This window comes from Eschscholzia californica, unplaced genomic scaffold (genome assembly GCF_041429995.1).
Source record: "Eschscholzia californica isolate CP2 unplaced genomic scaffold, dmEscCali1.0.p SCAF_2, whole genome shotgun sequence".
In the NCBI taxonomy this organism is placed as follows: domain Eukaryota; kingdom Viridiplantae; phylum Streptophyta; class Magnoliopsida; order Ranunculales; family Papaveraceae; genus Eschscholzia; species Eschscholzia californica.
This window is the reverse complement of record NW_028238309.1, coordinates 10,280,286-10,351,468: the sequence shown is the minus strand read 5'-3', so window position 1 is coordinate 10,351,468 and position 71,183 is coordinate 10,280,286. Positions and strand designations below refer to the sequence as shown.

Sequence of the window (71,183 nt, the reverse complement as noted above, 5' to 3'; positions counted from 1 at the left end):
AGTGGGTAGACTAAGGGCCAGGGGGGCCATGGCCACTCCTGGCCCTAAGGTAGATACGTCCCTGAACACAGATATACTTTGTATGTCTCAAAGATAAAAAATAATTGATTTTGTGGTTGTTCAAAAGAAATATGAACAGAGATTGTATGTCTCAAAAGATTAAAAAAAAATTTGATTTTTCACATCATTAATTTTATGTAGCCGTAAAATAGTAGAAAGGAATTGACAAAATATTAACATTAATAAGAAAACTCTAGCTAATAAGAAGATCACAAAAAATCTTATCAAATAATGAGAAACAAACCGCAGAATTCTCTGGCCTCATCTCATGATGTTAATTGTCTTTATTGCCCTAGTGCCCAGGAATCTCTTGCCCATAATTTAGCTAATTCAGTTTTAGATCCTCCTGTTGATGAGTTACTCGAATAGACCCCTCCCCTCGCCTACATGAGGACTGATTGATTTTTTTTTTGATGAGAAGAGGACTGATTGATTGCTTGTAGTACTTTGTATTTTGTTCCTATTGCCTTTGGGCTTATGAAATGAAGTATCTACTTTTCAAAAAATAAAAAAATAAAATAAAAGAATAAAAAAAACATTAATTATCATTGAGAATTTCAAACTCTTTATAAAATTCATAGTTCATGGTGAGTGTGAATTTTATTTGTGATATCTTTTTTGTGTTTTTTGATAATTTTATTTGAGTCTGATTTCGACGTGTCGGAGGCACGGGCTATACCTAGTAACATTCTAAAACCCTAATTACATAAGCTACAAAACATTAATTTCCTCTTTGTTCCAATTAAATCTTTGTTAAAACAAACAAAAAAATTAAAACCCAAAGCTTTACCTTCTGAGAACTTTAGCTAAGGTTTGAATGTAACAACCAATCATCTGTTGCTTAGTAGCACCTTCATCACGAGGTTTATCCATAACAATAAGCCAATGTTCATAATCACAATCTCGGAACAAATGAGTCATCTAAAGTTTGAACCAGAGTTTAATGGCGAGTACGAGTCGTTACCAGTTCGGCAAACGCTGCATCGAACCGTATTTAAAAAGATTAAAGAAAGAGAATTTACTTGAACAACATGAGTGAGAATGAAGGCATGTTGCCTAGGTCGGACGAAGCCTGTGAAGAGATTTTGGAAGTAGGAAGAAGAAGATGAACAGGAAATGAGATGGTTTGGAAGAGTGAAAATGGGTTTGGAGATTAGGGCATATGGTTGTTGCCATTGTTGTAGCTGGCTGCCTATAGTTTTGAATTTTAGGAGTTTATGGTTTGGAGGAAGAAGAAAGAGTTGAGAGGGAACAACAAGAAGAAGGAAGGAAGAAAAAAGAGAGAATTTTTTTTCGTAAAAGTTGTCAGTCGGTGCCCGCCGGAATCCGACGATGACCTAACGACAATTAGCCTCGTTAGGTCAAATATTAGTTGAGGCATTGCCTCTTAAACACACATTTCTTTTAACCAAACTAGCGATTGCTTTTAGCGAGATTGCCTATAACAACTTTGGGCATTGTCTATACGATTTCTCAATATCTTATGTGAACCACAATTTTATATAGAAAAATGATAAATTTAGAAATCTTATGTGGACAACAATTTTATAGGGGACATGGCTCTAATATATTTCAGTCCTGCCCTCTAAAAATTAGAATTAATTTAAGTCATGCCCAATTTCTTCTTCTATAGACCATAGGCATGTTCTTTTTCTTTCATCTTCTTTACCAACAAATAAATTTTTATAGAGAGAAACTAATCCTTCTCCGAGGCGGGCATAGAGTTTTTGGTTAATTCTTCCAAATCAACCAAACATTGGCTTTTATTATTGATAATAAGTATCCGTTTTCAAATCAAACAAAAAAATTGACCCTTTTCATCATCTAGGTTCTGATCTCCCTCATATTCTTTGTGTTTCTCTTTAGTTTGAAATATTTTGATTCAAATCCATTAATTGGCTTTAGTTTCTAATGAAATTCGTGCACTCATTTTACCATATATTTGCTATTTGAGATCATATTTAGTTGGAAGATCCAGAATCCAATATAAAGGTGGCCAATACGTGGGCGACCAATTTTCTTACATGGACAACTAGAAAAATTAAAATTTTATATGGACTATAGTTTTTAAGGGGACATCACTCTATTATTTTTCACTCTTGTCTTCTAATAATTAATAATTAAAGGCCAGCGCTTTGGGGAAAGCTAAATAGTTTCCGGGGTGTGAAGACTTGGTAAAAAATGGGTCAATTTTGTTTGACAATTTTATTTAGGGGGAAAGCAAAATACTTCTCCACCTCAGCTCTCTCTCTCTCTCCACCTCACCTCACTCTCTCTCCACCTCACCTCTTTATCTTCTCCGATTAGGTCGCCGGCCGGAAAATTTTCTGCCGGCGACCATGAAATTTTTTTTTTCACTCTCTCTCTCTCTAGAAACTCCGGCGAAGGGATTTCCCTTCACCGGAGTTTCGATATGTTGAAGAACAGACCGGAACTGGTCTGTTCTTCAACAGACCAGTTCTGGCCTGAACAGACCAGATCGGTCTGTTCTTCAACAGACCGGAACTCCGGCGAAGGGGTTCCCTTCGCCGGAGTTTCTAGAGAGAGAGAGAGAGTGAAATTTTTTTTTTCCCATGGTCGCTGGCCGGAAAAATTTTCCGGCCGGCGACCTAATCGGAGAAGACAAAGAGGTGAGGTGGAGAGAGAGTGAGGTGAGGTGGAGAGAGAGTGAGGTGGAGTGTTTTTTTTATTTCCCCCTAAAATTTACTTCCCCGAAAAATTTCTAAAATTCTACTTATTCCCTTTAAAATTTCACACCCCGGAAACTATTTAGCTTTCCCCAAAGCGCTGGCCTAATTAAATGTCTTATTTCATAAAAACATTCAATTCTTTAACAATAACCAAACACCCAAATCTTTGTTTTCTTTTTCAGTTTTATTTGAGAAGGGATTTTTTTTTTCTTACATTCAGCATAAACCCAAACAAGGTAGATATGAAAAACTGCAATGATGACAACATATAATCCACTTGATGTAGACGGCAAAATGTCTACGGGTCGGAAAGTCTGACAGTCAACGGGTCGACGGTCAAAAGTTTTGTCGGGTCGGGTCGGATGTTTCGGGGACCGGCTACGTGTCGAAAAGAACCTGCACACAAAAAGAGAGAAGAGATCGTGAAGCCTCTGGGACACCGGGATGGTGCCGGCCTAAGGGGGCTCCGACGGTCAAGTCAGATACTCGATCAAATATAAATAAGAAAGTCAAAGTGGGCAATAGAAGGGTAACCGTCGTCGGAGTGCTTAGGTGTCGCGGCTCGTGAAGTTGTCGGAACAGATCTCCACGGTAATGATTTACTTACAGTAATTAAGAGGGTGATGGTAATGAAATATCGTCGTTAACTCGCTGGTCGTAAAGGAGACTTGCAATAAGGTGCTGGTCGTAAAGGGATCCGCAATAGAGTGCTGGTCGTAAGTGGATCGAACGGTGAGGATGAATGAAGATGATACGCCTAGCGTCTTATCGCTAGATGAATGATGCGATAAGGAGGTGGTGGTATTAGGATGGTGATACCGCCAGCTAGTTACTGCTGGATGGGTGTTACCGTCAGCTCCTTAATGTTGGATGGGAGATACTTCAGACCAGAGGGCTCTTATGCAACAAGGTGGTGGTCGTAGGGTGTTGATACGGTTAGCTAGTTGTCGTTTGAATTGTGACTATCAGACCCCTATCTCCCAATTTCTAAGACAATGAGTCAGAGACTTTGAGAGGATCAGAAGATCTTTGAGATGCTTATGAGAGAGCAAGTGAGTAGAGAGAATGGATTAGGTTACTCGAGTACTGTTGTCGAATATTGGATGCCTTGGTATGGTTATAGCCTCTTGTATTTATAGTGGTAGAGGAGGGTCGTCTTGATTACGGTCAGCTCGTAACCGACGTAATTATTCTGTGACATTACTCATGGAAGTACTTTAAGAGATAGAGGATCTGACGTATCGACCGTCAGATGAGTATTCGAATCTCTTGGGGGACGGTCAGGATGTTACCGCGTGTGCGATAAGCTACTGGCCGGTAACGTCCGTCTTCAAGTGGAAGATACGGAATATTCACCATTAGTGCGGTTATGGATTGCGCGATAACCTTCTAGCCGTCAGATAGCTTAGTACTAGGAGGTGGTTATCGCGCGACACGTGTCAGATACGCTTAGTGTTAAGCGGGTATGGATCTGGTGATCATGCTAGCGTCTTGGGCCGTTACCGGGCCTCCTTATCATGCTTCGCGGATTTTATCCTTACGAAGCGGTTGTTCATAAATTTTGCGGGCACCTCGTGGGGCGGATATTTGCCCATACACTTGATAAAGCACAAAAAAAAACACATTTAAGAGGTCGAGAGTCAAGATTTATTACACCAAGCCAAGTAGCCAACAAATAGGAAGACCGATAAAAAGAGCAAAAGAAGAACCAGTGACAAAAAGGCGAGAGTAATACTCAATTAAACTAGAAGAACATGAATCCATGGCAAGGGAAATTATTAGATAAACTTAAATCCGATATGAAAATTGTTGTCCACATATCATATTTAATTGTCCGCATATATTGACCCCCTTCCCCCAAAAATAGTAATTAATAGGATTATATAAATCTGAAACGTTGCTTAATCAACGGTCTCGAAAATACATATGAAACATATAAAAAGCAAAACACAAAAATATTCCCCCAAAATTTCCAACGATTTGTCTCTCTACCAGTCCTCAACCGAGCCCAAAATCGATTTCAATTCTTCGATTCTCGTTTTAATAAGAGGTAATCGTTGCTCTTTACTCTGGTTTCTTATAAGCTTTTGTGTTTGTTCAACTAGGGTTTGATTTTCAGTGAAATCAGAGAGATTGACTCAAGCAAATCAGAGAAAATAGTTGCTCCTACAGGTATCCTCTATAACCCCTAGTTATTATGTACTAGTGTACTACAATCAAGTAAAATTATCTAGGGTTTTCAAGGCCATGAACTGAATTAGTAGAAAGATTTGGATTCTAGGTTGTTGCTGCCGCTGCATTGTCATTCTTTGATTTAAGAAATTCAGGTTTTAGAGAGGAAATGAGTTGGTTTAACAAATATCTCTTGAAAAAACCTTTTTCCTGTCTAACTTGTTTATGATAGAACTTCATTTTTCACATAAAACCCTTTGACTTGAACTTGAACTTATTTACGAATGATTTGTTTTACACTTCTCATCACATAAAATTAGTTGAATAAGAACAGACATAAATGTCCAAATGAATTCGACTAACTTTCAATAATGCTATGGCGTACAACCGAAAAGGGCAGGATGTTCATATTATGGCTGAAGAATTGCTAAAGATATTCGAAGATAGATGGGTGGTAATACAATACTGATTCGAGGTTTGTTATTTACTATAAGAAAATCTTAGGCAAGATCAAAAGAAAAGCTGAACATGATATTCAACGAGGAGAAGAGTCAGAGCAGAAGGTAGAAGAAATGGTAAAGTTCCTCAATCACAATTCGTTATACATTTATACTTTGGTTCCTTTTTTTTAAGGTGGTATCAATATATTTAGTAACATTTGAAATAGACCTATTAATGCAAAATCTAATAGGAAACTTTTGTAACTTCTTTCCGCTCCGTTTTGTCTGGGTGTCCGGGTGTCGTCCACTCGATTCCCGCGTATGCTTCAGACATGTCTTGGGTCCTTGGGACGCCTATGTTCTTCACGTATCAGTGTTCAAATGTACTTGCGCGAGAGACTACCTTGCGGGAAGGAGTTGGGGGGTACCCCTTGGGTTGGACCTTATAAAAGAGGTGTAAGGCCATTGTTTCACTTGCCATTTGGAGCTTGGAGAGAGATTCTTGGGATTCTTCACCTTGATAAGGTATTTTTCTCTTTCCTACTTGATTTTGTTGAGTTCTTTGATTGAATTTTAGTGTTCTTCAATTGTTCTTGATTCGTTCTTGAATGTTTATAGCGTTTGATCTTCGAAGTTACTTTCCTTATTTGTCGGCATGTGTTTTTGAGATTCATACCTTGAGTTAGTTATTGCTAGGTTAGATACCTTGACCGAGTTGTTGGTATGTTCGATACTTTGACCAAGTTAGTGTTAGGCTTGATACCTTGAGTGAGTTACTGCTAGGTTTGATACCTTGAGTGGGTTACTGCTAGGTTTGATACCTTGAGTGGGTTATCACTAAGCTCGTTTAACTGACTGCACACACCAAGCTAACTATTGCTCTTAGCCTCATTTAGTCGTTGTAGGATCTGAAACCTTGTCCATTTTCCATACAGACTTTGCCTTCTGAGATGAGTCACCGTCAGGACGGTAGTTCCTCTGATCCGACTCATGCGCCAGAACCTTCTGAATTTAGACGGGTGTTGGCGCAAAAACGCGCATCCTTGAAGCGCTTATCTGAAAACTCGACCTCCACTATTACCGAGGAGGGACTTCAGCAAGTAAGATTCATGTATAACATTCCCGACTCTATAGAGCTCAGGCTTCCTCAACCCGACGAGCTAATTGATGAAGATCATGGCGGCTGGACCGCGCTGTACACGACTCCTTTCTCCATGGGATTTAGATTCCCCATCCCCCGCTTGGTTCACGGGGTCTTAGATCATTACGAGATAGCTCCTTCACAGCTCATGCCTGGCGCGTGGAGGCTTTTGTTGTGTCTGGAAGAGTTGGCCTATCTACAAAGCGTAGATCTCTCAGCGAACGATGTCCTCCGCTTCTACCACTTGGCGAGTCACTCTAGGGACAAGGGTCGGTATGGCATCAAGCCGCGAAAACCTGGTGTTCTTTTGATCACTGGTTTACCGGATACCGATCGAAAGTGGAAAACCAATTATTTTCTTGCACGTGGTGACCTAGTGTTCGGTGACCGGGGGATAGGTCAAATTCCTTCCCGTTGGCAAGATGCCCGTAAGTATGTTACCATTTATTTTGAGTATGCCATGTATGTTGTTGCCTAATGTTGTATCACCTTCTTGACAGATTGTACGTTCAATAATCAGAACGTTGCGAAGCTTCGTGGCTGGAAAGAGAGGATCTCCCAACTGCTCGAACGACGTGACCCCGAGAGAAGTTGTGCTTTCCTTCTGTCTCATTCTCTTATTTCAAGTACTCCTCTGTGGGATTTCGTCCCTGGTAGAACTTTGGTTGGTCAAGTTCCTCCTCCTGCTGCGGCTGTCGAGATACAGAGTGCGCTTCGTCATTCCCAAGAGGTGTTCAGTGCGCCGATCTTATTCTCACCTCCCGCAGCGAGTACAGAGTCTTTTTCGTCGTCAGAAATGGTGGGTTCCGGCTACATCCCTGGTGCTTATGCGGACATCCGGAAGGGTGGCCAGAGGAAGAGGTCCAAGGCAGGTACCGGTTCGAGTTCTCTTCCGCATTCTTCTTCGTCTGCTCCTATTACCGAGGAGGTCCCAGCTACGGAGCCGGTTTACTCGGCGATACCTTTATCTGAGTCTTCTGGTGGGGTTTCTATGTGGAGGCATCATCCTTCCGCTTCTCCCTTTGATGGTTCCACTTTTTTATCTACTGGAGGGGACCAGTTGCTCTCTTCTGATGATCATCAGAAGTTCCTTGCTTATGGTCCCTGCGGGGGTGCAGACTATGGTGTTTCGCACCAATACCAGGTATTTGCCTCTTATCCAAGTTGCAACTATTTTTTGTTATATTTACATGCTCATCTTTGTTTTGGGTCTTGGTAGGCTCTCATGGCATCGATCTCCTCCCGTCGTCAGTTGAGCGAGAGTGTTGACCGAGTTGCGGAGTTGACGGGATCATTCTCCAGGTTGCAGACTCGCTACGACAGCCAGGTGGTTTCCTTTCAAGAGCAGGGTGACAGGATGCGTGCCCGGGAGAGAGAGAGTTGGAGGATCTTCGGGGGCGGTACACTGTGCTGGAGCGAGAAGCGGCGTACAACCAACAACTAGTTGATGAATTTCCCCGTGAGAGGGATCAGATTGCGGCTGACGCGGCGTTACGGACTCGTGCAGACTTGTTCGTCGAGTACCGCGAGCATGGGCCCGACAGATGGGATATGGATGATAACATAGAGGCCTGGCGGGTTCGTTACGAGGAGCTCTTGGCGGAGCAGCGGGCGGGAGAGATGACGATAGATATGGACGAGGTGTTGAGGGGCGATGATGCAACTGGAGGCGGTTCGCCTCATTAGTGCTTTCCTTTGTCTTGACTTGTTTAGAATATTATGTGTGTTGTTGATTTCTTTTCCTTAGTGACGAACTATATGTAGTCGTCGTCGTGTGTCGTTAGGTGCTCAGCCGTTTTGTTCGGACGACACGCGTCGGATATATGTTGTTTGTAGAGTTGACTTCTGGTTTAACTAGGCTTCTGGATTTGTATTTTAATGGTTCAAGTGAACCCACTAGATTTCTTTGAGACTCTTCCTTCAAGGATACATTTGCTATTGTTGTTTTTCTCCTTAGTTGAGTGGTTATGCTTATGTAGGGAAGACGACTAGCGCCTTATTGCGTTTAGGTGTCGGCAAGTAACTTATTGTCTCATCTTGGATGGATTACTAATCATAATTTATACAAGTGATACGGTCTGCACCTTACTGTGTTCAGGTGACGGCTAGCAGCCTGTCGTCCTAACTTGAATGGATTATGAATCCTGAGTTATACACGGGATACGGCCAGCACCTTACTGCGTTCAGGTGACGGCCAGCTGCTTGTTGTCCCAACTTGAATGCTAATTTACATACGGGATACGGCCAGCACCTTACTGTGTTCAGGTGACGGCTAGCTACTTGTTGTCCCGTCTTGGATGGGTTTCCAATCTTCACTTATAAAAGTGATACGACCGACACTTTATTGTGTTTTGGGATCGTCTAGCGACCTACTGTTTCTCTCCAGACAAGTAATTAGATGCCCTTGTAGTGAAATGACATCGATATTGATAAAGTTTAAACACAAGTAATTACTGGATAAATACTTGAGATTTTATTTCTAAATTTTTGTTTACATCGGAAGTGATATCTTAGATTTAAGAACATTACATTGAACTTGAGGAATAAGTGCGGGACTTTGTTCCTTCTAAATTAATTTTGATGAACAGTACGTTGAACTTGTTGTTGTCAAATGAAGAAGTGTTCGTCATTCAACTTAGGTGCCTGGTGATTTTAGTTGCCTGTTGGACAGGTGAGGGTTGTTTAACCCGTATTGTTCTTCAGTTTCTTCATAGTCTTCTTATAGTATCCTCATGCCCCCCAGTCGAAGTGCGGAACTCTTCTGGTGGTTTGGACTTCGACTCTGACGTCCAGCCTCTTATTGTTTTTGCTACTTTGTTGTGTCTTGGAGACAGTTCCTGTCATCACACGTAGATAGTGAGGGGTGGTTGTTGGCAACAACCCTCCGACGCCCAAGTCAGTAGGTGATCTTTTGGAAAAAAGGCAAAATAGGAGAAGTTTCAAGGTTAGAGGTAGTACCTTCGTAAGTGGATGGCATTCCAGCTATTGCCTATGTTTAGGCCATCTTTTGATTGAAGTTTGTAAGCTCCTTGTCCCACTACCTTGGTAATGAGGTATGGGCCCTCCCAAGTAGGGGCTAACTTGCCAGCTCCTGTTTCCTTAGTATTTTGAAATACTTTCCTCAGAACCCAGTCGCCAACTTTGAATGTACGAATCCTGACGTTCTTGTTGTAATGGCTGCTTTCTGTTGATATGCGGCATTCCTGATTGCCGCCATGTCCCTTACCTCGTCTACCGTATCCAGGTTATGGTTAAGTAGTTCCCAATTGCTCTCTTCTGTGGTCCACTGGTATCGGGCAGAGGGAACTCCTGTTTCAGCTGGTATTACCGCCTCACAACCGTATGCAAGGGAAAATGGGGTTTCCCCAGTTGGGGTCTTTGAAGTGGTTCTGTATGACCACAACACTCCTGGTAGTTCATCTGCCCATGCCCCTTTAGCTTTCTTGAGTCGTTTTTTCAGTGAGTTCATTATCGTTTTGTTTGATGATTCTGCTTGCCCATTGGATTGAGGGTATCTAGGAGTCGAAAAACTTAGTTTGATTCCCCACTCCTTGCAGAAGTCTTGGAAATCAAAGCTGATAAATTGTGAACCATTGTCTGTGACAATCTCCTTGGGAACTCCAAACCTGCAAATGACATGTTTCCAAACAAAACTTTTTACCTCGCGGTCTCTGATTTGGTGGTAGGCTTCGGCTTCCACCCACTTGGTGAAGTAGTCTGTGACGGCAAGCATGTAGACTCTCTGGCCTGGGGCCGTTGGTAGTTTGCCTACTATATCCATCCCCCATTTCATGAAAGGCCATGGGGATAGGATTGAACTTAGCTTCTCTGGAGGGAGGTGGGAAGTTTGGGCGAACCTCTGGCAGCTGTCGCAACGTCTAGCATAGTCAGTAGAGTCTGCTCTCATAGTCGGCCAGTAGTAACCTGCAGTCAGTGCTCTGTTGGCCAGGCTGCGACCGCCAGAGTGGTTACCGCATTCCCCCTCATGTAATTCCTTGAGGACATACTTGGATTCCTCTTGGGTGATGCATTTCAAGTAAGGTCCAGAGTATGATCTCTTAAGGAGCTGGCCGTCCATGATGCAAAACCTCGCAGATTTGATTTTGAGTCTTCTAGCTTCATTTCGATCCTGTGGCAACTCATCGTTAGCTAAATACCTCTGAAGGCTTTGCTTTCCATACTGCCGGCCACTGAAGTAGCGTTAGGGGGATTGTTTGTGCATCTTTGGTTGGAATTGATGACCTTAAATTGGCCAAGGCATCAGCGTGCCCATTCTCGAGCCTAGGTACCTGTTCAAAACTAACCTCGGTGAACTGACTTTGTAGTTCTTTTACATGCGACACATAGGCTGCCATCTTCACGTCTTTGGCCTGGTAGGTTCCTTGTAGCTGGTTAACTACGAGTTGGGAGTCTGATTTTATCGCAAGTTTCTGGACTCCCATCTCCTTTGCCAGGTTCATTCCTGTGATTAGGGCCTCGTACTCTGTTTCATTGTTGGTGGCTTTGAACCCACATCTTATTGCTTGTTGGATTAGGTCACCTTCTGGGGAAGTGAGAACAACATCAAGTCCTACTCCATTCATGTTGCTGGAACCATCTACTGATAAGGTCCATTTGAGTTGGCTATGTTCCTGTAGATGGAGCAATTCTCCTTGTGCCTGCACTAAGGTGTTAGGTGTAAAGTCAGCAATAAAATCAGCCAGTACCTGAGATTTGATTGCTGTCCTTGGCTGGTAGCTGATGTCATATTCGCTTAACTCCACTGCCCATTTGGTCAATCTCCCAGACAGCTCTGGTTTGTGAAGAATATTCTTCATTGGGAAAGTTGTAACCACTACAATTGGGTGGCATTGAAAGTAAGGTCTTAGCTTCCTGGCTGCAGTAACAAGGGCAAGGGCAAGCTTCTCTAGCTGACTGTATCGGGTTTCAGCATCTAGCAATGACTTGCTTGTGTAATAAACGGGCAGCTGCTTACTGTCTTCTTCACGAACAAGTACTGCACTTACCGCTGTCTCTGCAACAGCAAGGTACATGAACAACTTTTCTCCGTCTTTTGGTTTGGAGAGCAGTGGTGGGGATGTGAGGTATCTCTTCAGCTGTTGTAGAGCTTCTTCACATGCGGGTGACCACTCGAAATTTTTCCCCTTTCGCAGAGTGGTGAAGAACAGATAGCATCTCTCGGAAGATTTAGAAATGAATCGGCTAAGTGCCGCCACTCTACCTGCAAGCTTCTGGACGTCCTTGATGCATTTCGGGGAAGAAATACCCATCACCGAATTGATCTGATCTGGGTTAGCTTCGATCCCCCTTTGAGTCACCATATACCCTAAAATTTTTCCAGAGGACACACCGAAAGAACACTTAGCGGGGTTTAGTTTCATATTATACCTCCTGAGTACCTCAAATGCTTGTTTGAGGTGTTCCAAGTGTTGTTCTGCTACTAATGACTTGACCAACATATCATCGATGTAGACCTCCATAGTGTCGCCTAGCATGTTGGCGAACATTTTGTTTACGAGCCTCTGGTAGGTGGCACCTGCATTTTTTAGTCCAAAAGGCATGACTTTGTAACAGAATATACCTCTCTCCGTGACGAAGGCGGTTTTCTCCTGGTCGTTTGGATGCATAAGGATCTGATTGTAGCCCGAGAATGCATCCATGAAGCTCAAGAGTTCATGTCCGGCTGTGGCGTCTACTAGCATGTCGATGTGAGGTAGTGGGAAGGAATCCTTCGGGCATGCTTTGTTCAAGTCTGTAAAGTCAATACATACCCGCCACTTACTATTTTTCTTTTTAACGACCACCACATTAGCGAGCCAATCTGGATAGTGCACTTCTCGTACAGATCCGATATCAAGTAGCTTCTGGATCTCTTCGTTGATTACCTTGTTGCGTTCTGGTGCGAATTTCCTTCTTTTCTGTCTGACCGGGGTATGGGAAGGGTCTACCTGTAATTCATGAACTATTATAGAGGGATCTATCCCTGTCATATTTGCATGAGACCAAGCAAAAGAATCAGAGTTATCGGTTAGGAATTCAATGAGTTTTTCTCTGAGAGTAGGAGCTAGCTGTGCTCCAATTTGAACTTTGTGCTCTGGGATGTTGGGGTTAATTTGGACTTCGTCTAACTCCTCCATGTTCGGTTGGTTAAGGTTCGAGTTAAGGGGCACTTTGTTCTGTAATTGCTACAAGGGTTTCTTGGGAGCCTTCATCGTGTTCTTGTAGCAGTTCCTGGAAGCTCCTTGGTCTCCTTTGATTTCCCGTACTCCCCAAGGTGTTGGAAACCTCAATACTTGGTGGTATGTTGATGGTACTGCCCTCATCTCATGGATCCAAGGTCTTCCAAGGATCATGTTATAAGCTGATGGGCAGTCCAGTACCACAAAGGTGGTGTTAAGGTTAATTCCTCCAGCATATACCGGTAACACGATTTCTCCCAAGGTATACTTCTGTTCTCCACTAAATCCTATAAGGACAGTAGAACGTCGGCATATGTTTGATTCTTCTAATCCCATTCCTAGCAAGGCATGAAGAAATAAGACATTAGTGGAGGATCCGTTATCAATTAGTATGCGTTTAACTAACACATTTGCAATAGTGAGAGAGAGGACAAGTGCGTCATGATGAGGGTTGACGAGCCCTGAGACTTCGTTGTCAACGAAGCTGATGGTTTGGTTGGTGAAAGTTAGGGTCGATGCCTCTGTCGAGTGGGCAGTTGGATTGGCTGTGATTCGTGCACTTCTTTTGGCTGCCGAGTGGCTTACTCCACTCACTTCAGAGCCCCCTGTGATCATGTTGCAAGTCAATGTTGGAATCGGCTCCTCTGGCTCTTTGGGTCGGGCATCTCTTTGGGACATGGTTTTCTTGCCTTTATCTGTCAGTAAGTCGGTGAGGTGACCCCTCTTTAGGAGCTCAGCAACTTCAAGCCTGAGGGCAATGCAATCTGCAGTAGTGTGCCCATGGTCCGAGTGGAATTCACACCACTTGGAAGTATCCCTCTTGTCGCTTGGCGTCTTTGTCTTCCCTGGCCACCTTACCGTGTTACCCATCCCCTTCATTACAGCAATCACCTCGCTTGGTTCAATGTTGAGGTTGTATTCTGGAATCTTGGTACGGATGGGTCCTTGCGGTTTCTCGTTTTGACGATTAGGTGGAGGGTTGAATGGCCTCCTGTTCTCCCTTGGAATTGGTCGTCTGGTTGGGTACGGATCATTGCTCCTGGCTTCTGACCGTCGTTCGTATCTTCTGGAGTGACGGTCTCTTGACCTATCTTTTTGCGAATAGTATCTGTTCCTGTGGGCTTCGTCTTCTTCCCACCTAATTTCAACCCAGGCTCTGGAAAGAACATCCTCCATTGTTGTGTAATTGAACTTGGTGAGTTCTTTGTACAACTCCCCATCTGGCAGTAAACCTTTCCTAAATGCATCAACTGCTGTCTCCTGGTTGCAGTAAGGAATTGACACCTTCTCCCGATTAAATCTTCCCACATACTCTCTGAGTGGTTCACCTCTTCGTTGTTGGATTCGGTAGAGATCACCAGAGAGTTTCTCCAGCTTCTTGCAGCTTGCAAATTGCTCGACAAAGGTGTCTGTGAGCTGGGCAAATGAAGCAATTGAGTTATGGGGGAGGTTGGTGTACCATTGCAGAGCTGGGCCAATCAGACTAGACCCAAAACTCTTGCACATACACGCTTCCCGCAAGTCCCTTGGAATCGCAGCAGTAAACATAATCCTCTGTTTGTAAGAGGCTATGTGATCGTCCGGATCAGAGGTGCCGTCATACATCTTCATGTTGGGAAAAGTGAACTTTCTGGGCATCTCTACCAGAGCAATTGCATCGACGAACGGAGAATCGGCATAGCTTTGAGGAAGACTCTTCTTGAAGGGGGTTGGGACTCCTGGAATTCTAGTGATCAGGGCCTCCATTTCAGCTAGCCTCTTTGCTAAAGCTTGCTCTAAAGGGGTACCTGTATGTGAAAATAATAAGGGATTAGAAGCCATGGTGGGTTGAGTAGGCATAGGGAAGATAGTAGGCATAGCAATAGTAGAAGATGAGTAAAGAGGAGCAGCCATGGTCTGCTGTGGAGTGAGAGTTTGTTGAAAGGTATGTGTTGGAGCTATGAATGGAGCACTTGCGGATCCTGTCCCTACTTGGCTGGTGGTGAAGCTTGCAATAGTGTTGTGAGGGGGTGTTGGGCGATTAGATGGTCCTCCTACTTCAGAACCGTTGGGAGGTGGTCGATTGTCCCCTAAACTTTGTCTTCTTGGAACCACCAACTCGGTAATTCTTTCTTGCAGTAGCATGTTCTCTGCTCGGACAGTAGTGTTCTCCTCCTCCAAAGCTCTCAATCTTTCGGCGTTTTCTTGCATCTGGGCAGTGAGTGCAGCAAGTTGTGATGAGAAATCCACAGAAGTATTGGACATGTCTCCTTCCATGGTACTTGTCTTTTCGGTAGTTAGTGGCTGGCTCGCCCTCCTTCTAGCGCCAAATTGTAGACGGCAAAATGTCTACGGGTCGGAAAGTCTGACAGTCAACGGGTCGACGGTCAAAAGTTTTGTCGGGTCGGGTCGGATGTTTCGGGGACCGGCTACGTGTCGAAAAGAACCTGCACACAAAAAGAGAGAAGAGATCGTGAAGCCTCTGGGACACCGGGATGGTGCCGGCCTAAGGGGGCTCCGACGGTCAAGTCAGATACTCGATCAAATATAAATAAGAAAGTCAAAGTGGGCAATAGAAGGGTAACCGTCGTCGGAGTGCTTAGGTGTCGCGGCTCGTGAAGTTATCGGAACAGATCTCCACGGTAATGATTTACTTACAGTAATTAAGAGGGTGATGGTAATGAAATATCGTCGTTAACTCGCTGGTCGTAAAGGAGACTTGCAATAAGGTGCTGGTCGTAAAGGGATCCGCAATAGAGTGCTGGTCGTAAGTGGATCGAACGGTGAGGATGAATGAAGATGATACGCCTAGCGTCTTATCGCTAGATGAATGATGCGATAAGGAGGTGGTGGTATTAGGATGGTGATACCGCCAGCTAGTTACTGCTGGATGGGTGTTACCGTCAGCTCCTTAATGTTGGATGGGAGATACTTCAGACCAGAGGGCTCTTATGCAACAAGGTGGTGGTCGTAGGGTGTTGATACGGTTAGCTAGTTGTCGTTTGAATTGTGACTATCAGACCCCTATCTCCCAATTTCTAAGACAATGAGTCAGAGACTTTGAGAGGATCAGAAGATCTTTGGGATGCTTATGAGAGAGCAAGTGAGTAGAGAGAATGGATTAGGTTACTCGAGTACTGTTGTCGAATATTGGATGCCTTGGTATGGTTATAGCCTCTTGTATTTATAGTGGTAGAGGAGGGTCGTCTTGATTACGGTCAGCTCGTAACCGACGTAATTATTCTGTGACATTACTCATGGAAGTACGTTAAGAGATAGAGGATCTGACGTATCGACCGTCAGATGAGTATTCGAATCTCTTGGGGGACGGTCAGGATGTTACCGCGTGTGCGATAAGCTACTGGCCGGTAACGTCCGTCTTCAAGTGGAAGATACGGAATATTCACCATTAGTGCGGTTATGGATTGCGCGATAACCTTCTAGCCGTCAGATAGCTTAGTACTAGGAGGTGGTTATCGCGCGACGCGTGTCAGATACGCTTAGTGTTAAGCGGGTATGGATCTGGTGATCATGCTAGCGTCTTGGGCCGTTACCGGGCCTCCTTATCATGCTTCGCGGATTTTATCCTTACGAAGCGGTTGTTCATAAATTTTGCGGGCACCTCGTGGGGCGGATATTTGCCCATACACTTGATAAAGCACAAAAAAAAACACATTTAAGAGGTCGAGAGTCAAGATTTATTACACCAAGCCAAGTAGCCAACAAATAGGAAGACCGATAAAAAGAGCAAAAGAAGAACCAGTGACAAAAAGGCGAGAGTAATACTCAATTAAACTAGAAGAACATGAATCCATGGCAAGGGAAATTATTAGATAAACTTAAATCCGATATGAAAATTGTTGTCCACATATCATATTTAATTGTCCGCATATATTGACCCCCTTCCCCCAAAAATAGTAATTAATAGGATTATATAAATCTGAAACGTTGCTTAATCAACGGTCTCGAAAATACATATGAAACATATAAAAAGCAAAACACAAAAATATTCCCCCAAAATTTCCAACGATTTGTCTCTCTACCAGTCCTCAACCGAGCCCAAAATCGATTTCAATTCTTCGATTCTCGTTTTAATAAGAGGTAATCGTTGCTCTTTACTCTGGTTTCTTATAAGCTTTTGTGTTTGTTCAACTAGGGTTTGATTTTCAGTGAAATCAGAGAGATTGACTCAAGCAAATCAGAGAAAATAGTTGCTCCTACAGGTATCCTCTATAACCCCTAGTTATTATATACTAGTGTACTACAATCAAGTAAAATTATCTAGGGTTTTCAAGGCCATGAACTGAATTAGTAGAAAGATTTGGATTCTAGGTTGTTGCTGCCGCTGCATTGTCATTCTTTGATTTAAGAAATTCAGGTTTTAGAGAGGAAATGAGTTGGTTTAACAAATATCTCTTGAAAAAACCTTTTTCCTGTCTAACTTGTTTATGATAGAACTTCATTTTTCACATAAAACCCTTTGACTTGAACTTGAACTTATTTACGAATGATTTGTTTTACACTTCTCATCACATAAAATTAGTTGAATAAGAACAGACATAAATGTCCAAATGAATTCGACTAACTTTCAATAATGCTATGGCGTACAACCGAAAAGGGCAGGATGTTCATATTATGGCTGAAGAATTGCTAAAGATATTCGAAGATAGATGGGTGGTAATACAATACTGATTCGAGGTTTGTTATTTACTATAAGAAAATCTTAGGCAAGATCAAAAGAAAAGCTGAACATGATATTCAACGAGGAGAAGAGTCAGAGCAGAAGGTAGAAGAAATGGTAAAGTTCCTCAATCACAATTCGTTATACATTTATACTTTGGTTCCTTTTTTTTAAGGTGGTATCAATATATTTAGTAACATTTGAAATAGACCTATTAATGCAAAATCTAATAGGAAACTTTTGTAACTTCTTTCCGCTTCGTTTTGTCTGGGTGTCCGGGTGTCGTCCACTCGATTCCCGCGTATGCTTCAGACATGTCTTGGGTCCTTGGGACGCCTATGTTCTTCACGTATCAGTGTTCAAATGTACTTGCGCGAGAGACTACCTTGCGGGAAGGAGTTGGGGGTACCCCTTGGGTTGGACCTTATAAAAGAGGTGTAAGGCCATTGTTTCACTTGCCATTTGGAGCTTGGAGAGAGATTCTTGGGATTCTTCACCTTGATAAGGTATTTTTCTCTTTCCTACTTGATTTTGTTGAGTTCTTTGATTGAATTTTAGTGTTCTTCAATTGTTCTTGATTCGTTCTTGAATGTTTATAGCGTTTGATCTTCGAAGTTACTTTCCTTATTTGTCGGCATGTGTTTTTGAGATTCATACCTTGAGTTAGTTATTGCTAGGTTAGATACCTTGACCGAGTTGTTGGTATGTTCGATACTTTGACCGAGTTAGTGCTAGGCTTGATACCTTGAGTGAGTTACTGCTAGGTTTGATACCTTGAGTGGGTTACTGCTAGGTTTGATACCTTGAGTGGGTTATCACTAAGCTCGTTTAACTGACTGCACACACCAAGCTAACTATTGCTCTTAGCCTCATTTAGTCGTTGTAGGATCTGAAACCTTGTCCATTTTCCATACAGACTTTGCCTTCTGAGATGAGTCACCGTCAGGACGGTAGTTCCTCTGATCCGACTCATGCGCCAGAACCTTCTGAATTTAGACGGGTGTTGGCGCAAAAACGCGCATCCTTGAAGCGCTTATCTGAAAACCCGACCTCCACTATTACGGAGGAGGGACTTCAGCAAGTAAGATTCATGTATAACATTCCCGACTCTATAGAGCTCAGGCTTCCTCAACCCGACGAGCTAATTGATGAAGATCATGGCGGCTGGACCGCGCTGTACACGACTCCTTTCTCCATGGGATTTAGATTCCCCATCCCCCGCTTGGTTCACGGGGTCTTAGATCATTACGAGATAGCTCCTTCACAGCTCATGCCTGGCGCGTGGAGGTTTTTGTTGTGTCTGGAAGTGTTGGCCTATCTACAAAGCGTAGGTCTCTCAGCGAACGATGTCCTCCGCTTCTACCACTTGGCGAGTCACTCTAGGGACAAGGGTCGGTATGGCATCAAGCCGCGAAAACCTGGTGTTCTTTTGATCACTGGTTTACCGGATACCGATCGAAAGTGGAAAACCAATTATTTTCTTGCACGTGGTGACCTAGTGTTCGGTGAGCGGGGGATAGGTCAAATTCCTTTCCGTTGGCAAGACGCCAGTAAGTATGTTACCATTTATTTTGAGTATGCCATGTATGTTGTTGCCTAATGTTGTATCACCTTCTTGACAGATTGTACGTTCAATAATCAGAACGTTGCGAAGCTTCGTGGCTGGAAAGAGAGGATCTCCCAACTGCTCGAACGACGTGACCCCGAGAGAAGTTGTGCTTTCCTTCTGTCTCATTCTCTTATTTCAAGTACTCCTCTGTGGGATTTCATCCCTGGTAGAACTTTGATTGGTCAAGTTCCTTCTCCTGCTGCGGCTGTCGAGATACAGAGTGCGCTTCGTCATTCCCAAGAGGTGTTCAGTGCGCCGATCTTATTCTCACCTCCCGCAGCGAGTACAGAGTCTTTTTCGTCGTCAGAAATGGTGGGTTCCGGCTACATCCCTGGTGCTTATGCGGACATCCGGAAGGGTGGCCAGAGGAAGAGGTCCAAGGCAGGTACCGGTTCGAGTTCTCTTCCGCATTCTTCTTCGTCTGCTCCTATTACCGAGGAGGTCCCAGCTACGGAGCCGGTTTACTCGGCGATACCTTTATCTGAGTCTTCTGGTGGGGTTTCTATGTGGAGGCATCATCCTTCCGCTTCTCCCTTTGATGGTTCCACTTTTTTATCTACTGGAGGGGACCAGTTGCTCTCTTCTGATGATCATCAGAAGTTCCTTGCTTATGGTCCCTGCGGGGGTGCAGACTATGGTGTTTCGCACCAATACCAGGTATTTGCCTCTTATCCAAGTTGCAACTATTTTTTGATATATTTACATGCTCATCTTTGTTTTGGGTCTTGGTAGGCTCTCATGGCATCGATCTCCTCCCGTCGTCAGTTGAGCGAGAGTGTTGACCGAGTTGCGGAGTTGACGGGATCATTCTCCAGGTTGCAGACTCGCTACGACAGCCAGGTGGTTTCCTTTCAAGAGCAGGGTGACAGGATGCGTGCCCGGGAGAGAGAGTTGGAGGATCTTCGGGGGCGGTACACTGTGCTGGAGCGAGAAGCGGCGTACAACCAACAACTAGTTGATGAATTTCCCCGTGAGAGGGATCAGATTGCGGCTGACGCGGCGTTACGGACTCGTGCAGACTTGTTCGTCGAGTACCGCGAGCATGGGCCCGACAGATGGGATATGGATGATAACATAGAGGCCTGGCGGGTTCGTTACGAGGAGCTCTTGGCGGAGCAGCGGGCGGGAGAGATGACGATAGATATGGACGAGGTGTTGAGGGGCGATGACGCAACTGGAGGCGGTTCGCCTCATTAGTGCTTTCCTTTGTCTTGACTTGTTTAGAATATTATGTGTGTTGTTGATTTCTTTTCCTTAATGACGAACTATATGTAGTCGTCGTCGTGTGTCGTTAGGTGCTCAGCCGTTTTGTTCGGACGACACGCGTCGGATATATGTTGTTTGTAGAGTTGACTTCTGGTTTAACTAGACTTCTGGATTTGTATTTTAATGGTTCAAGTGAACCCACTGGATTTCTTTGAGACTCTTCCTTCAAGGATACATTTGCTATTGTTGTTTTTCTCCTTAGTTGAGTGGTTATGCTTATGTAGGGAAGACGACTAGCGCCTTATTGCGTTTAGGTGTCGGCAAGTAACTTATTGTCTCATCTTGGATGGATTACAAATCATAATTTATACAAGTGATACGGTCCGCACCTTACTGTGTTCAGGTGACGGCTAGCAGCCTGTCGTCCTAACTTGAATGGATTATGAATCCTGAGTTATACACGGGATACGGCCAGCACCTTACTGCGTTCAGGTGACGGCCAGCTGCTTGTTGTCCCAACTTGAATGCTAATTTACATATGGGATACGGCCAGCACCTTACTGTGTTCAGGTGACGGCTAGCTACTTGTTGTCCCGTCTTGGATGGGTTTCCAATCTTCACTTATAAAAGTGATACGACCGACACTTTATTGTGTTTTGGGATCGTCTAGCGACCTACTGTTTCTCTCCAGACAAGTAATTAGATGCCCTTGTAGTGAAATGACATCGATATTGATAAAGTTTAAACACAAGTAATTACTGGATAAATACTTGAGATTTTATTTCTAAATTTTTGTTTACATCGGAAGTGATATCTTAGATTTAAGAACATTACATTGAACTTGAGGAATAAGTGCGGGACTTTGTTCCTTCTAAATTAATTTTGATGAACAGTACGTTGAACTTGTTGTTGTCAAATGAAGAAGTGTTCGTCATTCAACTTAGGTGCCTGGTGATTTTAGTTGCCTGTTGGACAGGTGAGGGTTGTTTAACCCGTATTGTTCTTCAGTTTCTTCATAGTCTTCTTATAGTATCCTCATGCCCCCCAGTCGAAGTGCGGAACTCTTCTGGTGGTTTGGACTTCGACTCTGACGTCCAGCCTCTTATTGTTTTTGCTACTTTGTTGTGTCTTGGAGACAGTTCCGGTCATCACACGTAGATAGTGAGGGGTGGTTGTTGGCAACAACCCTCCGACGCCCAAGTATTGGGCAGGTATGCCATTGATAAAAATGCAATCTGGTTGCGTTAAGGAAGTTGGGATAAATGCAGGTCCAATAGCCGAAGAAACAACTCTTATAGGTCTAGTATTTGGGGTTTATCTTCGATCTAAGCTAATCTAGTGACACAACTAACCGATGGAGGATACAACTAGACGATTGGGGAAATCATTTCTTTATATGCTCTGACACAACTAACCGATGTATAAAGTTAAACCATAGTAATAGCAATAGAGAAGGTACTGACTCAGAAAGAATAGGACGGTGGGGTAATTCTTTTGATGTGAGATCTGGTGTTTCGTTGAGAAGATCGATTAAAGAAAGAATTACTCAATCTTTTTACTAACTTGTGTTTTCAAAATAAGTCATATACATCAATCAAATGAAATTATCCCAGCGGCATTTGTAGTTCTAATTTGACCTCCATTGTGGAATAGTGAGTGATCATTCATATATACTTGAATCATTACAGGGTAAATGAGGGCTCAGGCGAATGGCTGGGGCAGAACCTTCTACCCCTACCGGCCGACCCACCGAATCTAATGCGTCAGGCGAATTATGCGCTTCTCGGGTGCACTCATTTGGCCTAGGGTGGTTATGGGCAGATACGACTGGCGTGTTTTTCCCCAGCCATGATTAAATACATGTGGAAATGGTTAGAGGACCAAACCGAAGAGAAAATAGTCCAGAAAAGCAAAACTAGCTACTATTACAAGAAAGGTAGTAAGTACTCCATATAATAACATAAATTCAATGTAATTTCGAAAGCAAAAACAGATAGTGTACATCAATAAAAATGTGTTTTTGCAATACAAGACTTCAAACATGTAAAAGACTTTCTACGAAGGATGTAATCTCCCAACGAAAGCGATATTCAATCTTCTTTGAAGTCATCTTCCTTTTTCTGTCGTAGAAATATGAGAAAAATCCGTTCTTTGGTTTTAGGACGAAGTAATCTTGTCCCACTGCAATAACTTGAAAACCGCTACTGACTTCTTGTTTTGTACCGAAACTTACAGACACAGTCTCTTCACTCCAGTTATTGATACTCTCCATGTTGTTGTTTATATCATCACTAAGTATCCATATCTTGACTGTAACTGTTTTTCCTTGATTTTTACTGCGCGTCATAAGAGCCAAATTTCCGTCGACTTCTAAAAGCGTAAGACCAACAGTATGACAAGGTGGACTCAGGAATGGCTCGGACATTTGATCTAGAATGAAAGAAGGGGTTGAGATGTGTCTAAAAGTTTCAGTGTGAACATTGAATGCTAGTATTGTGATTTGAGGGCAATAAGTATATGCCAACCAGAAAATGAAACCATTTGTGTAAATAGGATAATCATATATAGGAGCAATGTTTTTATAATGTGGGGATTGAATCTGTCTCCAACCAGGTACTGTATTTTGGCCCAATGTAAAGACCTCACAAACTTGGCTTTTCCAAACTCCAAATCCATGAAAAGACCAAATACATACCACTTTGTGTTGGTTAGTAGAAGAATCATAGCCGAAACCGTAATGTGGGCAGATTTTAATTCTTTCTTGTCCTTTAATAGCGACGACTTGAGGAGATTGAACAAGTGATGTTGTTTGTTGAGTGATGATGTTATGAATTAAAAAAGAGTATTGGGAGTTAATTAGACATATGAAACCATTGAGAGGTTTAGGAGGAATTTGGGGAGGAGATGAGAGGATAAATTGTTTTAAGGTTGTGTGAAGAGATGGTTTGTCTTGGAACAAGTAGTTTTCCGATGAGTAGATGCTGGTTTCGTCAGTTGTTGCACGAAGAAAAAGGATACGTGGATTCTTTTTCGAATGAGAGAGTTGTAAGTTATTGAAGTTTTGATCTTCATCAATTAAGTAACGCCAATGTTTGCAAACACATCTGAATCTCAACAGTGACTTCACTCCTAATCTCATAAGTATTTCGCATAATATGTCTTCACCACCACCACCACTACTCATGATCTTAATTACTCCCTAGTTTTCTCCTCTCCCTTTGTTTTGTTGATAGGGTTCTCCTGAAAAAGATAGATAAACAAGAAACTTGATTGGTTGAGAAGAAGAAGTTAGTCAGGATGATTGATGCTAGACAGACTAGTTGCCAAAAACTAGAGGTCGTCAAGAAATATAGAAGTTGCCAAAAACAGAGGTCCACGCGTCTATTTTTTTTTCTCTTTGAAATTATTAAAACGCATCTATTGAGCCACCAATATAAGGGCCACCCACTAACCGTTCAAAAGAAACATAAAGAATAAATTGAAGGTTCATAAGTGGTAGTTCAAAAGAAATATGAACACAGATATACTTTGTATGTCTCAAAGATGAAAAAAATTGATTTTGTGGTAGTTCAAAAGCAATATGAACAGAGATTGTATGTCTCAAAAGATAAAAAAAAATTGATTTTTCACATCATTAATTTTATGTAGCCGTAAAATAGTAGTAAGGAATGGACAAAATATTGACGTTAATAAGGAAACCCTAGCTAATAAGAGATCACAAAAAACAAAAAATCTTATCAAATAATGAGAAACAAACGGCAGAATTCTCTGGCCTCATCTCATGAGGTTAATTGTCTTTATTGCCTTAGAGCCCAGAATTCTCTTGCCCATAATTTAGCTAATTAAGTTTTAGATCCTTCCATTGATGAGTTACTCGAACAGACCCCTCGCCTACATGAGGACTGATTGATTGCTTGTAGTACTTTGATAGTCTAGTATTATTGGTGAGTAAAAACACAAGCGGGATTAGGTTTTTTAAGGGTTTAGTATTTGATAGTCTAGTATTTGTTGGTAGTGAAGAATCTGTTAATGGAGAATTTGTACATGAAGAAGATAAGAATGAAAAGAAAGGGTTGATTCTCGGTCATTTATCTGGGATTATTGTCGGGTACTCAATTGCGTGGGGTTTGATACATGGAAAGAACAATTACTGGGCTCTCTCAATGCTTGGATCAATTGTATCTGTGTTCATCTTTAGTTTAAAGAAATCGGGTGCTTTTGATTTCACATTTATTGAAATTGAATCTGTTACAGATCATACGTTTCCTTTTGGGTTTGCTGGTGATGAAGCTCTTATTGTTTTTTTTTTTTTTTTTGTTGAAATAATGGAACTCTTATTGTTGGTGAAGACGAAGGTAAAGAAAGATGAAGAAGATAAGGGAGGGAGTTGAGTTTTGTTTTGCTGGTGGTGTTAATGGAGAGAAAGTAAATGTCTTGGGAAGGTAAGGGTATTAAATTGCCCGATGGATGTGACATCTTGGGATTTGATGTCAGAGGGGTAATTTGGGTATAGAAAAGTATTGAATTTGACTTGATGATGTCAGCGCTGCCCGAAAAGTGGATCTTGGAGCCAAAACGAACTGTCGGACACAATTGAGGGGCAAAACGGTGAGTTGGTCAACACTTCAGGGCCAAAACGGAATTAACCCAATAATAATAATTAATATAGTAAATCTGAAACGATGATTAATCAACGGTCTCGATAATACATGATGAAACATATAAAAAGAAAACACAACAGTATTCCCCCAAAATTTCGGACGATTTTCTCTTTTTACCAGTCCTCAACCGAGCCCAAAATCGACTTCAATTCTTCGATTCTCGTTTTAATAAGAGGTAATCGTTGCTCTTTACTCTTGTTTCTTGTAAGCTTTTGATTTACATCTAAAATTGAATGTTTAAGAAAACCTAGAAATGTCAATAACTATGAAAAAAACCTAGGGTATACTTTGTTTATCTGTTGATACTAATCTGACCAAATTTGAACTACCGTTTCTTATTAAACGTTCATATTTTGTTTCTTGTTTACTTTTTCTCATGGGGGTTGAGTTTGATTTGATTTTGCATTCAAACTAAGTTTTTTGTTTGATTTGAGTATGATTTTTTGTTTGATTTTCGTTGTGATATGTTTGTTCAACTAGGGTTGGAGTTTTCTTCTTATGGCTGAATAAGAATAGATATAAATCGCCAAATGAATTCCACTAACTTTCAATAACGCCATGGCTTACAACCGAAAAGGGCAGGATGTTCATATTATGGCTGAAGAATTGCTAAAGATATTCGAAGATAGATGGGTGGTTATACAATCTAAATTTAATACTGATTCGAGGTTTGTAGGAGATAATGAAGTGAGTCGGCCTAATCCTGTTCGGAAGAAACCCCAACTCTGTCTTCCTGAAATGAGGACACTTGAAAAATCGAAATCAACAACAGTTCATGTCAATCCTCAATTGAAATCTTCAGATGTTGTTACTTCTGGTAGAGTATCAACCCAAAAGAAACCTAAGCCTAAGATAAGTGAGGTCAACAAAAGGGAAACGACTTATGAGGAGCAGCAGAACTTAGTATGAACCTTCAGAGTTTGCCTTTAGATAAGCTTGATAATGTAAAGACTAGTGATAATCCCTGTAGTAGAGATGGAGGTGCCGAAGGAAGCTAAATCAGGTAAAGACTAGTGATAATCGGCAGTTGATTGCATTTCCCTTTATATATCTTGTTTAACTGGTTATATTTTCACAATTTTAATTCAAATTATCAGTTCTTGATGCAGACGAGAAGAATGTGTCTTCTTCCTCACCTGTTCTAAGAGAGAAGGTAAGCGATGTTTCCAGTATTCAAAATGAAAAGAGAGGAAATATTGCTAGCAGATCAAGTAGTTCCGGTAGCTCAAGCAGCGACTCTGGATCGTCTTCAAGTGGTAATATTAGCAATTCAATAGTACAGTTGTGTCTAGACTAGTTTCTCACGAGTCACGGTTGTATCTATTTGATTTTGTATATTTCGATTCCATTTAGGGGTTGTTGTCTGATTGCCCTTGTATTTCACTATCCAGATTCAGACAGTGACAGTTCCTCGACATCTGATACCGGGCATTAAACTTGCACTTCATAAGAATGGATCAGGTATTATGATATCATTTTATCATACAACTATCTGCTTTTTCTTAGTAACTGATCAGTCCTACTACCTCAATGCTGCTAAACATTTTTCTTGTAATTGGATCACCCAATATAAATTTTCTTTTAAGTTAAATGTTTAGTCTCCTTCCATAGCTTAGATTATAGTTTACTTGTCTATTTGTTATTAGCTTGCTTTCCTTTTTCCTAATGTAGAAATTCTTATTGAGGTAGACGTGGCAAAGATGTTAGTTCAATGCATAATTCATATTTAACTTGCTTTACTTGACCTAGCCTTATCATGTGAGAACTTTATATAATACAAACTTAATCACATATACTTTTTTCTGCCTGACTAACAGAATCTATTTTCTTGCTTGCGGTTGACCTTAATGCCTCACTATTTACACGTTAATTATATATATGGAGAAAAACATTATGTCTCACCTAATTCTCAAAGAACGGTTGTATCTGATAGTAAACCAACTCGTAGTTGTTAAACTAAGGCTTCCATAGTTTCAGTCTTTCACTGAGTCTAGGATTTGTGAGCCTGTAACAGCTCGCGACTCACAATTGGTTGCCTCTTTGAGAGTTTGACTTTGTTGATGGTTTTCTAGTGATAAAAGTTTGAGAGAAATGCTGCTGATATGTTCTTGGTAGTAAGATGAAAACATGAAGCTAATTTCTACAGGTAGTACTTCAGAAAGTCATACTCCTATAAACATTTATTTAGACTGTCTTTTCAGTTCCTAACTTTTAGCGAGAACCACGAAAACCTCATTATAAGATACCCAAGTAAGATTCTCCTGGTTTGCTTCTTGGCTTTGTTAACATTCAATATTTATGATAAGTGCCTCAGTTTGGATTCAGTCGTTGACGAACCAGATGTTAAGGTAAACGTCAATGGACCCTAATCTATATTGAGTGGGCGAGTAAGGTTAAACTCATTTGAACTGGTCTAGAAGATGTGAAATTGTTTCCACGATCATTCAACTCCAAGAATATTGGCTTTGGTTTTCTATATCGTGATGGGTTAATGTAGTTGTTAATTATCAACCGGATCACTATTGGTTTTGTCTTTTGTGTTGCTGTACATTTCTAATGTGTATTATCTTTATTATTGTAGGAGTGTTATTAATTTAAAATAAAATGATAATTTTGTGAAAACTGGATTTGCGTTTTGAGTACTTCCTAAGGTTACAAGTCATTTTAGTCTTTAAATATCCATACCTGGGATTATATTACCATGGTGTTTGTACTTTGTACGACTAGTCGAGTGTTTTTTGGTGATTCATTCTGGCCATTGGGTAAGAACCTGCCTACTTCCAGCAGGCATGGTTCTAATCCGACAAACAACATAAATTGTTTCCAACATCAGAGCTGGTGCTCCCCCAATAAGGGTTAGTGGCTGACCCTGGCTACGGGCCAGTTTGGGTGATAATACAACTAATATTTTGATCTTACGAGGGGCCTAGTTGTGTTTCGCATTAAACTTATTCTCGAGTTTATGTGGGCAACACGTGGGTGTGGCCCACTTCCATATGTTTGTCTCGAAGCATCTAGAGATAGAAGGGCGTATGCTATTGTGGTATATGTAGTCTTTCCTTTCTTAGGATAACTTGAGCAACTCGATTACTGCTGGACTAGCCATTGACTAGACAGGCTCTATATGAATCTTGGACATCTCTGGATGGAGACATTTGCTTTGGTTGACCGGCAGTGTCGTTCCATGGTGTCTGTTTTTTAATGCCTGATTAGTATACAATGTAGAAGACTTTTGCAAATTCTTTTTGGTTGTTCTGTTGGAATGAAATGCTTTTCTTTTTCTTCGTTATGTCCATTTCATAGAAAGATAATTTCGACCCGTCATTTCTACTTGAGCAGTTCCATAATTCAAAGAGATTATACGTGCTTGCGGGAAAGGTGATTTTTATATCTGAATACAGACTCTAAGAAGTGGACATCAATATTGCAGTTTACAAGGTAAACTTCTACTTGTAATGTTATGCTAATGCAGTGTTAAAATTTGTATGCACACATTGTCAAATACCCAAGCATATCCTAAGTGTACGTTTTAAAACGCAAGGACCTAAGTGCTTTACACATAAAGTCAAGGCAATCAAATAGGATTCTGGTAAGATTTGGTGCCACATTTGACACATAAAACTCCATACCTTTCTGCACGTGATGCTGCAATGATGTCTGTCACAACACATGAGTAATTGGAACAAATACTGCAACATGTGTCAATTTCCCATAGATAGGTTTGATCTTCTTTCTGGTCAGCTTGTTTCTCAAGTGAAAAGCGACCATCCCGTAGTTCCTTCGGGTCCATATGTGCGACCTCCGTAGGCGAGAACTCCCCTTTTAGTAATTTGACAACTAGAGCCTTGTTTTGAGTCATGTTGAAAAGCAGTTGCCTAAATTTACACATACGTCTTTTTGTAGTCTTAGGACATGCATCTCTCAAACCCATAATGGCATTGACAGAAATGTCAGGCCAGTAGTAGATAGGCTGCTGCTGTTTAGATGTATCTTTCTCCAACTCACAAGAGACAACCTTGAAAACATTCAATAGCTTCTCCATCCAACGACTTTCAGACTTATCAGATGTTGTAGGATTATACTTTGTTAATAAAACTTTATCATCGACATCCATGAAATATTTTCCAACACTCATTCGTGTTTGTTCCATGTAAAGAATCATATCTTTTTTGTAAAGATTATTTAGTTCCGGACTAGTAATACCAAATCGAGTGTTTGAATGGGGTAGATACACCCACTGAATGAGGAAGAAGGGGTTGTGGAGAATTGGAAGATTCTTGTGGGGCGGAAGGAAATAATATTCCATTGTTGAATGGGAAAGAAATTTAATGTCAATTGTAATGGTTTCGTATGTAAAATAGAGTTCTTGATCCTCTACTACTATGTCATTGTTTAAATTGATGTCACGGGCTTTAACTAGCAATAAACACAATAATCGATTGTTATCCACTATTTGTTGTACTATTCCTTGTGATTTAGAATGATTATTTCTTGGATCGAATATGTTAACATATTGGCCCCTCCTGTAGGTGGGGAACCTGCTGCTTCTTCTCGTTCTTGGTCTTGTTCTTGATGATGAATCAAAGGCAATTCTTGGTTTTCTTGATGAAACAAAACCAATTCCTCTAGTTCTTGAACCAGACTCAGTGCCCATTTCTGATGTGACTGAAGGTGAAGTTAGGTGGTGGTGATGACTAAGTGATGAATGATGATGCTGAAGAGAGAGAGGTAGTTGAATGATCCTTTTACTTTTCTAATTCTTTGAGAGAGAGAGAGAGATTGAAAAGAAATTACCTCTGATCAGATTTTCTTTAATGTTTGATTATTTTCTTTAGAGAGAGAAAGAGTCGTTGGTAAATTTTTATACAAATTATGAATAATCACTGATAATCAAGATATCTCACTAATACGTGGCACCCTTTCAATATAAAGAACACATCCCAAGTATAGGGCCCACGGGATCTACTACTCTCTTTCTCACTAATATTTGAATATAAAAAGAACAAATTATGAATAATCACTGAGAAAATTACCTTTGATCAGATTTTCTCTCATTTGTCCTATGCAAGCCATGATTAAATACATGTATAAATAGACAGTTAGAGGACCAAACCGAATAGAAAATAGTTAAGAAAAGCAAAAACTAGCTACTATTACAACAAAGGTAGTAATTAGGCCATATAATAACATAAATATAATTTCAAAAGTAGTACATAAATAAAAATGTGTTTTTGCAATACAAGACTTCAAACATGTAAAAGACTTTCTACGAAGGATGTAATCTCCCAACGAAAGCGATATTCAATCTTCTTTGAAGTCATCTTCCTTTTTCTGTCGTAGAAATATGAGAAAAATCCGTTCTTTGGTTTTAGGACGAAGTAATCTTGTCCCACTGCAATAACTTGAAAACCGCTACTGACTTCTTGTTTTGTACCGAAACTTACAGACACAGTCTCTTCACTCCAGTTATTGATACTCTCCATGTTGTTGTTTATATCATCACTAAGTATCCATATCTTGACTGTAACTGTTTTTCCTTGATTTTTACTGCGCGTCATAAGAGCCAAATTTCCGTCGACTTCTAAAAGCGTAAGACCAACAGTATGACAAGGTGGACTCAGGAATGGCTCGGACATTTGATCTAGAATGAAAGAAGGGGTTGAGATGTGTCTAAAAGTTTCAGTGTGAACATTGAATGCTAGTATTGTGATTTGAGGGCAATAAGTATATGCCAACCAGAAAATGAAACCATTTGTGTAAATAGGATAATCATATATAGGAGCAATGTTTTTATAATGTGGGGATTGAATCTGTCTCCAACCAGGTACTGTATTTTGGCCCAATGTAAAGACCTCACAAACTTGGCTTTTCCAAACTCCAAATCCATGAAAAGACCAAATACATACCACTTTGTGTTGGTTAGTAGAAGAATCATAGCCGAAACCGTAATGTGGGCAGATTTTAATTCTTTCTTGTCCTTTAATAGCGACGACTTGAGGAGATTGAACAAGTGATGTTGTTTGTTGAGTGATGATGTTATGAATTAAAAAAGAGTATTGGGAGTTAATTAGACATATGAAACCATTGAGAGGTTTAGGAGGAATTTGGGGAGGAGATGAGAGGATAAATTGTTTTAAGGTTGTGTGAAGATATGGTTTGTCTTGGAACAAGTAGTTTTCCGATGAGTAGATGCTGGTTTCGTCAGTTGTTGCACGAAGAAAAAGGATACGTGGATTCTTTTTCGAATGAGAGAGTTGTAAGTTATTGAAGTTTTGATCTTCATCAATTAAGTAACGCCAATGTTTGCAAACACATCTGAATCTCAACAGTGACTTCACTCCTAATCTCATAAGTATTTCGCATAATATGTCTTCACCACCACCACCACTACTCATGATCTTAATTACTCCCTAGTTTTCTCCTCTCCCTTTGTTTTGTTGATAGGGTTCTCCTGAAAAAGATAGATAAACAAGAAACTTGATTGGGTAGGGTAGTTTTCTCTCTGTCTGCTGGTAGTAAACTTGGTTGAGACTTGAGAAGAAGAAGTTAGTCAGGATGATTGATGCTAGACAGACTAGTTGCCAAAAACTAGAGGTCGTCAAGAAATATAGAAGTTGCCAAAAACTAGAGGTCGTCAAGAAATATAGAAGTTGCCAAAAACTTGGGTGAGTAATTTTAAAACGGTTCTATTTTATTTTTTATTTTTTTAAATTATTAAAACGATTATGTTTCTTTTTAAATTCTTATTAAAACGTGTCTATTGAGCCATCATATCCGGCCAGGGCCGGTCCTGAGATTTGGGAGGCCCGAAGCGAGTATTAAAAATGTGGCCCACACTCATTGTACTAGAAAAAAATTGTATATAGAAACCTTCTAAGTTTTCCTTGCACATAATGTGAGGACGTAACACTTATGTTTATAACTTGTAATCTAATCGAACGATCTGATTTAGTTACTTGGAATCGGCGCGGGTTCGGGGAGAGGCCTCGCCTGACCTTCATAGATCTCCCGATCAAGGGGTTCAGCGAGTTCGGAATTCTCTTTGTGTCAGTGGCTTGTTCAACCTTTTTTTTAACCGAAAAAAAAGTATTAAAAAATAATTCTCTAAAAAATGAACCAAAAAAAAATTCAGATTTCTTCTTTCGGTGCTCATGGCGATAGTGTCGGTTGTGGTTTAATGGTGGTTGTGGTGGTGGTTTAATAATGATGGTGGTTGTGGTGTTGAAGTTTAGTAATGGTGGTGGTTGTGGTGTCGAGGTTCAGTAATGGTGGTGATTGTGGGAGTACGGTGGTAGAGGTTTAGTAATTGTAGTGGTGGTAGTGTTGGTACAATAGTGTAGGTTTAGTAATCGTGGTGGTGGTAGAAGGATCAACTAAAGTAATTTAAAAAATTATACTTTAATTATGGTGGTTTTGATGTTGAAGTTTAGTAATGGTGGCGGTGATGGTAGTGGAGGTAGGATGGTAGAGGTTTAATAATTGTGGTGATGGTAGTGGAGGTTTTAGTAATCGTGGTGGTGGTGGTAAAGAAGTGGACTAAAGCAACTTTAAAAAATTAAAAAGAAAAAATGCTCATGGTTGAGTTCTAACTTGGGTTGTCTTGACTTTTAAGTTGGTCGTCTACCATTTGGGCTAAGTGGGCTAACTGGGGCCCTTAATCCTTCTATGTATGAGGCCCTTTGGCCCTGGGGGCCCGAAGCGAGGCTTTGCCTGCTTGCACCCCAGGGCCGGCCCTAATCCCGCCCACCACTACTAACAATTTTGAAGTCTCTGCTCTTAATTTTCTTTAGTTATGGATGCACAACACACACAGTTTGTAGCCCAATTTGCAGCCTTGACGACCGAGGATAGCCCTATAGTGGAGGTGGAAGGTCAAGACCTGGGTAAAAACAGTCAAACAGATTTGCTGGAAGATTTGAATTCACGTGATATTCTGAGATTATGAAGTATTTATATTTTAATCCTCCACTTACCCGTGTTTTTCCAGTCACAGAGTTACTTGTTAGATTTTTTTTCCAGCATGTTAGTTAGGTTTCTCAGACTAAAAAAACAACACTCACTTTCAACTTACTATCAGTCATCCATGATAAAAGACCTAGATACTTGTTAACATTACCCCTCCTATGTACCGACGTGCACTTCTTATCTAATACTACAAGTTTTGAGCTAATAAGTAGTTTGGACATTTTCAAGTCATTTTGATGAACTAACTTAAATCCATATATAGGGTGGTGGACTTTGCCGTCAAACAAAAACGTGAAATGAAAAACGATAGCTTTTATTTACAAGATTAAGAGGGAAATGAGCCTTCATAATAAATATCTCTCACAAAGTCCCATGAAGAAATGTTGGTCATTTTTGAACCACGTAGAATGGATAGAAAACGAAACATTGGTCGAATGTGTAGATTTGCCTTTCTTCGGAGTCTTCAATTTCATTATTATTTTTCATATGAACATATATTGATTAGTTTTAATGAACTATAGAAGGTGTGTCCATCTAGAAGGGCAGCAAAAGACAAAAAAAATGTAAGAAGTGCTTCGGTAGAATTTGAAAACGTGAAATTGGGAAGTCACCATCTATTTGTACAAATCAATGACGGTAGTATGATTATCTCATTCTTGAAATTACACCCAACAATTGATTAAAAGAATAAATAGAAGGCGAGGGTTTAACATGAAGTAATTTATCAAATAAAACTAGGGCATCATTGAATTTAATTCTCCCTCAAAACTAAAATGATGAATAGTATATCAAAACTTTCAAGAAATTACAAGAGGGAAAGAAAAAAATACTCAAAAAGTAATTTGGTAGCTAAAGTATATCAAAACTTTCAAGAAGTTCTTCTGTGACTTGTGTCGACCGATTTGTCTTCCTACCAAAACAAACAAAGAAGCACAATTCAGTACAACAAAAAATTCATTGGTCCGAACACAATTCAAATTGAATAAAAAGATAGTATGTACCTTTATTCTTCATTTGTTTATGTACTATAATAGGAATATTATCCACTACATGTTCCTGAAAGATTGTACATTTGGGAGCGACGTACATCCATTAATAATTCCATATGTGACTGCATACGGTAAGATAAAGATCACTATATATATTATACTTTTTAAATGAATCAAACACGTATAAGAAGTTATGAATTACAATATCTTGTCGAGGTGTTAGAATCATGTTTTCTTGTGTAACAATACCATCTGGTCGACTCTCTTGTGTGGTATTTACATATTAGCATTTCATACTAATTCATTATGCTCGCGAGTTTGGATACAAGAGAATTACGACTTATGAATGCTTTATGTCGAAAATATTAACCTCAAGTAATTAAAAATTATGACGGAAAAATAACTTACGTTGCATCATGGAGTTTAGGTGGTTCCGTGATTAATGAAGGAAGAGATGTGAAAAAAATTTAAGAGAAAAGCTTAGGTGAAGGATGTGTGAAGCAGGAAAATGGTCATTGATAAAGTCATAAAAAGTTACTCCTACTTATCAATTGTTTAAGATTTTCTTTTTAGTTATAATTACATTGGTAATTATTATATTCGGTAGGGATAGAAATGTCTTTTTTAGCACTTAGAAAGTAAGTGCAAAAAAATAAGCTCCAAATTGGAGCTTACTTTTTCGCACTTACTTTGACCCCACTTACAAGTGATATTCACTTATTAAGTGAAAAAACAAACGGCCTAAAATTGCCGGCCCGCACTTATTAAGTGAAAATCACTTAATAAGTGCAAAAATCAAACACCCTCTCAGTTTGTTTATATAATTCTTACCCTATGATTTAACCAGTTCTTCAACAACAAATTGAAGAAGATTTGAGTTTCTGTCAATGTTTTTCACATCTGAAAGATTAATAATTCCTTAAAACTGAATTCTTGATCCATTGTTGTACTCCACTGAGTTTTGATTATATATTCTAATAGATTGAAGAAAACACCATTAATTCTAAGCTCATTACAACCCAACTGAAGTGTCTCTAATGATTTCTTCAAGAACAAGACCTTGGATTCATATTTCGATCGGAAAAGCAGAGAGTTAAGCCCATCGAATGGAAATGAACCAGCTTTTAGAAGATGGTAAATGAATGATTCTGATTAGCAAGTTTTGTTTGGTTACCATTAAACTCAAAGATTTTGTTTGATTTTCTTCTTTGTTTGATGAATTCTTTTGATGATTTCATGGTGGTTATGAATGGATTGAAAATCATGGTTATGAATTTGATTTTAGTAGTAATCATAACCATCTGATTACTACTAAAATCACTAACACAGCTTCCTCTTCTGATCTGATGGATTTGGATCGGCTATTAGAGTATTTGACGGCAAGCCGATTACAACACTAGATTTCCGCCGCTTCGTCTGATCAGATGGATTTGGAGAGAAAGAGAGATTAGTTAGAGAGAGAGATTGGAGAAATTAGTTAGAAAGAGAGATTGGAGAGATTAGTTAGAGAGAGAACATGAGAGAGAAGAGAGTGGAAGAAGAAGAGGAAAGAGATTTTTTTTTTTAATGTTTGAAAAATTGGCCGGTCGGCGACCTTCGCCGGAGAAGATGATGAGATGGCGTGAAGATGAGGTGGTAGAGAGAGGTGATGAGATGGAGGAGCCTTTTTTTTATAGCATTTTCTAAAACTAGAAGCCCCTTAGCAATAAAAAGAAATATAAAAGTGAATTTTATTTGACTAGTTTTAAGAAATCTTTTTATTCTCCGGAGAATTTTCTTTATTCCCTAAAGCCGCGGCCATAATAAAATAGAAATTGTGGGGAGAAAATATAGAAATCATAACATCATTATAATAAGGTTGTTTCCCAAATAGCCCCCAACTTTGTGATCAGCTTCTTGTCTGGCCTCATACTTTATCAAGAATACTCAGATGACCCCCTTTTTCAGTTACCGTTATAATTCCGTTAACTAGTCATCACATTTCTCTCCTCCATCTCATCACCTTTCTCTGCCACGTCATCGTCTTCACCGGTGAAGGTCACCGGCCGACCAATTTTTCAGCCGGTGACCTTCAAACATTAAAAAAAAAAAAAAAAAAATTTCCTCTCTCTTCTCTCTTCCTCTTAAAAAAAATTCCTCTCTCCTTTCTCTCTCTCTAAACCCTCCGGCAAAGGGGTTTCCCTTCGCCAAAGGTCTGGTTCGAGAAGATCATTTGAAGATTCAACAACGACAACACATTTGAAGATTCATTTCCTGTGGATCCGTCTTTCCACCTTGAATTTGATTACTATCAATATCATGCCCTCAAGCTGAAAAAATTGTTCATTACATGATCCGTAGGTTATATGAATCAAAACTCTTTCTCTCACTAGAAACTGAAAACAAAAGACTGAATATGACACCTAAAATGGAGTCTTCTCTTCCATGGTAGATTTTAGGTACCTGAATGAAGCAGTAATGAATCAAAACTCTTTCTCTCACTAGAAACTGAAATGGAGTCTTTCGTTATATGATGAAGAACAGGATTGACCTAAAATGAAGATATACATGAATGATGCAAAAAAGTATAGCTCCTGCCCTAATTCGTTTTCTCTTCCATGACTACTTCATTCAGGTATCATATCGTTCAATAATTCATTACTTCCTAACATTTATTTCTGAAATTTGATTTAGGGTTTTAATTAATTAGGTAATAGAAACTAGAGAGAAAGATTTATTCTTTAATCACTGAAAAACCAGATAATGAAAATGATCGAAATCATGAGCTTCATAAGCTCTTACATTTTGGGTTAGAGAGAGAGAAAGTAACTAATTCAGTTACAACAACCATAACTAACTAGTTTGTTAAGATTAGTTAGTTATGGTTGTTATTCTGTTTTGGCTATAGGCACCACAAGCACAAATTTTTATTATTATTACGCTCTAGTAACACCTTCTCCTTCATTCTTCCTTCATTCTTCTTTAGTAAACAAAACACTTTGCTTACACCTTCATAGTATTCACTGTCATGCCCCCTCAAGTTGATGGGTCGAGTAGGACCATTAACTTGTTTCGGAGAGAGAGAAACAAATCTTTAGCCAAACCCTTTTTGAACAATCACCAGGCTGCTCCAAAGAAGGAATGTGCTTAATCTCAAGCTGACCCGAAGCAACCAAGTCTCTAACAAAGTGATAGTCGACCTCAATATGCTTAGTCCTAGCATGACAAATGGGATTGACAGCAATATCTTTTGCACCCAAATTGTCACAATAAACAACCATTAGGGAAGAGATCTTCTGATTTAACTCAACAAGAAGGTAAGATACCTAGAGTAACTCAGCAGCAGCAATGGACAAAGCCTTATACTCAGCCTCAGTGGAAGACTTAACAACTGTTGGTTGCTTCTTAGAACACCAAGAGACAAGTGATTGTCCAAGTACAACACAAAAACCACTGGTAGATCTTCTTGAATCAGGACAGCCAGCCCAATCAGAATCAGAGTAACATCTGAGTTTTGAAATATCACCAGGTGTAATTGTAATCCCACAGTCAATTGTCTCTTTGACATATCTGAGAATCTTCTTCATTAATTGAACATGAGAGGACCTAGGTGCCTGCATAAACTGAGCAGCATAGTTCACAACATAGGCTAAATCTGGCCTGGTCATGGTGAGATACTGAAGCCCCCCAATTATGCTTCTATAGAAGGAAGGGTCAGAAACAAGTGTGCCATCAGATGTAGAGAGTCTCTTTCCACCAGACAATAGAGTAGCACTTGGTTTAGAGTCCAGCAAATCAGCTTTCTCAAGTAGACCAAGAGCATATTTCTTTTGGGTAAGGAATAGTGCAGAAGAAGAAGATGTGGATACCCCATACCCAAAAAGAAATGAAGAGGACCCAATAATTTCATAGCAAACTCCTTGCTGAGAGTAAGCACAAGAGAGGTCATAAGAGAGTCACTGCTTCCAGTTAAGTTTATATCATCAACATATAGTAGTAATACCATCATAGCAGAGGCAGTGGTTTGAACAAACATAGAGTGGTCATGAGCACTTCTCTTGAAACCAAGTGAGAGCAAGAAAGATCCAAATCTATTAAATCAAGCTCTAGGAGCCTGTTTCAAACCATATAGGCTCTTATGAAGATGACAAACATAAGAGGGGAATTCCAAATCAATGAAACCTTGAGGTTGAGTCATAAACACATTCTCTTGAAGAACTCCATGCGAGAAAGCATTGAAGACATCTAATTGTTGAATCTTCCATCCATTTGAGACAGCCATATTAAGAACAGTCCTTATAGTAGCAGCCTTCACTACTGGACTAAAAGTTTCAGAGTAATCCAAACCATCCTTTTGATGATACCCTTTTGCAACTAATCTAGCTTTATACCTTTTAACTGAACCATCAAACTTGTATTTTACTTTAAAAACCCATTTAAAACCCAATAGATTCATAGAGGGATCAGGAAGAACAAGAGACCATGTTTTATTTCTTTTCAAAGCCTGAAACTCCTCTTTCATAGCATTTACCCATTTTGGATTAGAAACAACCTCTTGAAGGTAGAAGGTTCCTTGTGATGAGTAGTAAGGTAAGAAAAGACTGAGACAAAGGGTGTTTGATTGAGAAATGAGAGATATAATCAGGAATGCACTTGGGTTTAGAAATACCATTTCTTAATCGAGTAGTCATTCTATGACTTGGTTCAGGAGCAGATGACTCATTTGTTGAGGTACTAAGTTGTGGTGAATTTTCAATTATTGGAATATCAGCAACAATTGGAGCTATAGGAGCTAAAGGCAATTGCAAAGTAATTGGTGGATTTTCATAAGCGGAAGTGGATAAGTTAGATTCAGCAAAGGGAAAAGTAGTTTCTTCAAAAACCACATTTCTAGATATATAAATTTTCTGAGAATCCAAGTCTAAACACTTATAGCCCTTGTGAGATGAACTATAACCAATGAAGATACACTTAGAAGACTTGGGACTGAGCTTGTCCTGCTTGATAGCTCCTAAATGAGGATAACACAAGCAACCAAAAGTTCTTAAAAGAGAATAATCAGGAGCTTTGTTAAACATTACCTCATATGAGGACTTGCTTTGAAGAAGTCTTGTTGGGAGTCTATTTATGGTGAAGACAACAACTGAAAAATGCCTCAAACCAATAGCATTTTGGTGAGTTTGACTGAAAAAGTAATGAATTTCCCATTTCAGTGATTTGTCTATTCCTCCTCTCAGCTCTTCCATTCTGCTGAGGAGTGTAAGGACAAGAACTTCTAAATAAAATACCACATTGATCCAAATAATTCTTGAAGTCACCCTCAATCAATTCCAAAGCTCCATCACTTTGAAAATACTTAATAGAAGTAGAGAAGAGATTATCATTAGAAGACTTGAATAACTTGAAGAATTTGAGATTGTCTGACTTATATTTCAGAGGATAAATCCACAAGAACCTACTGAAATCATCTAAGAACAGTATGAAATATTTCTCACCATTAAGACTTAGCTCAGGAGAAGGCCCCCAAATGTCACAATGAATTAAGTACATGGCAGATTCAGTATAGCCTTTCAGAAATAGGAAATGGTAGTAATTTACTCTTAGCCAATGAACAAGGATGGCATAGACTTTCAGAAGGCTTATCTTGTACTGAAATCAACTTATTCCTTGAAAGAAGATGAATAATGGTGTCTGATGTATGACCTAGTCTAGTTTGCCACACTGAAAATGGTGCAGCTAGAGACACTGCATAACCACATTGGGAATCATCTTCTTGTATTCCAAATATGATAGGATATAGATGATTTCTTACTGATCCTTCATTTAAAATGTCATCAAACCATAAATCTCTTATTTGATATCCCCATGGTGTAAATTTCATTGAACACTGATTGTCATGTGTGAACTTTGAAATAGAAAGAAGGTTCCTTTTGAGTTTAGGACATATAACACATTGAACAAATCAAAATTGTAATTTGGAGTATGGAGTTGAGCATTACCTGTAGCAGCAATTGGAATGGAAATACCATTTCCCACCATGACAGAATCCGAGCCCTTATAATCTTGTGGATCAATAATAGTAGTAAGATCATTTGTCATATGGCTTGTAGCTCCAGTATCAGCCAGCCAAATCTTCTTAGTGACAGTGTTATGAACCTCATTAGTAATCAAGTCTTTTGAAGGTAATATGACCACCATATTAGCTTCTTCAAAAGTGAAATCATCTGAATTATAGTCAAAATATGACTCATATTATTCCTCCTAAGTTGGAGAACATTTTTCCATTTTATCAGTTTACATTCTTCTGTACTTTCATAAAGATGGATTCAAGCAAAATTGCCCTTGTTAGGTTTGTATTGTTGTGGAAACCTCTTTTGAGTGGGATTGTTATCATTTTTACTTTGTGGACTTTTGATAAAATCATCAGGAACATATCTATATCGACATCTTGAAGCAAAATGTCCCCATCTCTTGCAAATACCACAAGGAACAGTAGAAAAACCGAATTCAGAGGCTGACTCTGCTGAATTTTGACTAAATGAGGAAGATCAATAATTTAAGAAGAACGTTTACCTTGATCTCCTTGATAGGAATTCCTATAAGACTGATGTGATTGTGTAGCTCGAATGGGATTATAAGATTTATAACCGTATTTTAGGGGAAGATTTTTCACATAATAAGCAGAACTCTCATCATCTTGAGAGTGAGTCTTCATCCATTGTTCATGATGGATAATACGAGTTCTGAGTTCAGCAAAGCAAATAGGTGTTTCTCTATTGTGAATTGCAATAACAAAAGGACTATACTCCTTTCCTAAACCTTTGAGAAAAATACGACTGAGTTCCTTATCAGATAATCTTTCATTAACAGCTACTAATGAATCAGACAATATCTTTACCTTTTGAAGATAATCAGTTGCAAAAGAATCGCCTCTTTTAATATGTTGAATTTGTTCTCGAAGTGAAGCAATCTTTGCTTCATATTCCTCAACATAATTTTGCTCAAGATATCTCCAAATTTCTCTAGAGGTTTAAAGACCAAGGACATCAGTTGAGATTGAATGAGTAAAGGCTGCCTTCATACAAGATTTGACAAAATTATCAGTTTTTCGCCATTGAAGATAAAGAGGATTTGGAATCTCAGTATGATTATCAACAATTGATTTTACCGGAATTACAATAGATCCATCAACGAAACCAAAGAGATCAGTACAAATCAAAATAGCCTCGAATTGATCTTTCCAAATCAGGAAATTAGATCCATCGAGTTTCTTAGAAACAAAACTAGCAATATTAGCTATAGATGCATTCGGTGAAGATAAATTTGGAGAAGAAACCGAATGTGATGATTGAGACGCCATTAGAGATCAAAGAAGAAAAGTCGTAGTTTCTAGTGAGAGAAAGTGAAATTGAAGAAGAAGAAAAAAAATCACTAGCTCTTATACCATGATAGAAACTAGAGAGAGAAAGATTTATTTTTTAATCGCTGAAAAACCAGATAATGAAAATGATCGAAATCATGAGCTTTATAAGCTCTTACATTTTCGGTTAGAGAGAGAGAGAAAGTAACTAACTCAGTTACAACAACCATAACTAACTAGTTTGTTAAGATTAGTTAGTTATGGTTGTTATTCAGTTTTGGCTATAGGCACCACAAGCACACTTTTATTATTATTACACTCTAGTAACACCTTCTCCTTCATTCTTCTTTCATTCTTCTTTAGTAAACAAAACACTTTGCTTACACCTTCATAGTGTTCACTGTCATTAGGCAAATTCACAAATGGGTTTTCTTGATTTAGGGTTTCATCACACCAACATTAGGGTTTTCATCGAGGGAAGCTAGGGCTTTTGGAAATTCAGTGAAGAAATCGAGTGAGAGTGAGTTTCGATGAGATGGGTTATTGAGGTATAAGTGGGAAACAGAGGAACTGTTAGGTGAATTTTGAACAATTTCTAGGATTTTGTACTCCTACATGTTGCCAGATTCTTCTTACAATTTTAAATCCCAAAATAAAAAATCAGATTTTATAAACAAAATTTTTGTGTTCCAGGTGATAGAAAGGAAGAGAGAGAGAGAGAGAATTTTTTTTTATGTTTGAAGGTCGTCGGCCAGCGACCTTCGCCGTTAAAGATGATGAGGTGGCGAAAGAATGAGGTGGCAGAGAGAGGTGATGAGATGGAGGTGAGAGAGGTGATGACTAGTTAACGGACATATAACGGTAACTGAAAAGGGGGTTATCTGGGTATTTTTGATAAAGTAGGGGGGCTAGGCAGAAAACTGGTCATAAAATTAGGGGCTATTTGGGAAATACCTTTATAATTATTACACTATCTGCTTATTACTCACTAAGGGATCATAAGAAAGGTGACAATTAAAAGGTAAAAGAAGAGAGAGGGAGAGAAACTGAATACTTCTGGTTCACATACTGCAATATTTTCAATTTCATGTTGTTGATTTTATTTTTTCAATTAAGACTTATATTCCAAATACACTTGGACTGCTTCACCGATTTGAAGATAATGAGAAATTGAATAAAATATTTATGATATTCCCATTAAGGTGTTATGCTAGACATTAGAATGCTCCTGAGTTTTTCCTCAGAGTTGATATTCTTGGCACACATTAGAAAGCAGATGAAAAAAGAAATAAAATTTAAAGTTGTTTTGGATTGAATTTATAATGGTTATTTCCCAAATGGCTCCCAACTTTGTGACCAGCTTCCTGCCTGGCCCCCTACTTTAGCTTCCGTTATCTTTAACTATCCGTTACTCTCTCTCCTCCATCTCATTTTCTCTCTCTGCCAAGTCACCTATCACGGCCACATCATCATCTTCTCCGGCAGTGGTCACCGGCCGGCCAAATTTCCGGCCGGCGACCTTCAAATATGAAAAAAATTTTAATTTTCTTTCTCCTCTCTCTCTCTCTAGAATTTTTTTTCCTCACCCTCTCTCTCTCTAAAACTCCGGCGAAGGGAAACCCCTTCGTGAGCAGATCAAGGTCTATTCAACGAACATCAAGAGAAAAGGAGTGGAAAGAACATCACCTGTCAAATTTAGAGGCTATATCGAAGTTGTCCTGAGGATGAATGATTTTTGGCCTTTGGACAGACACGATCGGGATATTCTAAAAGGTTGTCCAACACGCGCCCGAGCAAAGAACGCCCACCGTTAGATCTGATTAGCCGGAAATAACATGGAGTGATTAATCTTGCCCTTTTCCTCTTTGCAAAAAGATCCCTATATTCACTGGTCTAGTTTGTTGTTTAGTCCCTAAATCAACCGAACTTCGTCCAAACGTTAAGCTTAAATATCGCATTCATCTGAAATGGGATCTGAGTGATTCTTGGATCTAAACTTAAGAGCTTGACGAAACAAACACAAAGGTATGCTCTTTTTATGAGTTTGACAAGTTGAACGGAGCCAAACTCAGCTCTGATTCAACAATTATAAAAAAAAAAATGTGAAAAATAAAAGTCTATCTTGAAGTAACAAAAATGATCCTTATTTAGTAAGTCTGGGTAACACGCCATCATTATAATATAACGAGGGTGTAACCCGTGCCCGAGGGCACGGACAGTATTTTTCAAATGCTTAAAGAGTTAAATATACGATAACAAATATTTATTGAAATTAGCATGAGCTAAACATTTAAAATCAATTTGAGTAAACATTGACGTTCCTTATCATTTATCGACTGAGTCATTTTGTGCGTTCATATTGTTATTAAATTTCACAATTCTACAAAAAAAAAAAATATCATGATTGCAGTACGTTTGACTATATCAATGAAAAATTGCATCTTACCAGGCTTCACAATTTCCCCAGGGTTGGTCTTCATAACCAAATGCTTAACGCCTAAATGGGGCAACCACAAACTAAAACCCACAAAAAACTTTAGTTCGAGTCGATATGAAATAGGCATTCACTGTGTCTTTTGAACTTGCGGTGATCCTTTTGTTACCATACAAACACTATATCCTCAATACTCGTCTCAAGCTGCGAACAAACAGAAAGAAGTTTAGACCAATGCTTGTCTAAAAAAAATATCATGATTGCAGTACGTTTGACGGTCTCTATATCAATGACAAATTGCATCTTACCAGGCTTCACAATTTCTCCAAGGTTGGTCTTCATAACCAAATGCTTAACGCCTAAATGGGGCAACCACAATCTAAACCCCATAGAAGGCTTCAGTTCGAGTCGATATGAAATAGGCCTTCACCTTGTCTTTTGAACTTGCGGTGACCCTTGTTTTACCATACAAACACTATATCCTCAATGCTCGTCTCAAGCTGCGAACAAACACAAAGAAGTTTAGACCATTGCTAGAACCGATATTCATAGAAGATAATAGCGTATGTTTCTTTTTCCAAGTTTCATATCTAAAATCTAGTTGTAGAACTAAATTGACTCGCAGAGTCTGAATTAAGACCTGCTTGTGTACGGTTAACCCAGCTCAAATTTTAACAATAAAAGACCAAGACCACCTATAGAACTTTAGCAATAAAAATCGAACACCCACAGATACAGACACCTTTACATTCTATGGAATGTTGCATCTGTTGGATCAAATAGAGACTTGGGTGCCTGTGATACCTTGATTAGTTCATTGAGGCATTTGATTTTGACCCTTCTTTGAAACACAATAAAAGGCAACATCAAACACTGACTTTAAACACCAACCCAAACTTCATATTCAAAACTTAAGCACAGACAAATGCCTTAAACAAAATGATTCAAAATAACACTATTGGAAAAAACAAATTAAAGTTTCCAAAGACTCACCCACTGCCGCTGGAGCATATGACCTGGAGAGAGAGCTTCTTTGATAGGCGACTGTAAAGATCCTCTAGTGATACCTTCAAAGAACATATTTTTTCCTCGTCTTCTGCCACAGTGCCACCGGCCTGGATAAATCACCGAACAATTACATGAAGATAGCTAAATTACTCTTCAGATTATAACTAAAATTTAATGTGATACTCAATAATCGAGAGAGAACAACATTTCATTAACATAAGATGGTAATTACCATAATATGTTTGCTAATAAAATTTATGAATCTGAAAAAATTAACAAATAAAGACGGCAATGAAGTAATGATATATTTAAAAAAAAAATTAGTCTACGAAGTTTGATTCATACATTTTTTTTGAACTTACAAACCTGAAACGATTTGAAACTAATCACTTACAATTTACAAACAAAATAAAAAAAAATCCTAAAACTTACAAACCTAAAAGACAGAAATCTTCTGAGAGAGAGTACCTAAAACAACCCGCTGCCGAAGCAAAATGAGACCGATGCCTGTTGTCAAAGAAAAACAAAAGGCAAATCGACTTCCTCAATGGTGTTAACTAATTTATTTATCTTCCATAACATATTTACCGAGAAACTAAAGAAAATTGCAGTCTATAGAGAAAATTGTTTGCTAAATGTTGAACGCATTTGCCAAGTTGGTATTGTGCTATTTCAGAAAGCCTTAAGAAACTCGAAGAGCAAATGGTACAAAACTAAACAAACTAAATGTCGATTTCGCCGTTTATCACCAACCCCAAATATCACCATTGAGCTTGAATGCATTTGGTAGAAATAACTAAGTGCTTATTTCAAGCCCTAAAAGGGCTTTATGCTAGAAAATCCAAGGCTTTTTCTAAGCCGCTTTTGCTTCCAACTGCAGTGAAAAGCTAGTTGTTGACCTGATGAAGGTCAAGTTTGTCCCTACTATTTTTCTCCATCCCCAACATTATCCTAGTTTAATTATTGACAATTGAATTGGGTCTAATTACCTTGAGTTTCTCACCTGGGGGTTGATGGTTATGGTATTCTTGTCGCCATGAAATGTGTTGTGAAAGTGTCGATTTTTCAGTTCTGAAATTGAAAAGAAAGAGGTGTTATTTCACTCTCTAAACCAGTAGCCGTATCAAATAAACATAGGTGTTAGGCATCTTTGAATGATGTTGTTATCAATTTCCTTCATACCCTAGAAAGAAACAGTTATAAGGCTTGTTATTTTTATTGTTATAAACAATTAGTGACATTAACAAAGAGTAAGAAAAAAATATTGACATCAAGGACTGAACCAACCAATAGTTGATCTAGAGAGCGATTAAATTTTATAGTTATCGGCCGTAAAACAACCTACCAGTAATGAAATTTCAAACAACTACATAAATGTTATCCGAAATCATAAATGTGGAACCTAATAAGACTGTGTTGTTACAGCTTCATTTACTAAATGCATACTATACAATTCAACAAAACCCTACACCTAATTTCCTTCTAGGGTTAGGGTTTCTTTCTAGGTTTTTAATTTCCTTCTCTTTCTAACATGAATCAATCATATAAGCCCTACACCTAAATGATTTCAATCAAAACCCTAAGGCCTAAAGAGTATGTATTTAACAAAACCCTAAAAAGATACCCTAAATCAAAACCCTGAAAAGTAAATAATCATTCAAAACAAATCAAAATCCTAACCTTAATTTTAGTTGTGTGACTTTGCCTGAGAGAGAAAGAGAGACTAAGAGCATCTCCAATGCAAAACTCAATCTTAGAAACTCGGAGTGCCACATAGGATTTTCTGAGTTTTTCTTAAAAAATCATCTCCAATGCAAAACTCAACTAAGATCTCAAAGATGATGTGTCGAGAGTGGAATAGAGATATCTCAAGAGGACACTCTATTTTCAGAGTGTCCTCTTGAGATATCTCTAATTGTCCAACTCATCAATATTTAAATTTCAACCAATAGAAATCAAGTCTTCGTATATTTCCAAAATAACTAATTACTTTTTTACAAAAATAACCATGACACGTAAGTAAAATAAAAGAGTTTAGAGTGTTGCATTGGAGACATACAAGAATTGAGGATCTCTATTTTCGACACCTATGAGTGAGAATCTCAATTGGAACTCGACAAATAGGACGAATAGAGATTTTTTTGAGTTTTGCATTGGAGATGCTCTAAGAACGATTCAGAAAGAGATACCAACTTGAGAATTCGACCAAGATGTTGGAGACAGAGAGGCTTTTGCGGGAAGGAGAGTGAGAGTCGGGAGCTAAAGAAAAAGCAAAGCTGAGAGAAGAGAAATAGGGAGGAAGAGGTAACTTTCAAAAAGTATCTTCCAAAGATGTCTTTTCTCTTAATCTTAACGGTTGAATAGTTGTTCTTGAAATCCCAGGCATTGAAAGATTGTGAGGATAAATCTCAGCCGTCTTTTATATCTTGTGAGGATAAATCTGGGTCATTGAGAGGAGAGAAAAAGATACCCTCCTCTCTTATTATATAGATTAATTATAATAGATGAATGCTTATTTGTTTAAAAGAAGACCGCGAATTTGGAGAATAAAGAAAAGTCTCCGGAGAACAAATTCTATAGGGAATCCATGTTCTTTTATACATTCTCGGGGGCATATTTGAGTTTAGTCCCAAAATTTACTTGATCAAACATTTTTCCCTAATCTTCATCTTCTCTATCACCTTCACCACCACAACTTCCCACTACCACTATTGCCAACTCTCTCTCTTTCTCTAAATCACCAACCTTCAAATCTCTCAATCTCTCTCTCTATATATATATATATATATATATATATATATATCACCAACCCTAGAACAAGCTTTCAATCAAGCAAATACTCTCTGGCATTTTTCGCAGACAACATATTATGTGCCACATTCACTTGCTCTAAACTCACCATTCCTCCTATCAAATTTGGCAAATCCATTATTCACATCAAGCACGGTCACATTTTTCAATAATCCAATCTAAGATGGTAAACTTACCAAGCCCTCAATCCATTATTCATTATGATTATCACATTCAAATCACTCATATTTCCAATACTAGCCGGTAAACAACCATGAAACTTGTTATTAACAAGAACTATAACAAAATCTGGTGATTTTCCAAGATTTTCTTAGAATATCAAATGCGAATCAATCACGATTTATGAATATAGCATCAAGATCTTTATCAAATAGTTCTTTTGGTATAGAACCTTCAAATTCATTAAACCCTTAATCTAATTTTTGTAAGAGAAATGTTGTTGGTAGCGACCTAGAAAAGCGAAGTCAATAGCGACCCAACCACAGTGTGACACGTGTCCAGGGGATTTGAATTCACGTGATATTTTGAGATTATGAAGTATTTATAGTTTAGTCCTCCACTTACCCGTGTTTTCACTTAGGTCCCCCGTCTAAAATCTAATCTGGACCGTTGAAGAGGCCAACGGTCCAGATTATATCCCTACTAAATATAAGGGAACCCACTACCCAAACAAGCAACAGCTCCTCTCTCGATTTTGGTGACTAATTGGCATCTTGGCTCTCTCTCTCACTAAAAGGTTGAAGAATTGATTATTTCCACCACTTATCTTACTCATTTTAAAGGTTTGACATGTGCTTCTTTATATTTAAAGATTCATGGACTTTTAAACTATTTTCTAGTAGAGATATTATGAGGTAAAACTTAGGGTTTTATTATTACTACTCATAAACCTAACTTATAGATAGATTCTTCATGTTCTTTTACCAAACAATTAAGCCAATATCTAGTTTTAGTTTGCAATATCTAAGTTTGATATTAGATTTTTCCCTTTTGAAGTTTCATTTACTCTGCCAAAAATCAAATCAAATGTGGTGAAGATATTATGAGGTAAAAACTTAGGTTTTTTATTACTACTCATGAAACCTAGCTTATAGATAGATTGCTCATTTTTAGTTCAAGAAATTAGGTCAATATTTAGTTTTAGGATGAAAATATCTAGGTTTAGTTTCATTGAACCAATTTTATTTTGTTTATCAGTTATTACTTGAACTAATCTCTTTATGATACTTTTATTTTTAACTTTGATATAACTACTTCTGTATAGAAATGACTTCGGAAACTTTAGAAAGTAGTGATTGTGAACTTTATGACGACTCTGGCGATGATATATTCAATGTTGGATCAGAAACAGAGATAGAAGTACCTAAGTGTGGAATGGAGTTTAACAGTCTTGAAGAGTTTTACAACTATTGTCTTCGTTACGCCAAAAAAGTAGGGCATCCAGTGAAAAAGACATCACAGAAGAAAGTTGGGGGAATAAAAGATATGCTACAATAGCATGTGCTAAGGGGGGAACTATACATCGACATCAAATAATCCTCAACCAAGTAGCAAAAGTAGTTGCAATAATGCTAAGTTACTAGATAATGGAAAATGGGAAACTACTGTTGTCAATCTTGAGCATAATCATATTCTTAGTCCAGGAAAAGTTCGTCATTATAGATGCAATAGAAAGATTAACCTACATGTAGCTAGACAACTAAAAATATGTGAGTTGGCAGGGACTAAGACGAGTCGTAGCTTTAAGCAACAAGTGGTGGCAGCCGGTGGTTATGAGAAAGTCCCATTTGCCGAAAGAGATGCAAGAAATTACATCGAGAAAAAAAGAAGGATACGTCTTGAGGATGGAGACGTTGTTGCTATTCAACAATATTTTTTGGCTATGCAAAGAAAGAACAATGGTTTCATTTTTTCGATGGAATTAGATCATAAGTCTCGTTTACGTAATGTTTTTTGGGCAGACAGGAGGAGTAGAGAGACATATAAAGAATTTGGAGATGTCGTTACATTTGATACGACTTATCTAACAAATAAGTATCATCTTCTTTTTGCCCCGTTTGTTGGAGTGAACCATCATGGTCAGTCAATTCTATTAGGTTGTGGGTTGTTGTCTAATGAAGATGCTGAATCATTTTCGTGGTTGTTTAAGACATGGCTTTCTTGTATGGATGGAAGAGCTCCAAGTGGAATTATAATCGACCAAGATGCAGCCATGCAGATTGCTATTCAAGAAGTATTTCCCAATACAAGACATCGATGGTGTTTGTGGCACGTAATGAAGTTAATACCTGAGAAACTAAAGAGTTACAAAAAATTCAATGAAATAAGTTTTACTCTTACTCATCTTGTCCACGAAACACTTAGCATAGAAGACTTTGAGTATAACTGGATGCTTACTATGCAAAAATATAACTTTGAAGAAAATACATGGTTGACCCATATGTACCAAGCGAGAAGGCGGTGGGTACCGATTTTTGTGAAAAAGATTTTTGGGCGGGAATGTCGAGTACTCAACGTAGTGAGGGTGTAAATGCATTTTTCGATGGATACGTAGGTCCGAAAACTACCTTGAAACTTTTTGTTGAACAATACAATATAGCTTTAAGGGATAAAGTTGAAAAGGAGGCAAAAGAAGATTTTAGGTGCTACAATTTAGAAATGCCATGTGTGAGCCCATTTCAAATAGAAAAGCAAATGAGAGAAAAATACACACTTAAAAAGTTGACTTTCAAGAAGAAATGAGAGGAAAGATGGCTTGTGATACGGTAGATTGTAAAGAGTACGGCAATATGTATGAATATACTATTTCGGAGGAGAAAGATTTTGGTAAGACTCGAAAACTTATTCGTATAAAGTTACTTTAGATGTTCAAGAATGTGAAATTCGTTGCAATTGTTTGTTATTTGAATTTAAGGGGATTTTGTGTCGACATGTAATAACGGTATTATGTAAGAACAAAATTACTGTCGTCCCAGATAAGTACATTCTTAGGAGATGGAGGAAAGATGTTAAGAGATCGTACTCAAAGATTAATATGAACTACGGTGGATGGGATACAACACCGGCAGAAAAAAGATACGAAAAATTGTATCAATCCTTCAACGAAGTAGCTACTTCTGCATCTGAAAATGAAAGATTTACCGAGCAGCTTGATGATTATATCTTGAAGTTTAAGCCAATAACAGAATTCCAAGATAAACTGAGCAGTGGTTCTGGTTATACCGTTGATTGTGCAGAAAATGCACGACAAGATATTCTTGATCCAGTATCGTGCAAGGCAAAGGGGCGTCATCGAGAGAATAGATTCAAAAGGAAAAACTACAAGTCGAAGAAACGTGTACGTCCGCTACCTCGTCATTTTCTTACATTTCTTATTTGTTTATATATTAACTAATATGTTGTTTTCTTTGTTAGTGCACTGCTTCTAAAATGCCTACATCTAGTTCGGTTTGTGATCCGGTTCCGGATCCAGTTTATGATTTATCAACTACACAAGAGAGTCGACCAGATGGTATTGTTACACAAGAAAACATGATTCTAACACCTCGACAAGATATTGTAATTCATAACTTCTTATACGTGTTTGATTCATTTAAAAAGTATAATATATATAGTGATCTTTATCTTACCGTATGCAGTCACATATGGAATTATTAATGGGTGTACGTCGCTCCCAAATGTACAATCTTTCAGGAACATGTAGAGGATAATATTCCTATTATAGTACATAAACAAATGAAGAATAAAGGTACATACTATCTTTTTATTCAATTTGAATTGTGTTCGGACCAATGAATTTTTTGTTGTACTGAATTGTGCTTCTTTGTTTGTTTTGGTAGGAAGACAAATCGGTCGACACAAGTCACAGAAGAACTTCTTGAAAGTTTTGATATACTTTAGCTACCAAATTACTTTTTGAGTATTTTTTTCTTTTCCTCATGTAATTTCTTGAAAGTTTTGATATACTTTAGTTTTGATATACTATTCATCATTTTAGTTTTGAGGGAGAATAAAATTCAATGATGCCCTAGTTTTATTTGATAAATTACTTCATGTTAAATCCTCGCCTTCTATTTATTCTTTTAATCAATTGTTGGGTGTAATTTCAAGAATGAGATAATCATACTACCGTCATTGATTTGTACAAATAAATGGTGACTTCCCAATTTCACGTTTTCAAATTCTACCGAAGCACTTCTTACATTTTTTTTGTCTTTTGCTGCCCTTCTGGATGGACACACCTTCTATAGTTCATTAAAACTAATCAATATATGTTCATATGAAAAATAATAATGAAATTGAAGACTCCCGAGAAAGGCAAATCTACACATTCGACCAATGTTTCGTTTTCTATCCATTCTACGTGGTTCAAAAATGACCAACATTTCTTCATGGGACTTTGTGAGAGATATTTATTATGAAGGCTCATTTCCCTCTTAATCTTGTAAATAAAAGCTATCGTTTTTCATTTCACGTTTTTGTTTGACGGCAAAGTCCACCACCCTATATATGGATTTAAGTTAGTTCATCAAAATGACTTGAAAATGTCCAAACTACTTATTAGCTCAAAACTTGTAGTATTAGATAAGAAGTGCACGTCGGTACATAGGAGGGGTAATGTTAACAAGTATCTAGGTCTTTTATCATGGATGACTGATAGTAAGTTGAAAGTGAGTGTTGTTTTTTTAGTCTGAGAAACCTAACTAACATGCTGGAAAAAATCTAACAAGTAACTCTGTGACTGGAAAAACACGGGTAAGTGGAGGATTAAACTATAAATACTTCATAATCTCAGAATATCACGTGAATTCAAATCTTCCAGCAAATCTGTTTGACTGTTTTTACCCAGGTCTTGACCTTCCACCTCCACTATAGGGCTATCCTCGGTCGTCAAGGCTGCAAATTGGGCTACAAACTGTGTGTGTTGTGCATCCATAACTAAAGAAAATTAAGAGCAGAGACTTCAAAATTGTTAGTAGTGGTGGGCGGGATTAGGGCCGGCCCTGGGGTGCAAGCAGGCAAAGCCTCGCTTCGGGCCCCCAGGGCCAAAGGGCCTCATACATAGAAGGATTAAGGGCCCCAGTTAGCCCACTTAGCCCAAATGGTAGACGACCAACTTAAAAGTCAAGACAACCCAAGTTAGAACTCAACCATGAGCATTTTTTCTTTTTAATTTTTTAAAGTTGCTTTTGTCCACTTCTTTACCACCACCACCACGATTACTAAAACCTCCACTACCATCACCACAATTATTAAACCTCTACCATCCTACCTCCACTACCATCACCGCCACCATTACTAAACTTCAACATCAAAACCACCATAATTAAAGTATAATTTTTTAAATTACTTTAGTTGATCCTTCTACCACCACCACGATTACTAAACCTACACTATTGTACCAACACTACCACCACTACAATTACTAAACCTCTACCACCGTACTCCCACAATCACCACCATTACTGAACCTCGACACCACAACCACCACCATTACTAAACTTCAACACCACAACCACCATCATTATTAAACCACCACCACAACCACCATTAAACCACAACCGACACTATCGCCATGAGCACCGAAAGAAGAAATCTGAATTTTTTTTTGGTTCATTTTTTAGAGAATTATTTTTTAATACTTTTTTTTCGGTTAAAAAAAAGGTTGAACAAGCCACTGACACAAAGAGAATTCCGAACTCGCTGAACCCCTTGATCGGGAGATCTATGAAGGTCAGGCGAGGCCTCTCCCCGAACCCGCGCCGATTCCAAGTAACTAAATCAGATCGTTCGATTAGATTACAAGTTATAAACATAAGTGTTACGTCCTCACATTATGTGCAAGGAAAACTTAGAAGGTTTCTATATACAATTTTTTTCTAGTACAATGAGTGTGGGCCACATTTTTAATACTCGCTTCGGGCCTCCCAAATCTCAGGACCGGCCCTGGCCGGATATGATGGCTCAATAGACACGTTTTAATAAGAATTTAAAAAGAAACATAATCGTTTTAATAATTTAAAAAAATAAAAAATAAAATAGAACCGTTTTAAAATTACTCACCCAAGTTTTTGGCAACTTCTATATTTCTTGACGACCTCTAGTTTTTGGCAACTTCTATATTTCTTGACGACCTCTAGTTTTTGGCAACTAGTCTGTCTAGCATCAATCATCCTGACTAACTTCTTCTTCTCAAGTCTCAACCAAGTTTACTACCAGCAGACAGAGAGAAAACTACCCTACCCAATCAAGTTTCTTGTTTATCTATCTTTTTCAGGAGAACCCTATCAACAAAACAAAGGGAGAGGAGAAAACTAGGGAGTAATTAAGATCATGAGTAGTGGTGGTGGTGGTGAAGACATATTATGCGAAATACTTATGAGATTAGGAGTGAAGTCACTGTTGAGATTCAGATGTGTTTGCAAACATTGGCGTTACTTAATTGATGAAGATCAAAACTTCAATAACTTACAACTCTCTCATTCGAAAAAGAATCCACGTATCCTTTTTCTTCGTGCAACAACTGACGAAACCAGCATCTACTCATCGGAAAACTACTTGTTCCAAGACAAACCATCTCTTCACACAACCTTAAAACAATTTATCCTCTCATCTCCTCCCCAAATTCCTCCTAAACCTCTCAATGGTTTCATATGTCTAATTAACTCCCAATACTCTTTTTTAATTCATAACATCATCACTCAACAAACAACATCACTTGTTCAATCTCCTCAAGTCGTCGCTATTAAAGGACAAGAAAGAATTAAAATCTGCCCACATTACGGTTTCGGCTATGATTCTTCTACTAACCAACACAAAGTGGTATGTATTTGGTCTTTTCATGGATTTGGAGTTTGGAAAAGCCAAGTTTGTGAGGTCTTTACATTGGGCCAAAATACAGTACCTGGTTGGAGACAGATTCAATCCCCACATTATAAAAACATTGCTCCTATATATGATTATCCTATTTACACAAATGGTTTCATTTTCTGGTTGGCATATACTTATTGCCCTCAAATCACAATACTAGCATTCAATGTTCACACTGAAACTTTTAGACACATCTCAACCCCTTCTTTCATTCTAGATCAAATGTCCGAGCCATTCCTGAGTCCACCTTGTCATACTGTTGGTCTTACGCTTTTAGAAGTCGACGGAAATTTGGCTCTTATGACGCGCAGTAAAAATCAAGGAAAAACAGTTACAGTCAAGATATGGATACTTAGTGATGATATAAACAACAACATGGAGAGTATCAATAACTGGAGTGAAGAGACTGTGTCTGTAAGTTTCGGTACAAAACAAGAAGTCAGTAGCGGTTTTCAAGTTATTGCAGTGGGACAAGATTACTTCGTCCTAAAACCAAAGAACGGATTTTTCTCATATTTCTACGACAGAAAAAGGAAGATGACTTCAAAGAAGATTGAATATCGCTTTCGTTGGGAGATTACATCCTTCGTAGAAAGTCTTTTACATGTTTGAAGTCTTGTATTGCAAAAACACATTTTTATTTATGTACTACTTTTGAAATTATATTTATGTTATTATATGGCCTAATTACTACCTTTGTTGTAATAGTAGCTAGTTTTTGCTTTTCTTAACTATTTTCTATTCGGTTTGGTCCTCTAACTGTCTATTTATACATGTATTTAATCATGGCTTGCATAGGACAAATGAGAGAAAATCTGATCAAAGGTAATTTTCTCAGTGATTATTCATAATTTGTTCTTTTTATATTCAAATATTAGTGAGAAAGAGAGTAGTAGATCCCGTGGGCCCTATACTTGGGATGTGTTCTTTATATTGAAAGGGTGCCACGTATTAGTGAGATATCTTGATTATCAGTGATTATTCATAATTTGTATAAAAATTTACCAACGACTCTTTCTCTCTCTAAAGAAAATAATCAAACATTAAAGAAAATCTGATCAGAGGTAATTTCTTTTCAATCTCTCTCTCTCTCTCAAAGAATTAGAAAAGTAAAAGGATCATTCAACTACCTCTCTCTCTTCAGCATCATCATTCATCACTTAGTCATCACCACCACCTAACTTCACCTTCAGTCACATCAGAAATGGGCACTGAGTCTGGTTCAAGAACTAGAGGAATTGGTTTTGTTTCATCAAGAAAACCAAGAATTGCCTTTGATTCATCATCAAGAACAAGACCAAGAACGAGAAGAAGCAGCAGGTTCCCCACCTACAGGAGGGGCCAATATGTTAACATATTCGATCCAAGAAATAATCATTCTAAATCACAAGGAATAGTACAACAAATAGTGGATAACAATCGATTATTGTGTTTATTGCTAGTTAAAGCCCGTGACATCAATTTAAACAATGACATAGTAGTAGAGGATCAAGAACTCTATTTTACATACGAAACCATTACAATTGACATTAAATTTCTTTCCCATTCAACAATGGAATATTATTTCCTTCCGCCCCACAAGAATCTTCCAATTCTCCACAACCCCTTCTTCCTCATTCAGTGGGTGTATCTACCCCATTCAAACACTCGATTTGGTATTACTAGTCCGGAACTAAATAATCTTTACAAAAAAGATATGATTCTTTACATGGAACAAACACGAATGAGTGTTGGAAAATATTTCATGGATGTCGATGATAAAGTTTTATTAACAAAGTATAATCCTACAACATCTGATAAGTCTGAAAGTCGTTGGATGGAGAAGCTATTGAATGTTTTCAAGGTTGTCTCTTGTGAGTTGGAGAAAGATACATCTAAACAGCAGCAGCCTATCTACTACTGGCCTGACATTTCTGTCAATGCCATTATGGGTTTGAGAGATGCATGTCCTAAGACTACAAAAAGACGTATGTGTAAATTTAGGCAACTGCTTTTCAACATGACTCAAAACAAGGCTCTAGTTGTCAAATTACTAAAAGGGGAGTTCTCGCCTACGGAGGTCGCACATATGGACCCGAAGGAACTACGGGATGGTCGCTTTTCACTTGAGAAACAAGCTGACCAGAAAGAAGATCAAACCTATCTATGGGAAATTGACACATGTTGCAGTATTTGTTCCAATTACTCATGTGTTGTGACAGACATCATTGCAGCATCACGTGCAGAAAGGTATGGAGTTTTATGTGTCAAATGTGGCACCAAATCTTACCAGAATCCTATTTGATTGCCTTGACTTTATGTGTAAAGCACTTAGGTCCTTGCGTTTTAAAACGTACACTTAGGATATGCTTGGGTATTTGACAATGTGTGCATACAAATTTTAACACTGCATTAGCATAACATTACAAGTAGAAGTTTACCTTGTAAACTGCAATATTGATGTCCACTTCTTAGAGTCTGTATTCAGATATAAAAATCACCTTTCCCGCAAGCACGTATAATCTCTTTGAATTATGGAACTGCTCAAGTAGAAATGACGGGTCGAAATTATCTTTCTATGAAATGGACATAACGAAGAAAAAGAAAAGCATTTCATTCCAACAGAACAACCAAAAAGAATTTGCAAAAGTCTTCTACATTGTATACTAATCAGGCATTAAAAAACAGACACCATGGAACGACACTGCCGGTCAACCAAAGCAAATGTCTCCATCCAGAGATGTCCAAGATTCATATAGAGCCTGTCTAGTCAATGGCTAGTCCAGCAGTAATCGAGTTGCTCAAGTTATCCTAAGAAAGGAAAGACTACATATACCACAATAGCATACGCCCTTCTATCTCTAGATGCTTCGAGACAAACATATGGAAGTGGGCCACACCCACGTGTTGCCCACATAAACTCGAGAATAAGTTTAATGCGAAACACAACTAGGCCCCTCGTAAGATCAAAATATTAGTTGTATTATCACCCAAACTGGCCCGTAGCCAGGGTCAGCCACTAACCCTTATTGGGGGAGCACCAGCTCTGATGTTGGAAACAATTTATGTTGTTTGTCGGATTAGAACCATGCCTGCTGGAAGTAGGCAGGTTCTTACCCAATGGCCAGAATGAATCACCAAAAAACACTCGACTAGTCGTACAAAGTACAAACACCATGGTAATATAATCCCAGGTATGGATATTTAAAGACTAAAATGACTTGTAACCTTAGGAAGTACTCAAAACGCAAATCCAGTTTTCACAAAATTATCATTTTATTTTAAATTAATAACACTCCTACAATAATAAAGATAATACACATTAGAAATGTACAGCAACACAAAAGACAAAACCAATAGTGATCCGGTTGATAATTAACAACTACATTAACCCATCACGATATAGAAAACCAAAGCCAATATTCTTGGAGTTGAATGATCGTGGAAACAATTTCACATCTTCTAGACCAGTTCAAATGAGTTTAACCTTACTCGCCCACTCAATATAGATTAGGGTCCATTGACGTTTACCTTAACATCTGGTTCGTCAACGACTGAATCCAAACTGAGGCACTTATCATAAATATTGAATGTTAACAAAGCCAAGAAGCAAACCAGGAGAATCTTACTTGGGTATCTTATAATGAGGTTTTCGTGGTTCTCGCTAAAAGTTAGGAACTGAAAAGACAGTCTAAATAAATGTTTATAGGAGTATGACTTTCTGAAGTACTACCTGTAGAAATTAGCTTCATGTTTTCATCTTACTACCAAGAACATATCAGCAGCATTTCTCTCAAACTTTTATCACTAGAAAACCATCAACAAAGTCAAACTCTCAAAGAGGCAACCAATTGTGAGTCGCGAGCTGTTACAGGCTCACAAATCCTAGACTCAGTGAAAGACTGAAACTATGGAAGCCTTAGTTTAACAACTACGAGTTGGTTTACTATCAGATACAACCGTTCTTTGAGAATTAGGTGAGACATAATGTTTTTCTCCATATATATAATTAACGTGTAAATAGTGAGGCATTAAGGTCAACCGCAAGCAAGAAAATAGATTCTGTTAGTCAGGCAGAAAAAAGTATATGTGATTAAGTTTGTATTATATAAAGTTCTCACATGATAAGGCTAGGTCAAGTAAAGCAAGTTAAATATGAATTATGCATTGAACTAACATCTTTGCCACGTCTACCTCAATAAGAATTTCTACATTAGGAAAAAGGAAAGCAAGCTAATAACAAATAGACAAGTAAACTATAATCTAAGCTATGGAAGGAGACTAAACATTTAACTTAAAAGAAAATTTATATTGGGTGATCCAATTACAAGAAAAATGTTTAGCAGCATTGAGGTAGTAGGACTGATCAGTTACTAAGAAAAAGCAGATAGTTGTATGATAAAATGATATCATAATACCTGATCCATTCTTATGAAGTGCAAGTTTAATGCCCGGTATCAGATGTCGAGGAACTGTCACTGTCTGAATCTGGATAGTGAAATACAAGGGCAATCAGACAACAACCCCTAAATGGAATCGAAATATACAAAATCAAATAGATACAACCGTGACTCGTGAGAAACTAGTCTAGACACAACTGTACTATTGAATTGCTAATATTACCACTTGAAGACGATCCAGAGTCGCTGCTTGAGCTACCGGAACTACTTGATCTGCTAGCAATATTTCCTCTCTTTTCATTTTGAATACTGGAAACATCGCTTACCTTCTCTCTTAGAACAGGTGAGGAAGAAGACACATTCTTCTCGTCTGCATCAAGAACTGATAATTTGAATTAAAATTGTGAAAATATAACCAGTTAAACAAGATATATAAAGGGAAATGCAATCAACTGCCGATTATCACTAGTCTTTACCTGATTTAGCTTCCTTCGGCACCTCCATCTCTACTACAGGGATTATCACTAGTCTTTACATTATCAAGCTTATCTAAAGGCAAACTCTGAAGGTTCATACTAAGTTCTGCTGCTCCTCATAAGTCGTTTCCCTTTTGTTGACCTCACTTATCTTAGGCTTAGGTTTCTTTTGGGTTGATACTCTACCAGAAGTAACAACATCTGAAGATTTCAATTGAGGATTGACATGAACTGTTGTTGATTTCGATTTTTCAAGTGTCCTCATTTCAGGAAGACAGAGTTGGGGTTTCTTCCGAACAGGATTAGGCCGACTCACTTCATTATCTCCTACAAACCTCGAATCAGTATTAAATTTAGATTGTATAACCACCCATCTATCTTCGAATATCTTTAGCAATTCTTCAGCCATAATATGAACATCCTGCCCTTTTCGGTTGTAAGCCATGGCGTTATTGAAAGTTAGTGGAATTCATTTGGCGATTTATATCTATTCTTATTCAGCCATAAGAAGAAAACTCCAACCCTAGTTGAACAAACATATCACAACGAAAATCAAACAAAAAATCATACTCAAATCAAACAAAAAACTTAGTTTGAATGCAAAATCAAATCAAACTCAACCCCCATGAGAAAAAGTAAACAAGAAACAAAATATGAACGTTTAATAAGAAACGGTAGTTCAAATTTGGTCAGATTAGTATCAACAGATAAACAAAGTATACCCTAGGTTTTTTTCATAGTTATTGACATTTCTAGGTTTTCTTAAACATTCAATTTTAGATGTAAATCAAAAGCTTACAAGAAACAAGAGTAAAGAGCAACGATTACCTCTTATTAAAACGAGAATCGAAGAATTGAAGTCGATTTTGGGCTCGGTTGAGGACTGGTAAAAAGAGAAAATCGTCCGAAATTTTGGGGGAATACTGTTGTGTTTTCTTTTTATATGTTTCATCATGTATTATCGAGACCGTTGATTAATCATCGTTTCAGATTTACTATATTAATTATTATTATTGGGTTAATTCCGTTTTGGCCCTGAAGTGTTGACCAACTCACCGTTTTGCCCCTCAATTGTGTCCGACAGTTCGTTTTGGCTCCAAGATCCACTTTTCGGGCAGCGCTGACATCATCAAGTCAAATTCAATACTTTTCTATACCCAAATTACCCCTCTGACATCAAATCCCAAGATGTCACATCCATCGGGCAATTTAATACCCTTACCTTCCCAAGACATTTACTTTCTCTCCATTAACACCACCAGCAAAACAAAACTCAACTCCCTCCCTTATCTTCTTCATCTTTCTTTACCTTCGTCTTCACCAACAATAAGAGTTCCATTATTTCAACAAAAAAAAAAAAAAAAAACAATAAGAGCTTCATCACCAGCAAACCCAAAAGGAAACGTATGATCTGTAACAGATTCAATTTCAATAAATGTGAAATCAAAAGCACCCGATTTCTTTAAACTAAAGATGAACACAGATACAATTGATCCAAGCATTGAGAGAGCCCAGTAATTGTTCTTTCCATGTATCAAACCCCACGCAATTGAGTACCCGACAATAATCCCAGATAAATGACCGAGAATCAACCCTTTCTTTTCATTCTTATCTTCTTCATGTACAAATTCTCCATTAACAGATTCTTCACTACCAACAAATACTAGACTATCAAATACTAAACCCTTAAAAAACCTAATCCCGCTTGTGTTTTTACTCACCAATAATACTAGACTATCAAAGTACTACAAGCAATCAATCAGTCCTCATGTAGGCGAGGGGTCTGTTCGAGTAACTCATCAATGGAAGGATCTAAAACTTAATTAGCTAAATTATGGGCAAGAGAATTCTGGGCTCTAAGGCAATAAAGACAATTAACCTCATGAGATGAGGCCAGAGAATTCTGCCGTTTGTTTCTCATTATTTGATAAGATTTTTTGTTTTTTGTGATCTCTTATTAGCTAGGGTTTCCTTATTAACGTCAATATTTTGTCCATTCCTTACTACTATTTTACGGCTACATAAAATTAATGATGTGAAAAATCAATTTTTTTTTATCTTTTGAGACATACAATCTCTGTTCATATTGCTTTTGAACTACCACAAAATCAATTTTTTTCATCTTTGAGACATACAAAGTATATCTGTGTTCATATTTCTTTTGAACTACCACTTATGAACCTTCAATTTATTCTTTATGTTTCTTTTGAACGGTTAGTGGGTGGCCCTTATATTGGTGGCTCAATAGATGCGTTTTAATAATTTCAAAGAGAAAAAAAAATAGACGCGTGGACCTCTGTTTTTGGCAACTTCTATATTTCTTGACGACCTCTAGTTTTTGGCAACTAGTCTGTCTAGCATCAATCATCCTGACTAACTTCTTCTTCTCAACCAATCAAGTTTCTTGTTTATCTATCTTTTTCAGGAGAACCCTATCAACAAAACAAAGGGAGAGGAGAAAACTAGGGAGTAATTAAGATCATGAGTAGTGGTGGTGGTGGTGAAGACATATTATGCGAAATACTTATGAGATTAGGAGTGAAGTCACTGTTGAGATTCAGATGTGTTTGCAAACATTGGCGTTACTTAATTGATGAAGATCAAAACTTCAATAACTTACAACTCTCTCATTCGAAAAAGAATCCACGTATCCTTTTTCTTCGTGCAACAACTGACGAAACCAGCATCTACTCATCGGAAAACTACTTGTTCCAAGACAAACCATCTCTTCACACAACCTTAAAACAATTTATCCTCTCATCTCCTCCCCAAATTCCTCCTAAACCTCTCAATGGTTTCATATGTCTAATTAACTCCCAATACTCTTTTTTAATTCATAACATCATCACTCAACAAACAACATCACTTGTTCAATCTCCTCAAGTCGTCGCTATTAAAGGACAAGAAAGAATTAAAATCTGCCCACATTACGGTTTCGGCTATGATTCTTCTACTAACCAACACAAAGTGGTATGTATTTGGTCTTTTCATGGATTTGGAGTTTGGAAAAGCCAAGTTTGTGAGGTCTTTACATTGGGCCAAAATACAGTACCTGGTTGGAGACAGATTCAATCCCCACATTATAAAAACATTGCTCCTATATATGATTATCCTATTTACACAAATGGTTTCATTTTCTGGTTGGCATATACTTATTGCCCTCAAATCACAATACTAGCATTCAATGTTCACACTGAAACTTTTAGACACATCTCAACCCCTTCTTTCATTCTAGATCAAATGTCCGAGCCATTCCTGAGTCCACCTTGTCATACTGTTGGTCTTACGCTTTTAGAAGTCGACGGAAATTTGGCTCTTATGACGCGCAGTAAAAATCAAGGAAAAACAGTTACAGTCAAGATATGGATACTTAGTGATGATATAAACAACAACATGGAGAGTATCAATAACTGGAGTGAAGAGACTGTGTCTGTAAGTTTCGGTACAAAACAAGAAGTCAGTAGCGGTTTTCAAGTTATTGCAGTGGGACAAGATTACTTCGTCCTAAAACCAAAGAACGGATTTTTCTCATATTTCTACGACAGAAAAAGGAAGATGACTTCAAAGAAGATTGAATATCGCTTTCGTTGGGAGATTACATCCTTCGTAGAAAGTCTTTTACATGTTTGAAGTCTTGTATTGCAAAAACACATTTTTATTGATGTACACTATCTGTTTTTGCTTTCGAAATTACATTGAATTTATGTTATTATATGGAGTACTTACTACCTTTCTTGTAATAGTAGCTAGTTTTGCTTTTCTGGACTATTTTCTCTTCGGTTTGGTCCTCTAACCATTTCCACATGTATTTAATCATGGCTGGGGAAAAACACGCCAGTCGTATCTGCCCATAACCACCCTAGGCCAAATGAGTGCACCCGAGAAGCGCATAATTCGCCTGACGCATTAGATTCGGTGGGTCGGCCGGTAGGGGTAGAAGGTTCTGCCCCAGCCATTCGCCTGAGCCCTCATTTACCCTGTAATGATTCAAGTATATATGAATGATCACTCACTATTCCACAATGGAGGTCAAATTAGAACTACAAATGCCGCTGGGATAATTTCATTTGATTGATGTATATGACTTATTTTGAAAACACAAGTTAGTAAAAAGATTGAGTAATTCTTTCTTTAATCGATCTTCTCAACGAAACACCAGATCTCACATCAAAAGAATTACCCCACCGTCCTATTCTTTCTGAGTCAGTACCTTCTCTATTGCTATTACTATGGTTTAACTTTATACACATCGGTTAGTTGTGTCAGAGTATATAAAGAGATGATTTCCCCAATCGTCTAGTTGTATCCTCCATCGGTTAGTTGTGTCACTAGATTAGCTTAGATCGAAGATAACCCCCAAATACTAGACCTATAAGAGTTGTTTCTTCGGCTATTGGCCCTGCATTTATCCCAACTTCCTTAACGCAACCAGATTGCATTTTATCAATCGCATACCTGCCCAATAATTCGAAACAACACCTACAAAAAGAAGAAAAAAAAATGAATCCACTAGATATGAAAAGACCTAAAGCAAATCCTGTTATCCAAGAACAGAATGAATAGTACAAAAACCTTATAATTGTGCTTTCCGGCAGCATCACTTCTCAATGTTAAGTGCACGGTACTTTAAAAGTTTAGTCTCTTTAAATTCCCAACTAAATTTGTGCACAGATACTTTCAAATCTTTGATAGCATTTTGTGACTAGATTTACTATTCAAATCATTTCTCCAAGTTAACAGGGCGATCAACCTCATATATCAGTCTCGGGCTTAGAACATTGTGAGTGTGAAAACGGGACAGCATCCCGAGAGAAGTTAAAAGAAAATTGTAACCGGTTGCTAGAGCCGGACAAAATGTCATCACTACCACCTTCCACTGAAGGAGAGTGAGTAGATTTACTGTTCGAAATCATTTTTAGTCTCACTTGAACGTAAGATGCTCATCAGGGAATCAAACTTGACCTTGGAAGAAGGCTCAGAAGTTGATGAAATCTTCGAGCTTTTGAAACTTGAGCTTGAAGAACTGGTTGTTCCCGCACTGACCATTTTTTAACCGCTACTAGTAGCATCCGTACTTCGCATATTTGGACAAGGAAAGTTATTCACAGAAGCCTCAATGCTGTTGAACTTTGAAGCTGGTGATTTAGCAATCTTCGTGTCATTTATACGGACATTTTTGTTAAGTTCCTCGCTATTACTCAATAAAGTCGCCTCTGATACCCGGAATTCACCAAAAGAAACATCAATGGAGCTATAAATGGAGGAAGCTTTAGCACAGTCAATCAACCTGCTGTAAGGTTTGGAAATGGCATCTACTCATTTCCCATCTGCTGAAAACCAACTTCATCTAGCTTCCTCAGGAATTGTTTCATGTGGCTTGACATCCAAGCTGCCCAGCTCCAAATCAGTGTCAATATCTCCAAATATTGCCTTCGTCCATAGTTGCTCCGTAGAACATAAGGTTGAATACCGAGGATTGGAGGTCGACATTCTTCCTTGTGACCTTCTCTCCAATGGATAAGTTAACACTTACCAGAGCTGCAAAATGTATTCAGGTGTGAGTTTTACAATTAAAATGGAATGAACCTAAAATTGTTTATGTCTCAGTTCATAAAACAAAAAGTTTCATGTCTTAGTTCAATGAAAATTCAGGAAGAGGCCAAATAGTCTTTCAAGTTGAAACCATTAGTAAAATGCATCTGGTTCTTCTTTCTAACTATTTTCACAACTCAATAAAACCCTAAACTCATGATTCATCCTACCCCGAAGTAAGGAATGAAGCTACGGTTTCGGTCAGTAGGCATGGAAATAGAAATATTTCGGTCATTTCGAAATTTAATTCCTTGCCCCAAGTACCATAATTTCCCAATCTTTGGGTCTAGTTTCTAAAGAGTCAATTTCCATTACAACTCTCAGATATAGCTATGAATGCATGAAAAACAGTCAATGACAAACGAATTGAAATGAGACAGAGATAAAGCAAAAAATTACAACCTTCAGAGAAAATTGACTTACTACGGTAAGGCAGAGCGTAACCTTACAATTTGCTCTATTTTATTAAGTTTTTGGTCATTCAACTCAAAACCAATTGGGAATGAGTGGAGATGAGCTACACATTATATTCTTGGTTGCTGGATTATCTTTCTCCTACGTGGGACTACTGTCACATGCCCCCTCATGTGTGGCGTTCCTTGAGTCTAACACATGTTTTTTTTCTTTTTGGGTGACGCGGAGCAGGTGTGACTTTTAAACGTGTCACGTGTGGGCCTAATTCTGATAGGATGTTAAGTTTGTGGTCATCCAACTCAAAACCAAAGAGAGAAAATAGTTTGGTAGAGAAAGAGAGAGAACCTATAGATCTTAAGTTTGTGGTCATCCAAATCTTTGGATTGAGGGTATTTTCGACACTTTGGACAAAAGACTAAATACCTATAGATCTTTATGGATGAGACTTATACCGAATTTTCCCCTTTTTTGGACCTCCAGCCAACGGCCCCTAATATATATTTTATCAATTGCAGCTCTAACTACACAATGACGTATACAAACTAAAGAATACATCTTCAAATCAACTAAGATATACGTGAGTCAAGAAGTCATAATCCATAAGGCACTTACCAAAATCTACTAATAAAGAGTAAGGAAAGTACTTCACGGAAAGTACTTCACAGAAAGTACTTCTCTTACGTACTCAAAACTTTTTTCGGAAGCGACGTTTTAGAACTTATCCATCACATATGTGAATGGGTTTGTGCATATATTCTAAGTGTCTAAGTGATACAATATTTTTATAACTAAAACTTGGTTGTTAGTTATTAAGAAGAGTCAACCACAAAGTGACCTTTCAAGATCCCATGAGAGCCGCAATATTAAGTGATGAACAAAGATCATCAGAATCCACAAACTAAAAGCTAGGTCACCTGCCAACCTTAAAAGGTTAGTTCCAAAAATAGGTGATGAAGAAGTCCAATATTAACTATGACTTGGCATACACTTAATACTCACTTTCTCGTACAAAGAATCAGTAGCTAATAACCAGTAAGATCATGGGAGAAGTGAAAAAGAACAAACTGTCGAATCTTATAGAGGGGTCCTAGGTATCCTGGTCTTTGTTTTATCCACTTCATGCAACTTTAGAGGAATGGAATAATGGAATTCATTTCATTTTCTTTTGACATGAAATTTTATTTATTAAACTTTGTACTAATACTTTTGTTGGTAATAGAATTCGTGACGATGTGTTGGGGCCTTGAATTCAAAATAAGGGGCGACACAGTCGCTTTGGACGCAACGTAATGAAAGACCTCATATTTTTTTTTTTTTTTGTTGAAAGTAAATACATAAACTTAAGCGTCTGTTACAATATCCAAAATAAAAACAAACATAAAGGTACACAAATTACAACAACATAAAACCGATATGAGGAATTGCACAAAAAGCTTCGTTTGGTGGTGCTTCCTTCATTCTGAAGCTTATAAGCCCTCCAACTCTTCAAGAGAATGCTATGACAATTGATCTTGAGAGACCTTTCGACTAATTGAAAGACGAAGGTAGTACCTGTTCTTCTGGTTGGTTTAATGATGAAACTTTTACCTAACTTCCTGTGACATAGAAGATGGATTAAACAAGCACCTACAGTTTCAAGAAGAAACATCGGTGACTGCAAGATGGAATCAAAAATTGATTTCGAGGTATCCGTCAGTATTCTCCAAGTACAGAGACCATATCCGCTTGAGTTCTACCGAGTAGAATCAAGTCAGACACCTGGTAAATGAGATCGCCGTCATAGCCCGAGTATAAATACACTGCTAATCCGACAAACGATCGCAAATGAATTGCGACAAAGGGTGGAAGTGAAAATGTTACAGAACTTAGATAGAAAGTTAAATCAGTTTGATAACCAGCTTCAAAGGTAATCAACAAAAAGTGATCTGGAAGGAAAACAACAGAAACTGCACCACAGAGTAGAAGAATTATATTCGACATATAATGTCGTCCAGGGTCGAATGGAAAGTTGAGGTGTATTCTATATGTTATTCGGCTGATCCAGAGGCCAAAGTGGCCAGCTACTGTTCGATTAATGTTCCTAAATTGATAATAGTTAATGATGGATGAAACTAACATGAAAACCCGATCAAAATGATCGCAAGTAGATCGACGATAAGCTAACATAATGTAACGAGGATAAGTTTTAAGAACGAAGTATGCATAAAGGTTCAACATGACCGGTCGACCGACTGAATTGAAATCAGATACTAGGCTATACTTCGAAGTGAAGAACACTAAACTAACATGTAGGTGATGATAGGCAATATTATCAGATTCAAAAGATGAATCTAAATTGAAGCTCTAAGTGATGAAATATTCACCTATTTAGATACAAAGGATAGAAAAAAGACAATATGAAGTCAGAAGAAGAAGATCGATTTCACCTATATAGATAAAGGGTAGCACTAGATAAAAAACTAAGAATTCAGAGAAAGCGAATTAAATTAAGAGATAAGAGAGAAAGAAGCTTCCCTGAACTCCCTGGAAAATGATGAACTAAGCAGATTAATTCAGAGTCTCCATGCTTTTCTCCAAGAGGTTTCTTCTTTCTATGATTTGGTTCCAAGTGAAGCTATTTTACTCAGGATAGATAAGATTTCCGTGAGATGATCTCTCCGTAAGATCTAGTTGAAAGACATAATATATAAATTAGAAAGAATGAGTGAAAAACCCAAAATCTAGACCCTAATAGAAAAAAAACCACTAAAAAATAATAATGCAAAAAAAAAACCCATTTTTTGAATATTTTTTAAATGTTGACAACATATGTTAGATCACGTGCAAGAGGTTAAGGATTTAAATCTTTCAATGAGTACTATTATGAATTTATTTACTTTTTCTAACATTCGTTATACAAGGGCCCTATTTTTAACTCTGTTTGGGGCTCCCCAGATATTTGGGTCGTCACTGCACAAAATGTCACTAATAACAGACATTAGTTATTTTGAAAATTAAGATTAACTCATGAAGGAGATGAGATGCAAGAGAAAAAACTTATCCAAGCGAAAATAGTTAAGACCTATGAGAAGTTTAGTTCGGTTGTTGAAGCAGGTAGGAGCAGTGAGTTAATTTGAGAGGGAGGATAGTTCTACTCGGTCAAGAAAAAATTCGAAGTCCGGTACATGTACATTTTTTGTTGAAATTCTCAAATACTTTGACAGTATAGAAGAAAGGAAGGTCATTTATTCGAACTCAAACTTGGATCGGATCATTTCACCCAATTTCCCATAATTTGTTAGAGAAATTTGCTCAAACCTCTCTATAAATTTCTACAAGAAATTTGCAACAGCTTGCAATAGCTGTTGCAAAAATGGTCAGTCAATTTTTTTTCTAGTGTTCAACTCCTTAGAAATTTTCTAGTGTTCAATTCTCTAAGTATTTTCGTAGTTTTCAACAGGTTGCAAAAATATTGGATTTTTAATTAAACAAAATCTAAATTTTAGATGTTTAACTAAACAAAATACAAATTTTAGATTTTTAACTAAACAAAATTCAAATTTTGAATTTTAAACCAAACAAAAATATAACTTGTCTTTCTAATTAAAAATTAAAATTGGATCTTTGACGCAATTTCTGGTATTTGTTATCCATTAACTTTTAGTCGGCGGTAATAGTAGAGACGATGTTTATATTGCGTCTACAATTGTCTTTTTAGAAACAGTTTTTTGTAGACTGCAAGCCGTCACAAAAAGTATCAATTACTGGTGATTTGGGATGGATTTGTCTCCGTAGTAAATAGTGTGTTTAGTATAAGAAATTAAATTTTAGGCAGGATATATGTTTCTCTTAAACAGATAAGCTCTTATCCTTTGTAGTTAATTATATTATATTGATGGCATGTTACTTAAGACTTACATGGGATGGATTATTTTTGTTACTTCAAAATGACTTTTACTTTTTTCACATTTTTTTATATAATTGTTACAACCAGAGCCGAGTTTGGCTTGATTCGACTTGTCAAACTCATAACAGAGCATAATATTGCGTTTGTTTCGTCGAACTATTAAGTTAGATCCAAGAATCACTCAAATTCGATTTCGGATGAATGAGATATTTATGTTTAAAGTTTGAACGGAGTTTGGTTGATTTAGGGACTAAACAACAAACTGGATCGGTGAACGTAGGGATCTTTTCGCAAAGAAGAAAACGGAAAGATCTGGCCCTTAATGTTATTTTCGCCTAATCAGATGTAATGATGGGCGTTCTTTGGTCGGGCGCGTGTTGGACAACCTTCTGGAATTTCCCTATCGTGTCTGTCCAATGGCCAGAAATCGTTCATCCCGAGGACAACTTCGATATAGCCTCTAAATTGAACGAGTGACGTTCTTTCCATTCCTTTTCTCTTCATCTAACGCCCCTAATTGTTGGTGACACCTATAATACACCAAACATCACCTTTTTAGTCCCAACAATCACTAATGACGTCCCAAGTGCCAACATAATTGTCCCTTCGCACACACATATTCGGTTATTATAAATTCAATCCAAAACAACTCTAAATTTCATTCTGTTTTTTCATGTGCTTTCAACACTGAGATCTATATTCTTGTGTGCCAAGAATATCAACTCTATGAAAAAGTCAGGAGCATTCCAGTGTCTAGCATAACACCTCAATGTGAACATCATAAATATTCTATTCAGTCTTTCTTTCTCTTTTGAATCCATTAAGCATTACAAATGTATCTAAAATATAAGTCTTAATTAAGAAAATAAAATCAATAACATGATTTTGAAAGCACCCCAGTATGTCAAAAATGCAGAACCGAGAGATAGTATAGTATATCTAGAATCTATAATCTATAATCAACAACTAGTGTATCTGGATTCTACAATTGAAAGTACTTGGTTGAATCTACAAGTTGGAGTCCGGAACATCCGATTTACCTAGAAGCCAAAAATCGAAGTCAGGAGTTATCCCAAAACAAAGTCAGAAGTCATGAGTTATCTCGAAACCAAGTAAGGAGTTATTAATAAATCAAGTTAGGAGTCTATATGGTCAAGTCAAAGAGTTCATATTGCTTACAAAGGTTTGTCCGCTTTCAGAACCGTGAAGTACCATCACAATCCTGAAAGGAATTTCGTCTCTGTCCGAATGAACATCTACTGTTAGGCAGTAACCGTGTCGATTTCTCTAATAATTAAAGAATGGGCTAGATAACTCCAACCACAAAGCGTGATGAAGCAAATAGATTAAAAACTCGAAATATAGTCAGGCTATTTCGTTTCAACTATGAACAAAAATTCGGTTTTAATGATTAAAACAAAGAGAGTCAATTCCCGATTAAACCAGCAAAACAACAATGATAAAATTGGATATGAGTATCAATTAAGAGAATTAATTTAAGTGAAATAATTTGTTGCTTTATATGATAAGGTAATATATACATACTAATTGCTCATCAATGTCCACATATATCCAGATGTCCACGAATATTAAGGAACATATTTTTGAAATATTAGTAAAATCTGTATTATGTTATACCATAAGAAAATAACAATAACTTTTTTAATTTAAGGTAATAATAATATTATTATAATAAATATCAATCAATTTTCCATCAATGTCCATAGAGATCCAAATGCCACGAAAGTCAAAATTATATATTCGAAATATCATTTAAAATATGTTATTTTATATAATAAGATAATAATATAATAAATGTAAAAATATATTATAAAATATTAGTAAACATATGTTATTTCAATGATAAGATGCTAATAAATATATTATAGTATTAAATATGTACTAATAGTTCATCAATGTCCACAAGTATCAATAGGCCCAAGAAGGTCAAAAAATATATTTTTAAAATACGAGTAGTGATAGTGTGAGAGACACACATGTGACATTTGTATCATCTGACGAAATGATGTCTTCACCAAAGGAATTCTCTTATCCACTTTGGAGTTCATTCGAGGCAAACTTATGTTTCTTCCCAATTCAAAACATGTGTTTGAGGGAGGTTGTGAGAAAGAAGAACAGAAGTGAAGAAGATAACAGGATTACCTCCCCTCGTGTGGGCTATAGTTGTTGGGCCTCTCAAAC

General features: G+C 38.0%; 6 protein-coding genes and 3 long non-coding RNA genes across 15 annotated transcripts; 4 read left to right on the top strand and 5 right to left on the bottom strand.

Annotated features, from left to right (window-relative positions):
• The first annotated feature begins 4,662 nt into the window (after positions 1-4,662).
• On the top strand, positions 4,663-5,443 carry LOC147556124 (uncharacterized). 2 transcript variants are annotated; one of them, XR_015235159.1, is made up of 3 exons: positions 4,663-4,800; positions 4,856-4,922; positions 5,323-5,443. It is a non-coding gene; the product is annotated as an uncharacterized LOC147556124 (long non-coding RNA). The 2 variants fall into 2 exon arrangements; XR_015235158.1 differs by having other exon boundaries at positions 4,675-4,800; positions 5,318-5,443.
• Positions 5,444-9,624: 4,181 nt separating this feature from the next.
• LOC147556123 (uncharacterized) lies at positions 9,625-11,983 on the bottom strand. Its single transcript, XM_086658581.1, has 4 exons — positions 11,336-11,983; positions 10,661-11,161; positions 10,361-10,569; positions 9,625-9,892 (listed from the first exon to the last, which is right to left on the bottom strand). Exons 1-4 carry the CDS (start codon positions 11,981-11,983, stop codon positions 9,625-9,627), a joined length of 1,626 nt encoding a protein of 541 aa, XP_086514707.1.
• Positions 11,984-16,622: 4,639 nt separating this feature from the next.
• LOC147556122 (uncharacterized) lies at positions 16,623-28,538 on the top strand. 5 transcript variants are annotated; one of them, XR_015235246.1, is made up of 7 exons: positions 16,623-16,762; positions 16,818-16,884; positions 17,285-17,459; positions 25,774-25,821; positions 25,928-26,074; positions 26,210-26,403; positions 26,796-27,063. It is a non-coding gene; the product is annotated as an uncharacterized LOC147556122 (long non-coding RNA). The 5 variants fall into 5 exon arrangements; XR_015235248.1 differs by having other exon boundaries at positions 17,280-17,459; positions 25,928-26,403; positions 26,796-28,158; XR_015235247.1 differs by lacking the exon at positions 26,796-27,063 and having other exon boundaries at positions 17,280-17,459; positions 26,210-26,293.
• LOC147556121 (ASI1-immunoprecipitated protein 3-like) lies at positions 28,393-29,472 on the bottom strand. Its single transcript, XM_086658580.1, has one exon. The coding sequence runs from the start codon at positions 29,470-29,472 to the stop codon at positions 28,393-28,395; it is 1,080 nt and encodes a 359-aa protein (XP_086514706.1).
• A 592-nt stretch (positions 29,473-30,064) lies between these two features.
• Positions 30,065-31,213, bottom strand: LOC147556120 (putative F-box protein At1g32420). The gene has a single exon (XM_086658579.1). It carries the CDS (start codon positions 31,211-31,213, stop codon positions 30,065-30,067), a length of 1,149 nt encoding a protein of 382 aa, XP_086514705.1.
• Positions 31,214-43,373: 12,160 nt separating this feature from the next.
• LOC147556119 (uncharacterized) lies at positions 43,374-46,328 on the bottom strand. Its single transcript, XM_086658578.1, has 6 exons — positions 46,234-46,328; positions 45,557-45,624; positions 45,022-45,060; positions 44,539-44,660; positions 43,854-44,045; positions 43,374-43,749 (listed from the first exon to the last, which is right to left on the bottom strand). Exons 1-5 carry the CDS (start codon positions 46,326-46,328, stop codon positions 44,007-44,009), a joined length of 363 nt encoding a protein of 120 aa, XP_086514704.1. The 3' UTR covers positions 43,374-43,749; positions 43,854-44,006.
• Positions 46,329-53,697: 7,369 nt separating this feature from the next.
• On the top strand, positions 53,698-54,846 carry LOC147556118 (putative F-box protein At1g32420). The gene has a single exon (XM_086658577.1). It carries the CDS (start codon positions 53,698-53,700, stop codon positions 54,844-54,846), a length of 1,149 nt encoding a protein of 382 aa, XP_086514703.1.
• A 315-nt stretch (positions 54,847-55,161) lies between these two features.
• On the bottom strand, positions 55,162-60,058 carry LOC147556117 (uncharacterized). Of its 2 annotated transcripts, none has more exons than XR_015235156.1 (6): positions 59,918-60,058; positions 59,090-59,612; positions 58,837-58,995; positions 58,632-58,701; positions 56,655-56,753; positions 55,162-55,563 (listed from the first exon to the last, which is right to left on the bottom strand). It is a non-coding gene; the product is annotated as an uncharacterized LOC147556117 (long non-coding RNA). The 2 variants fall into 2 exon arrangements; XR_015235157.1 differs by having other exon boundaries at positions 58,837-58,983.
• Positions 60,059-61,570: 1,512 nt separating this feature from the next.
• LOC147556116 (putative F-box protein At1g32420) lies at positions 61,571-62,855 on the top strand. Its single transcript, XM_086658576.1, has one exon. It carries the CDS (start codon positions 61,571-61,573, stop codon positions 62,717-62,719), a length of 1,149 nt encoding a protein of 382 aa, XP_086514702.1. The 3' UTR covers positions 62,720-62,855.
• The last annotated feature ends 8,328 nt before the right edge of the window (positions 62,856-71,183 follow it).

Bases quoted from the DNA above. Each gene is read 5' to 3' on its own strand.
- LOC147556123 (XM_086658581.1), bottom strand. From the start codon at position 11,983: ATGGAGGTCTACATCGATGATATGTTGGTCAAGTCATTAGTAGCAGAA. The intron at 10,570-10,660 runs GTATTTAGCTAA...ATGGACGGCCAG, and splicing joins GGAAAGCAAAGCCTTCAGAG to CTCCTTAAGAGATCATACTC. The intron at 9,893-10,360 runs GTTCGCCCAAAC...GTGGTCATACAG, and splicing joins CGTTGCGACAGCTGCCAGAG to AACCACTTCAAAGACCCCAA.
- LOC147556121 (XM_086658580.1), bottom strand. From the start codon at position 29,472: ATGGGCACTGAGTCTGGTTCAAGAACTAGAGGAATTGGTTTTGTTTCA.
- LOC147556120 (XM_086658579.1), bottom strand. From the start codon at position 31,213: ATGAGTAGTGGTGGTGGTGGTGAAGACATATTATGCGAAATACTTATG.
- LOC147556119 (XM_086658578.1), bottom strand. From the start codon at position 46,328: ATGTGGCACTCCGAGTTTCTAAGATTGAGTTTTGCATTGGAGATGCTC. The intron at 45,061-45,556 runs GTGAGAAACTCA...CTTTGACAACAG, and splicing joins CCATAACCATCAACCCCCAG to GCATCGGTCTCATTTTGCTT. The intron at 44,046-44,538 runs GTGAGTCTTTGG...GTTTGTTCGCAG, and splicing joins ATATGCTCCAGCGGCAGTGG to CTTGAGACGAGCATTGAGGA.
- LOC147556118 (XM_086658577.1), top strand. From the start codon at position 53,698: ATGAGTAGTGGTGGTGGTGGTGAAGACATATTATGCGAAATACTTATG.
- LOC147556116 (XM_086658576.1), top strand. From the start codon at position 61,571: ATGAGTAGTGGTGGTGGTGGTGAAGACATATTATGCGAAATACTTATG.